This window comes from Antennarius striatus, chromosome 7 (assembly GCF_040054535.1).
Source record: "Antennarius striatus isolate MH-2024 chromosome 7, ASM4005453v1, whole genome shotgun sequence".
Taxonomy (NCBI): domain Eukaryota; kingdom Metazoa; phylum Chordata; class Actinopteri; order Lophiiformes; family Antennariidae; genus Antennarius; species Antennarius striatus.
The window spans coordinates 3,072,117-3,124,386 of NC_090782.1; the positions used below are offsets into that span (position 1 = coordinate 3,072,117).

The window sequence follows — 52,270 nt, forward strand, 5'->3', positions numbered from 1 at the left end:
CTGTACTCTCTGTATTACAACACAATTAAGTAGCAATCAAGGGAGGCTTGAATGTTAATTTTTTTTTTTGTCTACATTGCTTTATCTAGCAGAATCAGAACACACAAAAATAAAACAATAAATGGCTGTGTACCTGAAGAAGAAGCGGACATGCAGCTGTTGATTCACAGCCCTCAGTCCCTGGACTACTTGTTGATGTGTCACACTAGACTCAAAATGCTCAGTTAACATAAGAACGCCAGCAAAATAAGTATAATGAAATATTTATATTTATTTTTCCTCGTTGCAAAACAAGAAACAGAAAATAGAACAGTATACTACATACAAATAACACCAGGATGACAAATATCATAGTCACTATGAATGTGTGTGACAGTCTTTGTGAAATACTGCTGACAGAGGTGGAAGGATAAAAAATATTTTAAGAAAAAATGTAAAAGTAATTTATGTAGGACTTTTTCTTAAGTTTAAGGAGATAGTTTCTGATGATAGCTGCACTCCCCAAGCCAAGCACACAGCAAAAGAGCCACGACTCAGACTAAAGACTCTTCATGGGTCAGATGAGAACTAGACAGTAAGCTTGCTAGCATTTTTTGGGAACATTGTATTGATAAAATCTACAGGGATGAAAAGGGGAGTTCTCCATAACAGTCTTCCATTATCTGAACCCCATTAAAACTTAAAACCTGCCTTGAAACCTGCCAGTGTTGTCCTAACAATAAGTTATTCAGTGAAGTTCTCTTGTCTCTGTCACTGTCACTTTGCGGTAGGTGGGAATTTTACTTATTGTACTGCTAGAGGAACTTAGCGCACTACTCTGAGTGCCAGGAGATGTTTTTTCCTTGGTGTAGAGGACTTTTTGAGATCCAGAGATGGTGCTCCATGGTGATAGATTCACGCCCTTCTGGACCAACTGCTCTCTGCTGCTTATTGGCTCTCCAACCACCAAAATGTTTTGAGATTCTGACAGCTCTCCGGCCTGTAGAGTTCCGCCTTTAAGCACTTTCATTGACCGTGAAGGGACCTTGCCTTCCACAACCATCATTGCCTGGGAGCCAGAGAGGTTACCAGTATTGATCAGGTTGGCGTTTCCACCATGGACCCCACTTGTCCCTACAAGCATCATGCCAGGGCTGTGTGCTTGGCTGGCGGACATCACCGTTTGCCCTTGAAGAATTAGTCCTTGGGCCGGGGCAGGCTGGGTGCCATTAACCAGTACCATGTTTTGTAGATTGGTTGCTGGTGCCTCAGTGAGCAGCACAGTGTTCTGAACCTGTGGCTGGACGACATAGTGCATTGGTACAGGGGCTGCGGCTAGGTAAACAGGCTGTTGCTGTTGAAGCAAGAACATCTGGCCTTGATTAGCGTTGCCTTCCTTCACTGTGGCCATCCCTGCCATGAAAGTGTTTTCCTTCAACGCCTGAGAGTGCTCAGACGTCTCCCTGACCACTGTTTGGGTTGTTTTAGGTACAGGTAGCTGCAGCCGGGTTGGAGAGGGCAGTGTTTGGGCAGTCGTCAAACTTGACATTGAGCCCTGGGTGTTAATGGAGGCACCAGGAAGAGGTGCTGATACTTCTGGTACTTCAGTGGGAATCTTCTTGCCTCCACACACCTCAGCCAGGGTCTTGAACTTTGGCCCAAGTTTATCAAGGAACTGTAGGTCATTGTCGGACTCCAGAAGGCTGCAGCAGCCCACCGAGCCAGCCAGAGAACCCTGACCCTCATAGTCGTAAACCAAAAAACCATCCTTCACTGCAAGATTGTCATTTCCACTATTCACCTTCTGTTTAAAGAGAAAAAAGGAATCATTACCAATATGTTGTTATTTCCTTTTCACTGTCAGAACTCCTAACTCTATTTTAGGTCATTGTTAAATGAATACAGTAGTATAACAAATTAAACATGTAATTAAAATGAATAAAATAATAAAATTAATAATAAAATTACCCATTAAATCATTAAATTCTTACATACAAAATATACACATGCAATGTCTGTGAATTGTTATGTAGTAACTTGGGGATTATTAACACACTAAACACATGCAAATTTCAATATCTGTATAGATACCAAAAGAAAAGACTACAATTATGTCAAACAATCCTCACCTGAGCGTAGTACTCTTTTAGGAAGTGGTCTGGCAAAGCCATGCCGTCAAAGATTCCTGCGCCTGCTCCTGCTTCTCTGCTTTGAAACTCAGAGTACAAGGCGTTGCTGTTCATCCGGTTATGCATCCCCCATGCCCCGTCCCCGTGGGCATTTGAATAACCATCGTGGTAGAAACCTCCATTCATCCCATCCATGGTAGTCAAAGATTTATGGGTATCCATAGCTACCATGGGTGCCACTGCTGACATTGCACCAGCCATGCCCAGGCCCATGTTGGCCATGTTTCCATCTGCGTGTGATGCTATATTCATTAAAGGCACCTGCTGTAATGCGTGAACAGAGACAACAGTGAATACCCAGCAGCCAAAGATGAGTTCATGTAGCTATTAGCCAGAAATCAGGGTTTTTTTGTTTTATCTGCTTCTACAATGTCTTCATGTTACAAAGAGCGTGCACCCCAACAGGAGTTTTCTCTTCAGAAAACTCTCCTTGTTTTTCCTAGAAGCAACTTTTTTTAAAATCTGTTTTTACTCCAGTATCATCATTGCTAAATTAGGAGATGCACCAATGCCTAAGGTCAATCAATCAAACAATCATGAATCAACTTTTATTGACAAAGCACTTCATGACATCAGAAGGCATTTCAAAGCTCAGAGAGAAAATCAAGAGAATCCTCCAAAGCAAGCATAAGCGACAGTGTTGGAGAAAAACACCCCCATTGAGGAGGAAACTCCTGGCAGGGCCCATGCTCTGGAGGGCGGTCATCCGCCTTGACCAGTTGGGTGGAAAAAAATTATATGGGGATAGGGACGAGGCAAGGAAAAGAGAGATAAAGAGACAGAGAGAGAGTGGCAGATAGGCTGGATAGAATTGCTGTCTAAATTTTAGATCCAGCCACTGAAGTAAGGGCAGGATTTTCGGACTTTCAGATTTCTTGTTTTCTACACTTGTTCCCCACCTGTCACGAAGAGGCACATAGATAGCAGCAGTATCTTGCAAGCATGTGTAGGGTCAATGTAGTATGAGCAAGAAAAGCAAATAAAGTGAAATAACAGAAAATTAATTAATATACCTCCCTTTAACAGAAAAGACAGAGAAATGCCCTCTAGGCCTACAGCAGTTCATCTGAAGGAATATATGTAGTTCTTTATTGTAAGCTTTATCAAAAAGGGAGGTTTTGAGTCTACTCCTAAATAAGCTAAGGGTGTCTGAAACGATCTCCCAGGCCAGGGTCTGGGGGCAGAGTTAAGGAGTCAGATAGCTAAAACTTTGCCTCCTCTTGTATTTTTACAGCACCTGGGAAAGAATGAGATCTGGTCTCAGCTGATGTTGTATCCAACCACCAACTAACAGTGGTGTCCTGAAGCATGGCTCATATTTCGGATTTTTGATTGCATTTCGAAGAAAAATATGGATACAGCTCGTATTTCAAATAAATCGCATGTCGAGCAGATCGTATCTTGAGGTGCTACTGTAAATAGAAACCTCTTATGTACAGACCCAAGAGTACCCATTAAAATAAAAACCATATAACCTGCTCCACAGTGCTTACCGTATTCTCTCCTTGGCCCTCAGTGTGATAGTTTATAAGATGGGATTTGGTGTCGAAAGGCATCTCAGTAAAGCCCCACGGTGGACCAGCGGCCCCCCCACATTGGCAGAAGAGCAGCAACAGAAGAAGGACTGTAAAAACCACAACAACAGCAACAGTAGTTTTAGTCTGGTTTAACAGTGAAGCATAATGCTGATATGACCATTTATTTAGCGGCAAGGTAAAATGTAGCTACAGTAACATTAATTGAAATAGAAAGTGGTCAGCTGGAAATATTTATAGTGTTCACCCGTACATCCTTAAGGACTGCTCCAAGCTAGCTGGCTAACTCTTTTAAGCTTAAGAGGCTTCACATAACCAATGTGTGTAGTCAAAGAGACTTAAACTTAGCATGTACGACTCTCGCCATGTATTGAAGTGGTAGCTGATATGCTTGCTCTCTTTGAGATTGATGGGAGCCAGACACTTCTCAGGAACAGTGCCTAATTGCTGTCAGGTAAAAGTAGTGGTCACTGGAGTGGGGGAGCACTGAGGTTTCTGCTATAAGACAGTCTTCCTGACACGTTCAATGAAGGAACTAGACCTACAAGTCCTGACTCTGAGGGAATATTACAATCTTCAATTTGGTGTTTCAATCTGGACCTTACATAATCCTATCTTGTGCAGTGGGCCATGAATTGTAACTAAAGAAAATTGGGTAACACGTATTCAGAATATATTAAGCAGTGATGTCCAACATAAGACTTTATTGTGTTAATAAATAACAACATCCATGAGTATTATTTTAGTTTTGTAAAAACATAAATACAGTTTATAATGTGGCCTTTTGCCCTGACTAGGTCTAAACTACAGCACACTGTCCTGGGGTCTCCATCAGCAAGAGCAATACATTACACTCACGCAGTAATAGCAGCAGGCCCAGAAATAGCAGTCCGATTCCTGCAGGTCCAAACTCTGATTTTTTGCTGATCGTCCCACAGACTGCTCCGTCCTCACAGGTACAAACTTGGACCTTCATTTTCTGTGGTTCATCACAGGCAAGTCCCTGCTCGTCCTTCACCCTGAGCATCACCTCATACTCACCGGGCCACATGTGGCCCTGGGCCCTCAAGATTGCTGCGGTGTCTGCCACACAAAGACAAACATACTCAAAGCATCAATAATCTCTATACTCTCAAACATCTTTACTGAATTCAATGATGTTCTGTGATTGGAAGCTTCAAAATGACCTTTCCTCAAGGTTCCAGACATCTAGAACCCATATCATTAATTAATTTTCAGTGTCCTCCTCACCATTCAGGTGCTCCACCTGCCATTTGCTGTCACTGTCTTCTGGGACAATCACAAAATCAAAGGGAGGTCCATTAGGGAAAAAGTCCTCATCTTTAGCATTCACAATCACAGAGTCATCCGTGGTACACATAGTTTGTATGTCACTGGTCAGGGTGGGGCAGTGGTCATTAAAGTCTTCCACCTGGATGGCGATGGTGCCCGTAGCTGTTTTAGCAGGCATATCTGTGTTGGACAAACAGAAACAGACATGTTTACAGGCAAATGTTTCACTCGTCCTGCTCACGGACATATAACAGCTTGTAGGGGGACTCAGTGGACTGTGTTGGCATTATTCATAATTTAATAATTTCATTTCAATATGCACCAAAAGTCACTCTTTACAGCCAGCATGAGGCAAAACACATGGAATGACAGGAAACAGTTCTTAGTGATGTCATATACATATATGTATATATGTGTGAAGAAGAAGAAGAAGAAGAAGATACACTTTATTGATCCCCTAGGGGAAATTACATTTGTCACTCAGGTGTTTGTTACATTTTTTGTGTTAGTTTTTCACACTATGTATGTACAGGCCCCTGAAACAACCACAGCACACAAAGGGGCCTGTAATCATGCAGTTAGTATACAAACACAACACAACACAACATCAAGCTGTACATTGGGAGGCAGAGTGACGGGCAGCAGCTTCCTGGAGTGCGCCCCAATAGAGCAGCTTGTAAGGGGGACGGCACCTTGCTCAAGGGTGCCTCGGCAGTGGCTGGGAGGTGAGCTGACGCCTCCCACCGTCAGCTCACACTCCGGAGATGTTCTGGCGGGAGCGGGAATCGATCCACCGATGGCTGGGCGATCTGTCTTCAAGACCTCTGCTCTACCGCTGAGCCACTGCCGCCCCATGTGTGTGTGTGTGTGTGTGTGTGTGTGTGTTTGTGTGCGTGCGTGCGTGCGTGCGTGCGTGCGTGCGTGCGTGCGTGCGTGTGTGTGTGTGTGTGTGTGTGTGTGTGTGTGTGTATGTGTGCGTGTGTGTGTGTGTGTGTGTGTGTGTGCGTGCGTGCGTGCGTGTGTGTGTGTGTGTGTGTGTGTGTGTGTATGTGTGTGTGTGTGTGTGTGTGTGTGTGTGTGTACGTGTGTGTGTGTGTGTGTGTGTGTGTGTGTGTGTGTGTATGTGTGCGTGTGTGTGTGTGTGTGTGTGTGTGTGTGTTTATGTGTGTGTGTCAGAAGACTTGTTGTACCGTGGTATTACAGAAGTATTCACTCTTTTCATGTTTTCTAGTTTGCCATTTTTCAACACTAAAAAATGACAAAACATTTGTATTCTTCTTCACAGACCATATACACATTACACAGACATGAATATCATATGGCTCAGTGGATACTGTAATTTGTTCTTATCCATTTTGCTGTGGATGCAGGCCAGCCCTAAGAGAATGACATTTTGTATATTTACCCCTGCAAATATAAACAAAGTTGTGACTCTAAGAGCTTCTACCTTTGCGACGTCAAACTTCACAATTTAGCTCTGCTACTTCTTATAAAGTGTCTCCTTTTTTGGGTTTTGGGTTTCTATTAGGTAAAATATAGATGGTACCCGATAATAATATGTTTCCAAAAAGGGTGTGCAGGTGTTAAATGGCCACATGGAGGACTGTGAATGTTTAACTGGCCAGGAAAACTCTGATGGACTACTATAGTTTACTAATGTCAGGAAACAACTTCCAGGAAGTACCAAATACGAAGGTGAAGTCATGTTGAGTCAAGACGAGCTGGTAACCACATGATGGAAATACAGCTTTACACTAACATCATTGGATTGTTTTGGGTTGTACCTTTCTACATGCGTTTTCATTAAAAAAAATTTAACCTGATGTGTAAACACATGATGATGAAGCAGGGCATACCTTCTGAAATGCACAGCACCTTTGCAAAATATGTCCCATTGACCAGAAATTCTGATTCTCTGTCAGGAATTTTGTTTAGTTTGATGTCAGCTGTTTTGGGGTCAATGGTGAGCCAGTTACCAGGGTCTGATCCTTTGGCGTACCTACAGCACAAATAGGTCACTTGTCACTGAATGTGTAAAGTTACTCTACAAAATATGTCACAGATTTGTGCAATCCATTGGTGTATTTGTGTGTACTAACCTGACATTCTCAGCTGGCTTTCCAGTGTCTCCATCGATAGCAGGGTAGTTGGCAATGACTTTATTAATGTGGACAGTCTGACCTCCCTCTGAGATTGGAATGGCTTTGACTGCGGGGTCAAATTTTGCACCCTCGGGCTGATTCTTCACATTGATTTTGACAGGATAGGTTTTATATTTGGTCCCAAAACCAGGTTTTCCAGCGCCTGAGCTGCTACTGCTGCTGCTGCCACCGCCGCCACTGCTGCTGCTACTACCACTGCTACCACCACCACCACTACTGCTACCGCCACCGCCTGCACTTGCAGCACCAGCTCCACCTGCTCCTCCTGCTCCTGGTCCACCAGGTCCAAATCCTATACCAGCTTCAGCATATTCCCCTGATCCATATGGTGGAGCCTTGTTTTTCACAGTTATGCCCAGGTCAAGGTTTTTAATATCTTCATAATCCACCTCCTTTGGAAGGACACAGGAGGAAACACGTAGTTATTCAATCAGTTCATGACAACATTAATAACTGTGTGTGTCAGTGCATTTACAACATCTATATCAGCCTGAGCAGTCCTATGTTTGTTCATACCAATGTCTTCCAGTTATAGTATAGTTATCTTTTCCTTTTTGAAGTATCTCCAAAGAAGCCACATACTCTGCTCACAGTCAGATTTTAGCTTTATATGGTATTTAGTCAGTATTTTATTTTGCTGAAAATACAATCTAAAGCTCAGTTAAGGCCAAAGATTGAGGTTTAGAGAAACTAGTTTAGAACATTGTAGGGAAAAATCCAGTCAGGCCATTAGAGGAGAGTCAGTGGCCTGATTCTCCTCCACTCATCATCTGATGGTGTCACCTGGGACTTGTAGCCTGTGTCTAGTGTTCCAGTGTAAACGCCACAATTAGAATAGAAGACTTTTGATTCAAGGCAACTGAGAACTTCACGGCTGACTATTACAAAGCAGTAATTTTTTTGCTCGTAAATCCATCCATCTATCCATCCATCTTCAACTGCTTATCCAGGGCCAGGTCGCGGGGGCAACAGTCCCAGGAGGGATGCCCATACTTCCCTCTCCCCAGACACCTCCTCCAGCTCCTCCTCCGGAGGAGGCCAGCTGAGAGACATAGGCCCTCCAGCATTTCCTATGTCTTCCCTGAGGTCCTCCCGGTAGGACATGCCCGGAGTACCTCCCCAGGGAGGCGTCCCAGAGGCATCAAGAACAGACGCCCGGGCCACCTCAGGTGGCTCCACTCGCAGCGGGTCTACTCCGATCTCCTCCCTGGTGACTGAACTCCTCACCCTAACTTTAAGGGTGCGCCCAGCCACTCTATGGAGGAAACTCATTTCAACTGCTTGTAACTGGGATCTTGTCCGTTCGGTCATGACCCAAAGCTCATGACCATAGGTGAGAGTAGGAACGTAGATTGACCGGTAAATTAAGAGCTTCGTGTTGCAACTCAGCTCCTTTATCACCAAGACAGACCTATACAGCGACCGCATCACTGCAGAAGTTGCACCGCTCCATCTGTCAATCTCATGTTCCATCCTTCCCTCACTCTTGAACAAGACCCCAAGATACTTAAACTCCTTCACTTGGGGCAAAGACTCTTCACTGACCTGAAGAGGGCACACCACCCTTTTCCGGTCGTGAACCATGGCCTCGGAGTTAAAGGTGCTGATCCTCATCCCACTCGCGTCACACTCAACTGCAAACTATCGCAGTGCACGCTGAAGGTCCAGGTTTGATGAGGTCAACAGAACAACATCGTCTGCAAAAAGCAGATATGAAATCCTTTGGTCCCCAAACTGGACTCCCTCCGGATCCTGGCTGCGCCTAGAAACAGAACCGGTGATAAAGGGATGCCCTGCCGAAGTCCAACATGCACCTGGATCAGGTCTGGAACAGACTTACTGCCAGCAATGCTAACTAAGCTCTGGCTTCAGTCATATAGGAACTGGACAGCCCTCAGCAAAGGGCCCTGAACCCCATACTCCAGAAGCACTCCCCACAATATACCACAAGGGACACGATCGAATGCCTTCTCCAGATCCACAAAACACACGTGGACTGGTTGGTCAAACTCCCATGAACCCTTGTGTATTCGATGGAGAGTGTAGAGCTGGTCCAGTGTTCCGCGACCAGGACGAAAACCACATTGCCCCTCCTGAATCCACAGTTTGACTATTAGTCTAATTCTCCTCTCCAGTACCCTGGAGTAGATTTTCCCCGGGAAGCAGAGGAGTGTGATCCCCCTATAGTTGGAACACACCTTCTGGTCCCCCTTTTTGAAAAAGAGGGACCACCGCCCTGGTCTGCCAATCCAGAAGCACTGTCCCCAACTGCCATGCAATGTTGCAGAGACATGTCAACCATGATAGTCCCTGCACATCCAGAGACTTGAAGTACTCAGTGCGACTTTCATCCACTCCCGGTGGTTTGCCACCCAGGAGTTTGGTAACCATATCGGTGACTTCAGGTTGGGTGATGGACAAGTCCACCTCTGAGACATCAGCCTCTGCTTCCTCTGTGTAAGACATGGTAGCGAGATCCGCGAAGTACAAATTATACAAATTCTAATAAATTAAATTTCTACCTTTTATGTTGAATCTATTTGATGGGTTTTTCCTTCTGGTTATAAAGTGGTTACCTAATATTGAACCCCTTTCATTTATTAATTGAATGTCTAGTAGTACCTCATGATACAAGTTTAATCTGTTCTGTGACTGAGCTCGTAAGTCAAACATTCCCCATTTAAATTAACTAAAATCATTTTAATCCCTTCCAGTCTTGCAAAAAAGTTCCAAACACCTTGCATTATAAAAAAAAACCATATTTTTTATCAACCAACAGAAATATAGGCTTTACCTGGCTTTACCTATAATTAATTATATAAAGTATGAAAAGAAACACAAATGTCTTGAGAGCACACGAGCTATGTCTTTACTCCACAAAGGAGAATGAGATCTGGTCTCAGCTGATGTTGTATCTATCCACCAACATGTGAAAAAAGGAGATCCAGTCTTAGCTGATTTTGTATCGATCCCCAACACGGGGGAAAGAATGAGATCTGATCTCAGCTGATGTTATATTATCCACCAACTAGTGATGCTGTCCTAAAGGATGGCCCATATCTCAAATTTTGTCGTATGTCGAACAAAAAAAGGACAGAGCGACGGCTCTTATCTTAAACAGCTCGTATGTCAAGCAGCTCGTATCTTAAGGTATTATTGTAGGAGCATGATCATTGCATTTACCACATTGATTGCATGAACACCAATAAACACAGTATAGCTGCTCTCACTTTAATAGCACAAACATAGTCATGTTGCTCATTCAGCCATACCTTGTCCAGCATCAGGATGCCCTCATTGGTAACAGGGTCCGTTTTAATGCTGAAGTAGTTTGCCTCATTTCCTTTGACGATGTCAAACACAGCTTCCCAGTTCTCCGTGCTCTCCTGATCTAAGTCTTTGGCTTTGAGTCTCATCACCTCTACACCTGCTGTGTTCTCCTCAATGCTGCCATCATACTGCAATTAAGGAACAAAGGCCAGCAAGTTAACTTACAGGTTTTTTTCAGTCGCTTACAAGAGTTTATCCAAACTGTTGTCACATTTTCAAAACTCTAAACACAATCAGCACAGCATCGGTCTTTTGGGGCCATACCATTCACACATTTCATGTTGCTTTCACACAATATGCAGTCAATGAACATATTTCCACAATGCTTACATTTTCTTAACAGACAAGCTATACCTCCCAACAAAATAGTGGATTGTTTTTTTTATAATTTACGAATGTTAACACACAACATCCCACAATAGCAACAATATTCCAAACCTTAGATACGGTATAAAAACCTCTGCTTCTGCAATGATATCAGTGGCACATTCTAGTGTAAGTAATTCATGCGTACATATATTAGTGTGAACAGACGCTGAACACACACTCACACACACAGGGGTCCTGTTCGCATGCAAGGGGGTTTAAAGTGGTGGGCAGCTCCTTTATGGTGAGCCCAAATGAGCAACTTGTAAGGGGGGACAGCACCTTGCTCAAGGGCGCTTCGGCAGTACTCTGGAAGTGAGCTGACACCTCCCACTGTCAGCTCACAATCCAGGTATTTTTGGGTGGGAGCGGGAATCGAACCGTTGGACGACCCGAGTCACTGACCCCCCATTGACACACAGCTGATCATTACCAAGGTTGGATCCGCAATACTAAAAGGTTCTATCCCAGGTGCATCGCCTTGGATGATATCAGAGATCGTAGAGATTAGAGACAGTAATTTTGTGTTTTTTTATGTAGGACCCCCGCCCCCTTTTTTTTCTGGGCTTTTTGCTGTTGTTGTTTTTTTTGTTCAAAATGCTCTTGTGGGTTTTATGGATATTTTGTTCACTGTAAGCTTTTCTTTTCTATCGTATTGTAAACAGTATTTTTACTGTACCGCCTGTAAAAAACTGTAAAGGAAAAAAAAAAGATTTTCTCTTTACTGGTATGCTTTTGAATGTGAACATTACATGTGGACATACAGTTTCCAACCAAGACATTTTGTGTACATTTTGTATGCAAATACCAGTAAAACTGAAACTTAAAAGTCTATGCAATTTTTATAATGTCAACAATACCCAGTATTTTGAAACCTGGTGTACTTTGATTGACTGCATGTACCTTATGGAGTGAAAACAAGCATTATTGTTTGACACAGTAATTTAATTTTGAGTCAAATATCCAGGTGTTTTGGTAAAGTGTGTGTACAGAAAAAGATGTATTCTATTTTGAAATGTAGAGTTAGTGTTTATTTAACACAATGTGTTTTTGAGAAGAAAATTAACCATTTGGTGAATTGTGCTTTCTAGGTGTGAGTTTGTGTTAAGAGTTTAGAAAAAGTATTTGAAGTATGGGTAAGCGCTTGCTAGCGACTGAAAAAAACTGTAAAATCAAGTTGACTTGAATGTTGTCTGTGACATGTCAGTGTTATCATAATTACTTCCGCAAAGGACATTTTGTGATGCCTCTGTGTGTTGCTTTGGTCAGTGCCATTTTGAATGATTTATTTCACTTCTCAAAGAAAAATAAGTGAATTACTTACAGGAGAATATAAATAGATCTATGAGGGAGTAGGTATCTATGAGCCAGTGCATTGTGGTGGGATCCTATTAAATTCTGGATCCTGGATGAGACTTCAATGTCTTAAAGGAAAATGGCACACAGTTCCCATTTCTATTTACAGTAATATGGAAAACAAAACAAAAAAAGTACCTGCTCTTTTTCCAAAGTGGGAAGGTTGTCATTTACATCTTTTAATTTAATTGTAACAGTGCCAGTTCCAGTGTTTCCGTTTGGTCTACCATTTAGGTCTTGACCCATCACTGTCAGAATGTACTGGTCATCTGTCTAAAATGAGAAAACATCAGAAATGAAATATTAACATTAGCAGGAGAACTGTTCTTAATGTTTGCTTTCTTGAATAAAACAGCACATGTTTGGAAAGTGAACAACCAGATCACAGTCAGGAGTTAGATTCACATTCCAGATGAAGTTCAGACAGTTCATGAACTAACAAGACATCACTGTGTTACATACGTATAGCCACATGTGCTTCAAAGCTGTGCTGATGTGATCATACCTCTCTGTCTAAGATGGGCCTTTTTACGATAAGTTTCCCGTCTGCAGTGATGTAAAACATGTCGTGATTTGGCTTCTGATCAATAATGCTATAGGCAATCTTAGAGTTATCGTTCCCTGGTTCATCAGCATCAGTGGCAGTTACCGTCATAATCTTGGTCCCTGTAAGAAGCAACATGAAAGAAAACAGTCACTGGTAGTCATGCAGCTAAATGATGGTCTGAAGACACGTCACCTGAATGGAATAAATTTCAACCAGGTTAACAGGTGACATTAGTCAGTTATTATTGTTGACACAATATGATGGTTTTCACCTCTACAAGTCACATTAAATTGTCCAGCAGGACTGCATTTTGACAATTCATTACAAATCTAACATTCATGTCGGCTGACATTGTACTTCCAGCCTGTGGGTCACACCACAGAAGTATCTCAATAATATTGTTTTTAACCCATTTTAACCCACCGTCCTCATTTGAGGACAGCATAAAAAACTATGAAAATAATGACAAGGATTGGTTATAGAACAACATTATGAAGTGAGGGTAATAACAACATATTGATTCATCAATATATGATGCAAAATTCTCATTTATATAATATAAAGCACAAGAAAGACTCAATGGAAATTTTACAAAAATCCACTTCTGGAGATCGTTGAAGATGATTACCAATATTTTCTTTAATTTTGATCTGCGAATGCTGCTATTCAGTGACTAGTGTCCAGAACGGTTTATTCATATGCTTTATTTCTTATTTTTGAAATAGGCTTGCAACTGTAGGCTATAGAATGGCGTAAACTTTGCTGTCCTCAAATGACACTGGGGGGACACTGGGCATTACATAAGCTCTATGCATCAGAACAAGCGCTGCCTCATTTGGAAAAAATAAGCTCAAACCATAACAGGTTTCATACTTCTAATATGAAATAATGTTTATATATTGTTCTAAACAAGTTTGCACTGCAAGGGGGGGAAAAGCTTGAAAGTAACACATTTGAAACTTGTAAAGTGACTAACATACGTGAGAGCTGTACGTACTGCCGAGCATTCATTGACTGGAGAGTCTGGTGAGTATTTTTTTATATATATACAAAAGAGATTGCAAGGTAAGATCCAAGTGTACCACAGTTAGGAATTACTGTATGACTATCTAAGTCACTCCATGTTTTATTACCATAGTTGGTATATCCATTTTTTTGTCATTTAGTTTACGCCAATAGAAATATATTTTAAGTTATAAATAAATTTTATAATAAATAATATTACAAATAAAATAAGGCCACTGATTACTATGCTTCAAGAATCCTTCCAAACATTGTTTGAGGAGAATTTGTCATTTGACGAAATGATTGTGTGCTATTATGGACATAACACTGTCAAGCAATTCATGCGGGGCTAACCAATACGATTTCGATATAAACTTTTTTATAAATTTTGGGTATTGTGTCTGGTGTCAGGATACTGCTACAATTTTGATCTGTATTGGCAAAGGGTCTGCTAATGATGAAGACAGCGATTTGTTGCTCGGTTCTATGGCGGTGCTGAATATGCTCTTGGTTGTAGATATCCCATTCTCTTATAATGTATACTTTGATAATATGTTAATTTGATGACTTTGGAATTCAATGCCATGGGAGCGATGAGGGAAAACAGGATCAGCAAGTGCCCATTGAAGGAATTAAATGCAATGAAAAAAGAACCAAGAGGAACATGTGATTACAGGTTTGATCACAATGAAACAATTCCCATTGTGAAGTGGGTGTACAACAGATGTGTTACAATTGGTACAAATCATGACACAGTACAACCAATAAAAAATGTACAGCTTTGGCTGTACATTTTTTATTGGTCAAAAGGAAATGTCCCTCAACCAAAGAACATATTGTAAAAATTGTAACCTTAGGCGTTGAATGTTTTGTTCCATATCATTCTAAGGAATGAGCAGCTTCTGAACTTGTTAAATTAAGTGTTTTTGTTCATTTGTCATTTATTATTAAGTAGAAACCGTTTATATTTATTGTTTTCAAAAAATGGAAAAATTCTTTTATTTCGCCAGAATGCATACATATCAACCCAGTGTCCTCATATGAGGACAGCCTGTATTTCTTTTCTTACTTGATATAAAGGAGTTTTGGAAGTCCCAACATGTTTGTATTCCCATTTTATGCAAAAGTTCTGAAAATCATTACAAAAATCTAAAAATTGTTAACTTGGGTTGAAATGGGTTAAGACAAATTAGAAAGCCTCTGGACAACTGCTCATAATTTGTGGTAATGTAGAGGATGTGTGGTCATCCTTTGTGCATATTTAGACACTTTCCACTAAAAATGTTGTGTGTGGTCAAGTTATTGGTTTTCCTACTCCAAACTATTATATATGCTGACAGAGCAAACCTTAATGCTTTGAAGAATATTATTATATATATTATTACATCCTGCTTCAAAGTGGTGATGTATTGTAATTGTCAGTGTTCACGACTTTTGCAGATAGAAAGGTGAAACAAAAAGCAGATTACTAGCACTAAGCTAGTGCATTGATCAAAGCTAGTGCTTTGATCTACCTATGCACTAGCTTTGATCTATGGTCAGTGATAGTGCTTTGACCTACCCTGAAAGGTCAAAGCTATGCACTTGTCAGGAACTACTTTCAGGGTACCCTCACCTACCTTGGAAGAAGGTCAGGGTAAGTCACGGGATGTTTCAGTCTGTGACTGCCTTGGTTCTTGTTTTTACGTATGAGTTTTTCTGCGCACCTGTTTAAATGTCACTAAATTTTAAAAAAAATTAAAACTTAGTTTCTGTGCTTTTATGAAGGACACAATGTGCCTGAACGAGTGATGATTGGTAAAACATTCTATCCTGTGTTTGTGCTCAAAGCTGTCGAGCCAATGGCAGATCAGGATTGAAGGTGAAATGTATACATGCAGCTAAATAAAGAAATGTGCAAGGATGGTTGACATATACTTTCTCTACTATCATCAACTGTTAAAAATTGTGGTCTCTTTTTGTCACCTGGTTTAGAAAACCAAATGTTCTCTAATAATTACAATGAAGCAATTTTGAATAACACCACGTAACTGGCCAGACATTTATGAGAACTGAACACAAAAGTTGACACACTAACCTGCAGGACTGAGTTCATTCACGTTTCCAGAAATGATCTCGTCAAAGACTGGAGGGTTGTCATTGGCATCTAAAACCTTGATCTGTATGTCAATATTTTTCTCTGCATACAAGCCATTTCTGTGTCTAGCGATACCTGACAGCTGAAAGAGAAACCTCAGGTCAAATTGTCTATTATCTGTTTCAGCAGGTTCCTTTAAAAAAATCATACCTGTCAAATATGTCAAAGCTAAAACATGATGTGTTGAATCATAACAAAGACATATTAGTCAAAATAGTGGAACAGTATAAAATCTGTCAAATGTCACTCACATTGTACACAGCAATGTTCTCCCTGTCAAGAATCTGCGTCACCTTAATGACTCCAGTATTATGGTCAACCACAAAAACATTGACGGGCTTCTCGCTTGCACCGATGCCCTCCAGAGAGTATAGAATGTTGTCATCGGTATCATAATCTGATCGAATCTGAAACACAGGGACACAGGTTGAGTTCGATTCAAGCAAAATATCTTTTACAAATGTACTGTGTGCTTTACAATCTGAAAATACAATCACCAAAGAAACATATTTTGATTATAAATACAAATAATTCTTATCAAAATTTAAAAGTTACTAAAACAGAATTCATTAGTACATGGCGGCTCTTGTGAGGTGGTAAGAGTGTTGTCCACTTATTGCAAGGTCAGTGGTTCAAACCCCCACAGTCTACATGCCAATGTTTCCTTGAGCAAGATGTTTGTTCCCTGGGTGCCTTAAGGGCTTCCCACTGCTGACAGATCAGGGATGAGTGAAATGCAGCCAAGAGGTTTCATGACATTGTACCATGCATGATTAGATCTTCCAAAATACAAACATTGTGGAGCAGAGAAAAAAGTTTTATTTAATGAAAGATTATAACTCCACTGGAAAAATTGTCTGCATCCGTCAGCTGTTTGATTCAGAGAAGTTAAACCGAGGTAGAAATCAGTGACTCACCTTGGCGATATAATCTTTATTAGTGTAGTCTTCATTTTCCATAAGACTCTTTGGAGGGGTAACCCACTCTCTTCTTTTTCTAACACGATCGTCCCCCAAGTTGGAATTCACCGTAGGAACCACCCGGAGCTGAAATAGAGGGGTTTGATTGTTTCACAAAGGAGTCCAATTGTCCCAAATGTTACATCATGTCCTTAACTTCGTATTATTGTCCATAAACCCAGCATTAGGATCGAGCATTGACCAGGATCTGGTAACATATTACTGCATGCATACAACGTCTCAACAGAGGTACAGGTAAACCTTGGTTTGCATCGTTAATCAGTTCCAAGAGAAGCAACGTAAGTCAAAAAATAACCAGAGTCTAATTTATTTATTTCCAAACTAAACTGAAAATGACCATTCCCAATTTTGTACCATACTTTATTTATGAATTCATTTTTAATAATATTTGGTTAATACGAATCTATTTTAAGTTTACAAACATCAAATGTGTTTGTGTGTGTGTGTGTGTGTGTGTGTGTGTGTGTGTGTGTGTGTGTGTGTGTGTGTGTGTGTGTGTGTGTGTGTGTGTGAGTGAGTGTGTGTGTGTGTGTGTGTGTGTGTGTGTGTGTGTGTGTGTGTGTGTGTGTGTGTGTGTGTGTGTGTGTGTGTGTGAGTGAGTGAGTGAGTGTGTGTGTGTGTGTGTGTGTGTGTGTGTGTGTGTGTGTGTGTGTGTGTGTGTGTGTGTGTGTGTGTGTGTGTGTGTATGTGCGCGCGCCAATGATCAGTTTATAGGGGGACGGTGTCTTGCTCAGGGGCCACACAGCAGTGCTCAACAGGTGAACTGGTGTCTCTCCACTGCCGGGTCATACTCCATAAATTTTGATCCATGTGGGCTGTGAACCGGCCACCCTGCGGTCCCCATCCTAAGACCTAGCGGATTGAGATACTGCTGCCCTGAATATTTTACAGAAAAAACATTGTTTACTTTTCAGCCGTTTCTTCTGCATTGCAGGCCATGGGGGCTGCCAAGAGCTAATAATATGATATATTTTTATTCTTATTTATTGTTCAGTAACATGATATTATGTGCTTTTAATGGTTTAATAGTGATTTTATGATTCAAAAATTTGAGGTGGACAAATTGAGTAAACTTTATTTGTTTTTTTCCTTGCTTATGTTTTTGAAAATTAATGTATAATCAAGAACAACGTAACAAGGTATACCTGTATATGTAAATTCATTCTGATGGAGTTTAATACGACAATGAGGTATACAGTGTGTCAATTGATTTCCTTATTCTGAACAAAACAGCATTCAGGAACACTGCTGTATGTCATAATATGTGAACAAATGGTAACAACTGTCTCAGAGCGTCCGCACACATATTCAAATAAGGACGACAAAGAATTCCAGTATGGATCCTGATGACTAGGTAGCACTTTACAGGCTCACACCTGTGTGAACTTTTGTGAATGGGTGAATGTTGGTTGTGCTTTGAGCATTCACTCAGACTAAAAACAGACTGTTTTCTTGATTTAAAGCAGGACTGGGCATCTGTCCGTTTCAAACATCATTCTATGTACTTCAGTGATCTAAGAATCACTTACCACCATTTCTTTGGTAAATAGTAAGAATTACAGATTGTCCTCAAGATACAAACATTAAACCTACGAACATTCATAGGTACGAACAACCGTGTTCCACCTTTCGGCAGCAACCCCGACCGAGCAGCGTAACATTAACACCCCATAGGTTAAGATTTCACACGTTGTGTTAATATGACTCAGAAAATATCCCACTGAGTGAATAGTTTCCTCTGATATCAGGCCTCATGTCTTCTTTTCTCCTTTCTTGTTGGAGCATCATCTGCAGCGTTTCATCCTTTTTTTATCTACATCTCTGAACTTCAGAGCAGAAAACAAACCAACAATGCGTTTATGTTCATGGAGACGTTGACCAACATGGAGACTGAAGACAATTCAGATCAGGTTGAAAGTTAGAGACAGCAATGTAGACTATGTATAGACTAAAAACTCAGTCACAACCAGCCTGTTATTACATCCCGCTTCAAAGTGGTGATGTAATTGTCGGTGCTTGTGTGTTCATCCGTCCGTTCAACCATTAGTCCACAAAATATCTCCGCAACCGTTGCAGATAGACAAATGCAACAAAAAGCGCATTACCCGGGTAGAAAAAGGGATGAAAATGAGATCAAAGACAGTGCTTTGATCAATGACAGTAGGTCAGAGCACTAGCTCTGATCTTTGAACTATGTCAGGGTAAAATTTTGAATTCAGGGGTGTCGCGGGATGTTGCAGTCTTTGACTGCCTTGGTTCTAGTTTAAAGCTTGGAACTTGTCTTCAAACACTCCACAAGCTCTTGTTGTGTCTTGGTCTGGGTTACTGGTCTAGTTTTTATTTTGCCCTTTTAAAGGTGGGGTGTGTGACTCTTTTAAAAGCTTTCAGTTAAGATTATGTCTAAGTTGCATTTCTCTTCCAGGTAAGCATTCTCTCTTCCACATTCATTTTGCGGTGAGGCCACTCCTTTTTTTTTCCCATGCCTCTGTTTTGCTGACATGCCCGTGCTTTGGATGAAGAGATGAGGCTTTTGTTCTATCTAGGAGTGGTATTTTAGTCTGTACTTTTAACTACACACATAAAATAGCTAGACACACTACATCTCATAGCTTCAAGATGTAGTCTTCAGAATCCTTGTTCCACACATTTTAGCGACAATGCATTTGCCACTTGCTGCTGAATAATGTTTGTTCATGGTAAAATCTAATGGTATTAACAAAGAAGATACAGAACGTCCATTAACATTAGTAACAGGACTTTACTATTACCACTTCAATAGAAAATGTTGTCTGCTTATATGGTCATTTGTTGTTGTTTTTCTTTTCTGAATATTTTTCTGTTCACAGCACAAGAAAACAGGTCAAATTTCAGCTTGATAGAACTGCAGGGAACCCAGGCAGTCAAACATCTGCTCCACCTATTTTTTATGTAAATTAACGGGTTGGTCTTCTTCTCAGAATTGCAGTGTCTGTACAAGTACAGACTGAACTCGATTAACAACTGTCTGACTCACCTATGTTTGTTCTTGTTATAACAGGTGACCTGACAGAGTTCATTCTGTTTCTGAAAGGCAAAATGTATTCAGGCCGAGCATCAGTCAGAGTAACTGAGATCTCATGTGGCTAAAGAATATTTCATCGTTTGCTGCTGAATATTTTGGTGTTTGTTATTTTATATAATTTACATGAAGTTGATGTTTAATATACCTTACATACTTCATTGAATTTGTTAATTTAAAAAAGTCTTTATTTTTTGTTGTAATTTGAGTGTTCTGGGAAACAAAGCAGCTCTGTTTGCCCATTTTGTCCTCGTACCTGAGAGCAACAGTCCTCTGAGTGTGACTGTCATCACGTGACCCTGGACCACGCAAAGCTGCCTTTAAAATCTATTATCGAGATTGCATCATTCTTAGCTTGATAGTTTTGACAGTTGATAGAAAATGTTTAGTTCAATTTCTCCTCATTCTGTTTTCTTATACGGGTAAACCTCGGCCTACATCATTCGGAGTCATGTTGTTCTCTATTATACGTGCCCCCCCCCCAAAAAAAGTAAGATACACAGAAAAATAAAAATCAAGTTTGCATCATTTTACACCATTTTACATCTGTCCACAACAAATATTGGAACTGTAAAATCATTTAAAAAAACACTGAAAGCACATAATATCATGTACTGTACATTAGACCAGACTGCGATGCTTTTTCTGCACTATATTAAAAAATAAGATTTAATTGTTTGTGAGCTTCAAATAGGTTCATATTAACCAAGTATTATTGAAAATGCAAAAAGTACAGTACAGAATTAAGAATGGTTATTTTCAGTTTAGACCGGAGACGAATCAATTCAACTTGCATCATATTTCAACTAATGTCACGTCTCCTGGAACCAGTTAACAATATAAGCCAAGTTACACCTGCGCTTCCACAGACAGACAATCTGTTGAAATGCTAACATTTCATTACAAGGGAAGGTATTTTTTCTCCCTGTCACTGTTAGATACTATCCAGCTTCCAGCCACAGTGACTATAACTTGACTTTATAACTTGGCATGTGATGGCGCCTGTGACTTCTTCCAGTTCTACCATAATGGCTGTAGATTGGTGTGGTAACAATTGTTTGGCAAGGTAACGGCACATATTTTTGTTCATTGGACTGAGTTTTTCTTGGCGCAAAGGCTCCTTGGTGAAGCGTGCGCCGTGTGCTTGGTACGCCATCACGGCACACAACATCCTTGCCCAGTGCAGCTGGTTTTTGGGGGTCTGGGGAAGATGGGATGATCTGTTGGGGCCCCACTGTGTGTCCTGAGGCTCGTGTCCTCCAGTTGTCTAGCCTTCTGAAATGGTCTGGCCGCCATTGACCATCTCTCGGTGCTGCTCTGGCTCTTTCTTGTTGGGAGTCTTTAATGGGTCTCTTTAGACCGCTCGCTCTGTTTTGGTTCTCTCTTTCTCTTTTTTCTGGCTTCCTCTCTGTCCTTCCGTCTCTTGTTTGCCGTTTGCAATTTTTATCCCATTTTGGCTGAACGGTTGGAAGCAAACTAAGTTCCCGTTGGGGTTGACTGGCCGCCACTTTGTCCACTCTACATCGAAGATCCAATGGCTCCACTGGCTGCCCTAGAACCTGCTCCTGGACCTGTATGATTGCCAAATATTTCAACTTGTATTTTACCTGTTTTCTCTGACTGCACCCTTTATTTAGTTCATTGCTGTTGTTAAGTGCTTGGGCGTGTCTTATTAATTCTTGTCTCCCGTTGTTGTCAGGTGCTGAGGGCTATTTAACTGCCAGGTGGTTTTTCATGATCCCCTCCTCTCTTTTTTGTGGTTTTGGAGTGCATGTGAGTGTGTGCAGTGTCACTGGGTGATTTACTGGCAGACCCCTTTTCCGATTTTGGTTGTCCCTGCCGTATGGTAGGCTCCAGCCCTGTCCTTATCCCTCCTTCATGCCCAAGTACTTATTTTTATGCATAACCGGGCTTCAAGTCTTTTTCTTTGCATTTTGTTAATAAACTTTACTTGCCTCCACTGAAAATCGCCTTGCCCCATTGGTGTAAGACAATCTGTGCAACTTTCTTGTTCTAAATCTTAATTCAACATTTCCTGGTGTGGATTCCCCCAGGTGGTGTTGTTGGATCTCTATGAATCTGGATCTTCTGTCCTCCACACAACCATGCCATTTGTGGCATGGTTGTGTGGACAATTATAACTAACAACAGACTGTAATGAATCTCGTGCACACCAACAGAAAAATTAAAGTGCAACAGTACAATTAATGAGACCATTAAACTTAGAAGAGGAAATGTAGTAATTCCTTGTTAGCCGTGGTTAATGCATTCCAGGACCACCCGATACAAACAAAATTCCACGATATAGCGACAAGCTATTTATTTTATTATTTACAGTAATTAAAACATCTATGAAACCAGCCTATACTGATATTAAACCACCTTATATCTGTATTACCTTTTTCTACACTCTAATAGACTGTTTAAAGCACTTTTGTATTTAAAAAAAAAGTTGCAGGAGGAACCGTCAGCCAATAGCATGCACTTACACATGACCAGCTACTAAAAATCTGTGAGGTAGTGAAGCTGTGCACCTTGAAGCGCGACTATGTGAGGGATTACTATATATGCAAATGAACATATTCACAAGCACAATCTTGAGCATGTATGGCAAATACAAACATATCGAGCTCAGAGCTTATTTCTAAAGCAAACTTTCCTTTTAAAGACTTAGAAAACTGGATTCAATTACAGAAATGTAATAACAGTATTGATACTATGTCATTTTTAAGAAGTAATTAATGATGTAAATATGTTTCAAGTTCATTAATGATTTCATAATTATATTTGATGATGATTAAGCAACTGGAGACATGTTCAGTATATCAAAACCGAGTTTTAACTGATCCAGCTATCTTGTTTGACTTTTTCCATGTAATTTTTTTTTAATTTTATTTCGTATACTTTACTAATCCCCGTAGGGAAATTGTTAGCACACTGTACACACAACATTAGTTTAATCACATGCATATATATATAGTGCGCACACACACATGCATAAGGGGCCTGTGGGCATCCAGTGGGATGGGGTGGGCGGGGGCAGAGTGGCGGGCAGCTCCATTGTGGTGCACCTCTAATGAGCAACTTATAAAGGGGACAGCGCCTTGCTCAAGGGTGCCTCGGCAGTGCTCAGGAAGTGAGCTGACACCTCCCACTGTAGGCTCACACTCTGAGGTGACTGGCCGGGAGCGGGAACAACCCACTCCAATGATAGCAGACCACTGCCGCCCCAATAAATGAGGGTTTGGCTAGATAAAGGTACAGACACAGTGGGAATCAAGCTCTTACAGGTTCTATAGATGAGAATATAGCCAAGGTAGAGGACAGAAGAAGCCCTGCTTCCTCTGGCAGGACCCTCCCCATGCCTGTGTTTCCATGGCAGTCATGTACTCGTAAACACAACAGTGTTAAGTTATTATCTTAGGAAGTGCACACAACCAAAAAGACTGCTCGGTATGAAGAACAGAGCAGACCCATCAGTGGTGACTGTCAGTGTGCTCTGGTTTTGTTATGACTGCATACAATCACCCTCCACACAACACGCATGTGATGAAAATTTAAAAAATAATTTGTTTCGCAGATCAGCGCCGCAAGACTACAATAAAGTATCTGTACTTACCAGAATGAGAAGCAGCACAGACCCAAGGAGAGAAACACGAATCATGACTGGAGAGGTCCCAGGATGTGAATGATAGTCCAGAGGGAGAGTCCTGTCTTTGAGCAGAAGAGGAGGAGGAGGCTTATGAGAGGAGGAGGAGGAGCTCGTCACAATGAGACCGGCAGAGAGTGAGACACAGACGTTTAGTCCGAGAGCCAAATTACAAGATAATCATGCAGACGTAAAATTCAAAGGAGATTCACGCAAAAAGGAATTCACATTTCAAAAACAAACAATGGCAGGATTTTCAACAGTCCTGTGTGTTTCCCCTTTAACAGTTATCAAAATAAAAAAATACAGGTTTTAAAAAAAAGAGGACAAAATTCAAAACAGAACAAATGCAGTCAGAGACTGCAACATCCCACGACACCCCAGAATTCAAAAATTTACTCTGACCTACTTGCATAGGTCAAATAACAAATTTAGTGCTCTGACCTACTTTCATAGGTCAAAGCAGTAGCTTTGATCTATGGTCTCACTCACACTGGCGTTCTCCCTCATATCTACTTCCTGAGTGTACAAAAGTTAAAATTTGAACTTGACCTAGTTTTCTCAAGGTCAAGGTCATCATCTCATTTTCATCCCCTTTGATGCCCGAATAATTTGCCAGAACACTGCTCAGGTGCCCTTGAGCAAGGCGCCGTCTCCTCACAAGCTGCTCATTTGGGCGCTGCACAAAGGGGCTGCCTGCTACTCTACCTCCCATTGCATGCTTACAGGCTCCCTTGTGTGTGGTTGTGTGTATTACAGGGGCCTGTACACACTAATATGCTTGTGTGTGACTGACTAACATACTAGAGTGTGCATTCTTAATTTCCCTTTGGGGATTATAACAGTATATAAAATTTAAAAAAATTAAAAACTTAAATAATCTGAATCCTTACCACCAGCCATCATTTGTCTGTCATGACTATACATATATAAGTCATGGAACAAATTATTACTTTAAATGAATCAAGATATCAGTCATGTGACTTTACACCTCATGAATTCACCCTAGTCATTGAACATCCAAGATAATTGGGAAATATTAGGAACAAATCCACTCTCAATGGATCTTTTATGTTTCATAATATTAAATATATTTATAATTTGGCTTTAGGGGGGTTGGGCCTTTCCTGTGTGGCACTTGAATGAGTTCTCTCTTCCGACAGCCCAAATCTATACTGTTGTGGTGAATTGGTGACTATGAATTGACACTGGATGTGTATGTGAGAGTGGATGATCTTGTTCGATGTCTGTTTATTTTTTAAACATCCTACGGATCAATATTTAATTACTGTATTTGAATGAGGGTAGATTCTAAAACCATTTTTGTATTCAGGAGAGAGTTCCACTAACCTGGGTGAAAGTTGTTACTATGACCGACCACACAACACCCCACCCGTCAGTGTATCTAATCATATCATGGGGGTGCATCTAGAGGCAATTTGATGTGACAAATGCTTTTGTTTTTAATAAAGCATCACTTGACAGGAACAATGCAGATGACATTCTACTGAGACAACATGTTTTCTTTTTATTACACTTCAAAGTGCTGATGTATTGTGATTGCAACCGTTGCAGATAGAAAGGTGAAACAAAAAGCACAATACTCAGGCAGCAAAGGGGATGAAAGTGAGATGATGACCTTGCCCTTGAGAAAAATAGGACAGGGTCAAATTTCAACTTTTGTACACTCGGGAACCAAATAGGATAGAAAGAAGAGGGAGAAGGCCACTGTTTGTTTCCTGCCATGTGGTTTGTTTCCTGGCCAGTCGTGGAAGTCCAGCTTCAACTGTTCTCAGTTCTCTGGTGCGGTACAGGTGGCACCAACAGTTCTTCAACAGATACCAGCTCACAATAGTCCATGACTCAGAGACACACCTATGCACAATTGGAAGAACACCACACCCTGCCTGTGTTAATGCCAGCCGATGCAGTGAAACATGCTTGGACACACAAACAACACCTCAGTCAATCATTTTAATGGTGCAAGTAATCAAAGAATGATATATGTGAACATCCAATCCCACATAGATTCTTTCTCTCTTAGTCTATAGCATTTTTCACCAACTGCGTCAGACCAAACAGCAGTCGCTTGCATTTAAATATCACAAATAAGCAAATGAAAAAAAAAAATCACAAATGGAATATGACTTTTTTACACCCTAGTCTGTGTTACCAACAGAAAACACAGGGCTCACAGTCCCCAGAACCTGCTACCCCCACCCTCCATTAATCATCAATCGTATCAATCAAAAAACTTTTGGGACTTATTTATTCTATAACCACTGTTTATCAATAAATTAAAAAATTCATTTCAGTTAAAGTACTAGATTTTAGTGAACGAATATTCATATTTTCTGTAAATAGAGACTTGTTATATTCAACTGAAAGCAATAAACAATAAAAAATTGATCACTTTTACCTCATTTCATAAATCAATAGAAATAAGTTCAGTTCCCACATTCAACAACACACGGTGACTAACCTTGATTAGCAGTGTGTCATTAATGAATGATGAGTGTGTGCTTAGAAAACAGAAACTATGACTGCTGAAAACAACATGTTAAATCAATGAGTAAGCATGTTATTTCTGGTAGAAAATAAACTGACTTACAAATTAATGTCACAACTACCACTGAGCAAGAAAAGATTTGTTATCTAATCTTTATTAATCATTATCTCATCCACTTCATGTAACATTGGCAGCAGTAAATTACATCCATGAATGATAACGGCTGTTGTCTGCCCTTCATGTTTGATTGTACAAATGAATAACGAAGGTAAAATAAGTAGTAATAATTTAAGATGATGGATGGCAGTAGATTCTCATGGAGGTGCTGGACAGCCAAAGCTTTCTGGACATGTCTGTCTGTGTCCTCGCTGTGGCCCGTCCCACTGACAGCAGTGTCTCTACTCACCGCTGTCAGGGTAAAACCGGCTCCACCAGAAACTGTGTGATCCGATTCCACTGAATCCAAACACATACCCCCTCCTCCATGGACGGCCCCTGACATCCCAATTGATATGACTTTTATAGGAAATGACAGATTAGAACCACAGACTGCAGTTGGATGTAGGTGCTGATATCTGGACCAAATAACAATGCAAGTTTACTTCACTGCCCTGCAGCATAAGTTGTCAGCATAAGCCTATTTACGAGTATTCTGTGTATGTTCTTTCAGCATGGTTTCTGCTGCTTTGGGATTTTCATTGGAAATTCATTAAATTTTATTTCAGAAAGGGCGGCAAAGTGGGTCGCGCTGTCACAGTACAGCAAGGCATGTCTGGGTTCAAGTTTTCCTCTGTGCAGTTGATATGTTCTCCCCATGTCTACGTGGGTTCTCTCCAGGGTCTCCAGCCTCCTCCCACCTCCAAAAACATGCCCTACATGTGAAATGGCCAGTCAAATTGTCTGTAGGTGTGAGTGTGTGCGTGCCCCCGGGACCCGCAATAACGGAAGAAGTTGGTAATGAAGATGAATGAATGAATAAATTATTTCATAAATTCATGAACAGGAAAACAAGTTACAGAAAAGTAAATATGTATTGTTAAGTAAATGGTGTGTCTTAGAGACAAGAAATGAAAGTAAGGAAGGCTGTTGTGGTCTTTGTCACCAGGCCGTGTCCTTCACATTCCTGCCCCCATTCTTGCATTTACTGAGAAGAAATGTGACACTTCACTCATGAAAAGCTGTGGCAACGTCATGTGAGACATTCACAGCCCATGATGCTCACGGAATACATAGGAGCCGTTTGAATTGTCCTCACTAGCTTCTCTGATCATTTAAGGAAAAGTCAGTAATGGCGAAAAATGCTCAGTGAAATCATTTACATGAATAGGGATGCATTATGTCACACCGCTTCTCACCTGTCGTTAGGTTATGTGTATGGAGAAGTCACCTGGCTATAAGTTCAACAGGAAAAGTCTCTTCAATCTGCACTCAGTCCTGAGCACTCTCCTACATTTGTCACCATCTTTGCAACAGCTTCATCAGTCATCACTAACTTGTTAGGATGTGTTTTTCTGTTCTGTGTTTTTTGTTGTTCTTTGTGCCCAGGTGGTCCCTGGGTATTTTCTTCCATCTATCACTGACAGTCAGATGAGACTGAACACAGACTTCAGGACTGTTCTGTTTAATTAGACTCAACTAGACTGACAAACTATAGCAGTACATCGACATAGGAGCTATTCATCCATCCATCCATCCATCCATCCATCTTCCTCCGCTTATCCGGGGTCGGGTCACGGGGGCAGCAGCTTAAGCAGGGAAGCCCAGACTTCCCTCTCCCTAGCCACTTCATCCAGCTCCTCCGGTAGAATCCCAAGGCGTTCCCAGGCCAGCCGGGAGACATAGTCTCTCCAGCTTGTCCCGGGTCGTCCCTGGGGCCTTCTCCTGGTAGGACGTGCCCGGAACACCTGACCAGGGAGGCGTCCAGGAGGCATCCTGACCAGATGCCCGAGCCACCTCATCTGGCTCCTCTCGATGCGGAGGAGCAACGGCTCGACTCTGAGTCCCTCCTGGATGACCGGACTTCTCACCCTATCTCTGAGGGAGAGCCCGGACACCCTGCGGAGGAAACTCATTTCGGCCGCTTGTATCCGGGATCTTGTTCTTTCGGTCACGACCATAGGAGCTATTCAGCATACAAATTATTTGAGATATGAGCTGTTGCTCCGTCCATATTTTTGCTCAACATGTGAGTTATGCTTCAGGACACCACCACTAGCTGGCAGATGGATACAACATCAGCTTAGACCACATCTTGTTCTTTCTAACGTGTTGGCGGATGGATACAATGTCAGGTGAGACCGGATCTCGTTGTAGTTCATGTAGCTCGTGTGTTCTTGTGACTTTTGTGTTTCTATCCATACTTTGTCATTGTTAATGTAACTTATCCTGTAACAACAGGACCAAAAGATCTGTTTTCATCTGATGCTGGCAATATGTTTCACTTAAATAACCTGAGAGATAGTTTAATGTTCATGGTTCAGCTGTACTTAAGAAGTGTCCAACTGCTAGACAAAACCACACTGTCTGGATGAAAATCTAATAAATAACAGTTGTATTTAGTCCCTTTATTGTTTATAGATGTTTTCTTTATCATCTGTGATTCTCTTTAAAATTAATTAAACGTATTTAATTTATTTTAAAGACACTGACATATCATTGACATAGCAATGCCAGAATCAAATCTGTGGCGACTTCAGGAGGACCAAAGCCTTTGTACATGGGTCACATTTGAAACAGCAGCACAAACATTCAGGATGTATTCATTGTCTGTCATTAGGGTCTGAGGCACAGCAGAGTCTAACTTTAATTACCATTATCATTATTTACTCATCTGTGATGACACGTAGATGCTATGAAGCTTGTAAAATATAAATAGACTCATTTGCTAGTGCGGGTTGTTTGAAATGGACACACATATTTGAACGATAAGACAGTGTGTCTATCACACCCAATGTGAACTGTTCTATGTAGGCACATCTTTCTGTCAGAATAATGTGGCCACAGTGCACCACCGAACTTATATTAGGTTTTCACTGGTCATTGGTGCAACAAGATCTTCAGCGTGTTTTATATGTACCCCTGCTTCAAACAGCATGCAAGATGCTGCTTCATCTCACCCACATGCTTCGAACATCCTAAGACCCACAGCTAGTTGTTTTTTGTTTTGTTTTGTTTTTTCCATAATAGATGCACTAAGACAGACAGGATAGCTTCTAGTTTAAAAATAATTAGTGTTTAGTCAAGAGGTATTTATGCTTAAAAATGAAAAGGTTCCAGCACATATTCTCCTCAGAGCCCTCAACTTTTGCATTTTGGTTGTCATACAGAGAAACAGGGTACAACCAGCAGCAGTAACAGCAATTATTCTGATCATGAAGTTGTTTTTGTCTCTTCAGTAATTATGCCCATAAGAACATGTTGGTACAGATCATCAGAGACAGATCATACAAATTACTATTTTATAATACATGCTAGGACTTGAATCAACAGTTGGAACTGATCTTTTTAGACACTAAGACTTTATCAAACAGTATGTAGTAGCTGTTAAATACTGACGCTGTGAGGACAGTTTTTAGATAAAACCAGCTAGTGCTTTGGTCTATGAAAGTAGGTCAGAGCACTTTTATCTTTGACCTATGCAAGTAGGTCAGGCTAAAATTTTGAATTCAGGGGTGTCATGGGATGTTGCAGTCTCTGATTCTTGTTTGTTGCTGCTCAGTTTCTCATGACAGAAAATGCACAATCTCCACCCTGTGGTGAAAATTAATAACTACATCAAAACTGCACTGCTGCTGTGAAGCCCATCTGAAGTGCAACAATTGCATTTAACAGGCCTCTTCTCTGTCTGTTTTTAAATCTCGTGTGAAGACCTACCTCTTCTCCTTGGCTTTTAACATCTAGATAGACACCAGATTTTATTTTGTCTTATCTTTTTTATCTTACTTTTTATTGCTCTGATTATTTGCTTTTGTTTTTATCCATATTTTATGTTTTATGTTTTTAATTGATTAACTTTACTTATAATAGTTGAGCCATTTTGTCTTTTTTCTATAATGTTTGTTCTTTTTTATTCATTCGCCTGTACAGCACTTTGGTCGACTGCGGTTGTGGTAAAGTGCTCAACAAATAAAGTTTGGATTGGATTAACTGTGGTAAAAAACATGTCCTAAAATGAATAATACATAAATCAGCATCTGAAACTATAAAATTCATAAATATGCTGGAGGAGCTGATCGGCATGTGTAGCGACTTCCAAACCAATAAGTCGCTGAGAGGCTGTCGACGGGGCCTTCCTTTGTCAGACGCGCTTCCAGGCAAAAATCACCACGATACATAAAAATAGGTTTGATCCTTTATTACCTAAAAAAGAATAATCAACTCATAAAAACTGTTCACATACTCATATAAGTGATCACAAAGTCGTAGCGATAAAAACGTTGCGTGATGTGTTGCGTTTTGCGGGTGCTTGCGTTTTGCGTGTTGCAGCGGTCAACAAAAATACAGCAACCCCGCTTTGTTATTGGACGATCCAGACAACTGCTCTTTGTTTTAATCTGAACCTGACGCACAAATCCTCGTCTGTCTGGAAAGGTTTGAAGGACTTTTCCCATGACCCAGGAATTTCAAGGAGCCGTGTTGTCCATAATGAGCACTATATCTCCAGGGACAATATTACGCTTCACTCTGGTCCATCTCTGACGCTCCTGTAGCTGTGGTAAGTATTCTTTAACCCACCTTTTCCAGAATAAATCTAACATGTATTGCACCTGCTTCCATGGCCCTTAACACTTTCGCCATTTTGCAGCCTGGAGAATTCTTCTGGAAACTTCTTCCTCTGGCAGAACCTGATGGTCTCCAGTTCAGCCTTCTCCAGTTCCTCCACTGACAGACAACTTGGAACTATCTTCCTCTTGAAAGCATCAATATCTTCCTCTAAAGAACATCTTTGTTGTATCACATCCAAATTTGACTGTGAAAGTTCAGTGTTCAACTGTTTCCTCTTCTTGCAACAAGCCAAGAGCCAGTCCTTGAATCTCAACATCCAAGCCACGGATCTTTTCAGACCAGTCCAAGATGAAAAGTAAGTGATCATGCGAGTCACAGCATCACTCTCTTCTCTGGCCTGTACAGCATTCACAGCAGCAGCTTTCCTGATCTCAGGGTCATCTGGTGGAAGCTGATGAACATCCTCAGGATTAACAGGCCACATACACTCAGGTTGACAGAGAAAAGGCGGACCCAAAACCCATGTTAGATTCTTGAGGAATGCATCCACTTTCAAACCTCTAGAGGCTACATCGGCTGGGTTGCTTGCGGTGTCGACATACCTCCATTGAGAAGACTGTGAGACCTTGAGAATTTCTGAAACTCGGTTGGCAACAAAGACTTTGAACCTGGAAGTCTTGTTTTGATGTATTTTAGCACGGATGCACTGTCTGTCCAAAACACAGAATTGTGAAGTTCCATTTGCAACTCTCTCCTCCACAAGACATCAATGCGGTTTGCCATGGTGGCAGCAATGAGTTCTATACGAGGGATGGTAACAGACTTAAATGGAGCTACCCTAGCCTTTCCCATGACAAAAGCACTGTGTACTTGTGAGTGTCTGCTATGTAACAGCAGGTAAGTCACTACTCCGTAGCCATCTTCACTTGCGTCACAGAAATGGTGCAGCTGTGCCGTAGTTGTTTCTCCAAAGTCTGGTGGTTTCAGGCATCTTATGATGTTAAAATTCTCTAGACGGCAGTTCCTGCAGCCAAGTCATCCATCCATGAGCAACTGAGTCAGGTATGATGTCATCCAAGCCAAGTGATTTCCTGCACAGGTCCCTTAAGATTTTCTTGGCAGGCAACACAACAGGGCTCAGGATTCCAAGAGGATCGAAGATGGAGCTGACAGTTGAGAGAATTCCTCTCCCGGTGAGTGGTCTGTCCTTAATGATGATCTTGAACTTAAAACTGTCAGACTGAATGCACCATTCCACACCAAGCACTCTCTCCAACGGTAGCTGATCCTGATCCAGGTCCAATCCTTTTGTGTCCTTAGCTCTGTGACTTTCAGGTATTACAGTCATAACCTCACGTCTGTTACTTATCCATTTCCTAAGCTGGAAACCTCCCTTCGCAATGATGGAGACAAGGTCATGATAGAGAGATACAGCTTTGTCTTCTGAAGGCACAGACACCAGACAATTATTGACATAGAAGCAATGTAGGACCTTATCAATCACCTCTTGGCTGAACTGTTCTTTATTATCTTCTGCACATTTCCTGAGAGCAAAGTTGGGGCAGCTGGGAGATGAAGTCGCGCCAAAGAGATGCACCAACATCCTGAAGTTGCTGAGTTCTTGATTTAAAACTCCCATCAGGCCACCAGAGAAACCTCAAGAAATCGGCATCTTCAGCTGGCACCCGTACCTGGTGAAACATGGATTCAAAGCTTGTTCCTTTAGTCCCAGTGCATGGCTGTTGCTTGAGTTTGTTCACACCTTTATTTAATGTTGCTGAGGGAACATCCTGGATATTTCAAAACACTGGGTCAGTTAAGATTTTTACTTGCCTCTCAATAAAATTGGTGATGTCACTGAATGTAGGTCTCTGATTGCGCCTCTCTTGCAACTCACAGGCAACAGTTCTCCACTTGTCTCTGAATTTGTAAGGTAACTTCTTTATAATGGTGAGCATGTTGGCAGGCAGATCTAGCTCATGCAAGTATTCCACCTCTTCCATGGCATTCGAGCAACTTCTGAGGAAAAGACTGTAGTCTTGGAGAGCCTTTACGTCCTCTGTTTCGATGGAAGGCCGAGACAGAGCCCTTTCCATATATGCAGAAGCTACTTTCTGCTCATTTCCAAAATGCTCCCTTAGTAGAGCTTTAGCCTTAACGTAGCCTCTCTCTGGGTTCAAGTGCTGGCAGCTTTAACTAGTTGCTTAGGATGTCCTCTAGTGTACTGCTCCAAGAAATAGAGTCTGTCGCTGTAGTTTTCAGTGTTTCTTTCCACACCATTCTCAAAAGCTTTAAAAAATGCATGATATTTCAATGGATCACCATCAAAAATTGGGATCTCTCTCTTTGGTAACGATGAGAGGCATTGCTGCTGTATCAGAAGGGTAGTTATTTCATTTTGTTTTCTCATAATTCCCAGCATATTGTTTCGATCCTCATTTCGTGATCTAAATCCAGCATTCCATACATCTCCATTTTGAGTTTGGGTGTTCTCATTAGCACTGTAATTCACTGAATATTGTTTTGGTTGGTTAAGTGACACAGGCTCAGAATGGATGAAGTGAGGTGCAGTTTTCTCTTTAGGCCTTACTCCTTGGTCCATATAATCATGTTTAATTTCCTTTTGGTTCAGTGACATTTGTGGAATAAAAGAATTTGTATTCGCATTGAGAGCTTTATGGCTTGATTTTCCCTTCTCCAGGTAAGAGTTCATTCCATCAGAACGCTTCGATAAGGAACTCTTTCCACTTCGAATGCTCTGAGATTGTAAAACGTTTAACTTAGCCATGTGCGCTGCAACATCTTCATCCAAATTAAGCTGCTCTTTCTTTCTCCTCAGACGTTCCTCTTGTTCCTCCAGCTCCTGTTTGTTCTTAAGAAGTTTCTGTCTTGCCATTAAAGCTGCCAAGTCAGCCTCAGCCTTAAGACGTGTAGAAGAAGCAGTAGAAACAGTTGACTTTCTTCCAGTAGAGGAGGTTTTGCTTCTCACATTTGATATACTGTCACTTGGTTGTATGTTGTCTTTGAATGTCCTCTGTCATGATTATGGACACAGCCTGAGTTGGTGTTAGATGTTCATCCTCTGTTGGATAAGGAAACACTCCTTCTCTAATTACAACAGGATCCGAATGTCCAAAGTTGATATTTTTTTGTGGTTCTTCAGATTCACTTAGCCACTTTTTAAGCTCTTCTTCAAATGCGTTACTGTATTCCATGATGTTGGCAAACCATTCGTTTTGTTTGCTTTGTTCATCCTCAGGCAGCAGAGGAATCAACACATTATGTGATGTGATGTTTCACAAAGTTGAATTAAATTCTCAAGATGAGGTTGAACATGTGAAACATTTTCCCTGCTTTTCAAAAGTGCTTTCATTTCAGGTATGAGCCCTTTTATTTTAATCACAGTGATTTTGCGTTCATGCTGAAATTTTTCAAATTTATTTGCCCAGGCCTTGGCTGTGAGCTTAGTTTCTCTTTTGCCACACTCCATTTTAACACCAGCTTTCGTTTTACTAATTTTCATAAGTTTCACTTTGACTTTTTTTTCAGTTTGTACCTTTTCGATTTATATTTATTTTATTTTATTCAATATATTTTTTGTGCATTTAAACCACATTCGCAGACGAAAAATGAGGTTCATGCAGTAATCATCATCCCACACAGCAGGAACGTCAGAGCGACAGAACGGAGGTTTGTTTGTGTGCAATAAACAGACAGGATATGTGAGGCATGTCAGTGCACAAACTGTATTCAGGACTCGCGCCCGAGAGCAACAAATACACTTCCTCCTTTTCTGTTGGGCTGTACCATTTACTGTACGTGTAAACACTGGGGGGGAGCTGAACCTATAGAACTGTCCCATAACATCTCCCCTTTTTTTTTGTAAACAGCAGTTTAACATAGCCCAAAGTGCAACTGATAATTTAACTGTATTGTAAAATGAAGTCAAGTGAAATAAATTCCAAAAGTTTTCCTTTTTTTTTTTTTTAAACAACACCCCGTATCAATACCAGTCTATAGATTCAGTCTGTTTGGCACCTTCACCAGCCTGCCACTGGCCGTCCTGTGCCACGGTGTGGGCGGGGAATCACCCATGGGTTGGTGATGAGCACGCCGCCTTGGCGGCCTGGTTTTCTGGGCACGAGTGCCACACTCCACAACCTTATCCACTGCCTCTCCATGTGAACCACTGAGTTGCTCGATAGGCGGGCTGCTTTGTCGCTCACCGTGCTGCTCAGAGTGGCACCCTGGTCCTCCTACCTCTGCTGGTCGCAGGTCCACTCGGTTCCGCCGGTAGTATGTCCCTTCAGCATCTACCAGGTATGATCTGGGACCCATCTGCTGCATACAAACTCCTCTTCTCCGCCTGCCCGTCCTGTCCCCGGGCAGAGGCTTCATTCTAATGTCCTGTCCAATGCACAGCTCAGGCAGGTCTCTGGCTGACTTGTCATACCAGAACTTAGCTGTCTGGTGCTTGACCCGCCGTCTGTCTGGGACTCCAGTGACCACGCTCGGCTCCAGTAGCATGTCAGTCACCGGGAGCGGGGTCCTCAGTCTGCGAGACATCAGTCTCTGTGCCGGGCTGCTGGACATGCCCTCCGTAGGTGTGTTCCACCACTGCAAAATAGCCAGCCACGGGTCGTTGCCTGCACAGGCCGCCTCCTTACACAGGTTCTTTACTATTTTCACAGCTGACTCTGCTTTCCCATTAGATTTCGGATGTCTGGATGAGGACTTGACATGGTCAAAGTCCCATTCTTTTGAAAACCGCCTGAATGTTTCACAGTCAAACTGGGGCCCACAGTCTGTTATCACCCGGTCAGGCTGCCCATGCCTTGCAAACTGGGCCTTGCATCGCCGCACTGTGGTCTCTGCAGAAAGGTCTGGGAGCAATTCAATTTCCCAGAAATCTGAGTAATGATCTACAAATAGCAGAAAGTCTTTGCCTGCCTGTCTGAAGAAGTCCATCCTCACAATCTGCCACGGCTGCGTAGGGAGTGCATGTGACATCACTGTTTCACGCTGCTGCTCATGTGAGTATACATTGCACGCTGAGCACTGGCTCACGTCCTTCACCTCCCCGTGCATTTTCGGCCAATACAGGGTGTCTCTAGCCTGTCTATAGCAGGCATCTCCTCCTACATGACTGGCATGAATGCGTTTCAACATTTCTGCGGACAGCGATTTTGGGACTATGACTCGCTGGCTCTTGAAGAGCACTCCATCTTGTGCATTGATCTCATCCCTGATTGACCAGTATTCCCTGATGGCCAGAGGGGTATCCTCCCGGCGATCTGGCCATCCCTGGAGCACTGCCACCTTCAGCAACTGAAGAGCTTCATCTCCCTCAGTGTGTTGTCTGATCTGACTTAAACGCTGACTGGTAACATTCAGGTAGTCAGCCTGGTTTATCTGTTCTGTATCCTCCTGCGCCCTCTGCAGGCTGCAGACGCTGTGTTTTGTGTATCTAGTGTCAGTCCTCTGTGGTGGAACCGTGGCTCTGCTCAACGTGTTACTGATGCGCATGTCTGGGCCTGGCTTGTATACTACCTTGAGGTTGTAATTCTGGAGCGTGAGCAGCATGCTCTGGAGACGCTTGGGGGCGGTGAGGAGGGGCTTGCTGAAGATTGAGGTAAGAGGCTTATGAGACAGTTCTATAGGTTAAGCTCCCCCCCCCCAGTGTTCTTACACTGTAAGAAAGCATCACGTGCATCCACAAGGATGAAAACACGGGCCTTGGGCAGTTTGTGTAGAACATCCTCCAGTGTTGGCATTATGTAGCGAGACCTCTTCAAAGCTAGATTTAATGACTTGGGGTCTATGCAAATCCTCAGTCTCTCTGGCTGCCTGACTATAACCATGTTGCTAACCCACTCGGTTGGCTCGGACACTGAGGCTAGTTGTCCATCTCGCTCATGTTTGTCTAATTGAGCCTGCACTGGAGCTACATCTTTGTCTAACTCAAAATGAACCTCCCCTGGCAGTGATTCAACTGGCGCATTGAAAACATTGTCATAAGTGCGGATAAAGTGCTGTCTAATTAGAAGCTCTGAGCTGCTGTGTCCTACCATAAGTAGCTCCTCTGGTATGGTGAAGTGCATCAAACCTAGACACTCACTGGTTTCACCTGACAACAGGGGTCTCTGTGTACTCCTCACTATCTCAAAGCTCAGCTTGTGTGTTTTCTCTCCCACTACACACTCTGTTTTGAATATGCCAATGGATTGCATTGACTGGCCTGAGTACAGTACTAGTTTGGTTTGGCTTGGCAATAGTTTAGCATGGGGTGCCAGTCTCCTCATATCTTTTATGCTCATAACATCACAGGTTGCCCCTGAATCTAACTGGCACCTCTGAGACCCCCCATTCATTTTAATATTAGCAAACCATTTTTTTCCACATCCCTGTACTGCCCCTATACTCTCTGTGGGGTATATATGTGCCTCATGGTTGGGCGGGTTCATGTCCTCCGGATATTAAGTGTCAGCTGTCTGTTGGCCTGGCCCTTTTTCATGCACATTTTTGCAAAGTGATTTGCTATTCCACAATGGTGGCAGTTCTTGCCATATGCAGGGCAAAGTTCATGTCCGCGCCTGTGCATGTTGCCACAGAATCTGCATTTTGCGTTCTCACTCGTGCCAGGTGCTTGATTCTGAGACCTGTCATGGCGGGTCTGCCTGGGTGCAGCATGCGTCCGACGGCTGCCCGTTGCGTGCACCGTCTCAGTAGGCCTGTCCTGTGTCATTGCTTTCAAGCCCATATCCGTCATTTCTGCAGCTCGGCATATTCCTATAGCTGATGCGAGTGTGAGCTGTTTTTCTCTGAGCAGGCGCCGGCGCACAGCCTTATCACACACACCTAGCACCAGTCTGTCTCTTATCAAATCCTCTTTAAGGTCTCCATACTCACAGGAGGCAGCCTTCTCTCTTAGACGCGTTACGAAGATGTATCTCTCGAATATAACGTTCCTGGCCGGCTTGAAATGCGCCTCCAAAGCGTCAAGAATGGCCGTGGGGTCCTTCGCCTGATCCACTGAAAGACTCAAGTTGTGTTTATATATGTGTCGACACTCACTTCCCATCACCCCATCACATCTTTTCCTTTTTCATTCAGACCCGTCGCCAGCATGTAATCTTCAAACTCCGACCTGAATTCGTCCCAGTTCGCGAGGTCGCCGGTCAGTTTCAATTCTCCCGGCGGTGGTATTGCAGACGCCATTGTGATGCTGATGTCTTCTTGTGTGTTACACCTACTTAGCTACTTTACTTTGCCACTTCTGACACCATGTTTGTGTGCAATAAACGGACAGGATACGTGAGGCCTGTCAGTGCACAAACTGTATTCAGGACTCGTGCCCAAGAGCAACAAATACACTTCCTCCTTTTCTGTTGGGCTGTACCATTTACATGTAAACACTGGGGGGGAGCTTAACCTATAGAACTGTCCCATAACGAGGTTCTTACATTCATTGCATGGAGATAAGTTTGGCATCAGAATGAACAACGATAATGATAACACCGATGCGCCGAAAAATCCAGTCACCAACACGCCATTGTTCCCAATGAACAAACAGCAGTCAATGTGGAAGCCGCATTCCTTCCATCAATATTCAGCCTTGTGCATGCATCTACAGGTGTGGCTCACCTGGCTGTAGTTCACTTTGCCAGCGGCTCCAAATCTGTTAAACAACCAGCTCCTACCTCTGTAGTTTATCTCCGATGATGGTTGTTTGATTTGATCCACTTCCTCCTTTTTCCCTCCTGATCCTTTGATCCGTTGCGCTGTCAGATGATGTTTCCTTTCAATGCTTGCCTTTAACTTTTGTAAATAAAAATGTAGCGACTTCCAAACCAATAAGTCGCTGAGAGGCTGACGACGGGGCCTTCCTTTGTCAGACGCGCTTCCAGGCAAAAATCACCACGATACATAAAAATACGTTTAATCCTTTATTAACGAAAAAAGAATAGTCAACTCATAAAAACTGTTCACATACTCATATAAGTGATCACAAAGTCGTAGTGATAAAAACGTTGCGTGATGTGTTGCGTTTTGCGTGTTGCAGCGTTCCACATAAATACGGCAACCTTGCTCACCCTCTCTCTCTCATCCACACAGGTGAGAAGATACCCCTATTTAACCTATATTGACGTTCACGCCCACATCCATTTGACCCACTTATTCCTTCAATGAGATCACAAAAAACAATATCACAAACAACAAATACAATATTCAAACCATCATCATATCATCTCATAATACAAAATACCTGTAAATTCATTCATGGCTCCTACAGCATGTTTATATGACAATCATCTTGTTAACTCAGTAATGTTACCATGACATTATGAGGTTCCCTATATGCATTAGGATTTTACTAGCCCATATGTTTGTAGTCATTCTGCACTTCACCGTTTCTCAGTGTTTGTTCTGGGCTCACAACTTTATCTGATGATGGTGCTGCATATGTCATGATCTTCTGCTACTGCGCTACTGTTGTGAGGATGAAACTCAGGTGCCGATGTCCTCATGGGATTTTTTACATGACTGGCTCTTAGAGTCCAGGGACAGATAGTTCTCATCCTCATGTCCTGAACTGTACCTTTTTTTCCTCATGGCTATGATTTCTGCTTGTCTTTGTTTTTGTTTTTTTTTGAGGTTGTGGAAAAGTTACATGATGGTGTAAGAGACAAGTCACTGTTTAGACTTCCCCTACTGACATCCTCCAGTACAACAGAGACAGGGCTAATTCTGCTCTGACTAAATTACACTGTTGATTACATCAGAAAGTACTACTTGCATGTATGCTAATGTGTACAGGTTTAAAGCATGTGAGAAAGCAGCAGTATTGTCATTAGGTCCCGGTTTATACTTCATGGAAAACTCTTAATCAATAAGATCAAAAACCTGCCAAAAAAAAATACCTGATTGCATTCAGCTCAGACCAGGGTGATCACAGATATTGAAGGGTAAATGTCTCTATGAACAATGAAATGAGCTGAAGAGCGGACACATTAATCTTTCACAGTCTTTTTACTACATCTGGCCCACGTCAGAGCTTAGGAGAGTTGTTTTTTTTTTTGCCTGGCGTAGACACAGTACTTGATCCATACACGATTGGTGGTCAGCTTTGCCCACTGAAAATGAAACTAAATTCTTAGAATGTTCAAGTGGCTAAAATGAGTTCCCTCCGTAGAGTGGCTGGGCGCACCCTTAGAAATAGGGTGAGGAGCCCAGTCACTGCTTTCTCAGCCTCTGCTTCCTCTGTGTAAGACAAGATGGATGAATCTTTCTTTTCCTTTTGGCTTTTACGAAAGGAAAATCAGTTGCCTCCATCTAACCCTGTCTTCTGCAGCCTCTTCTCTCACAACAACTACCTGCATGTCCTCCTTCACTACATCCATAAACCTCCTCTTTGGTCTTCCTCTAGGCCTCCTGCCTGGCAATTCAAAACTCAGCATCCTTCTACCAACATATTCACTATCTCTCCTCTGGACATGTCCAAACCATCTCAGTCTGGCCTCTCTGACTTTATCTCCAAAACCTCTAACATGTGCTGTCCCTCTTATGTAGTCATTTCTGAACCAATCCATCCTGGTCACTCCCAGAGAGAACCTCAGCATCTTCATCTCTGCTACCTCCAGCTCTGTGTCCTGTCTTTTCCTCAGTGACACTGTCTCTAGACCAAACAACATCGCTGGTCTCACCACAGTTTTGTACACCTTTCCTTTCATTGTAGCTGAAACATCTACCACACATCACACCTGACACTTTTCTCCACCCGTTCCATCTTACCTGTACACGCTTCTTCACCTCTTTTCCACACTCTCCATTGCTCTGGACTGTTGACCCTAAGTACTTAAAATCCTCCACCTTCTTGATCTCTTCTCTCTGTAACCTCACTCTTCCACTTGGGTCCCTCTCATTCACACACATGTACTCTGTCTTACTGCGGCTAACCTTCATTCCTCTCCTTTCCAGGACAAACTTCCACCACTCTAGCTTCTCCTCCACCTGTTCCCTGCTCTCACTGCAGATCACAATGTCATCTGCAAACATAATAGTCCATGGAGATTCCTGTCTAACCTTGTCTGTCAGCCTGTCCATCACCATCGCGAACAAGAAGGGGCTCAGCCGATCCCTGATGCAGTACCACCTCCACCTTGAACTCCTCTGTCACACCTACAGCACACCTCACCACTGTCTTCAGAATCAGAATCAGAAAAGGTTTTATTGCCAAGTACAGTAAAAATTACTGTCAAGGAACTTGACGCGGTGTCGATGCATAGAAAGGCGGAAGAGCATAGTAGTGAGTGAGGAATAGGATAAGAATACAAAAACTATTTACAATTCACATTACGGTGTGTTTAGATGCTGTATAAGGATGGTGATTGCGGGTGAAGAAAATAAGTCCAAACAGTAAACTGTCTTTGCAGAGTGGGGTTGAGGGGCGGATGGTTACCTTGCGGGGGGGGCATTGTTCATGAGGCTGACTGCAGTGGGGAAGAAGCTGTTTTTATGGCGTGAGGTCCTGGTCCGGATGGACTGTAGCCTCTTGCCGGAGGGGAGGGTCTGGAAGAGGTTGTGGCCGGGATGAGAGGGGTCAGCGGCAATCCTGGCTGCATGACTGCGGGTCCTTGTGTCAGACAGTTCCTGGAGATGTGGGAGGCTGCAACCGATCACCTCCTCCACAGAACGGATGACACGCTGCAGCTTGGCCTTGTCCCTGGCCGTGGCTGCAGCAAACCACACTGACATGGAGGATGTGAGGATGGACTGAATGGTGGCAGTGTAGAAGTTCACCAGCATCTTCACAGGGAGGTGAAACTTCTTCAGCTGCCGCAAGAAGTACATCCTCTGCTGAGCCTTCTTGGTGAGGGAGCTGATGTTCTGCTCCCATTTGAGCTCCTGGGTGATGGTGGTGCCCAGGAAGCGGAACGACTCCACAGGGGTCACTGGAGTGTCACAGATGATGACGGGGGGGAGGGCAGAAGGGTCTTTCCTGAAGTCCACTACCATCTCCACTGTTTTGAGAGCGTTGAGCTCCAGGTTGTTCCTGCTGCACCATGATACTAGCTGGTCCAACTCACTTCTGTAGGCCGACTCATCCCCATCAGAGATGAGGCCGATGAGGGTGGTGTCGTCAGCAAACTTCAGGAGTTTGACAGACTGGTGACCAGATGTGCAGCAGTTAGTGTACAGGGAGAAGAGCAGAGGGGAAAGAACGCAGCCTTGAGGGGAGCCAGTGCTGATAGTCCAGATGTCGGAGACATGCTTCCCCAGCCTCACGAACTGCCGTCTGTCTGTCAGGAAGTCCGTGATCCACCTTAGAGTCCTCATACATGTCCTGTACTGCTCTAACATACTTCCCTGACACTCCAGACTTCCTCATACAAAGCACAGTTCCTCTCTGGGCACCCTGTCATAAGCTTTCTTCAGATCTACAAAATCACAATGCAGCTCCCTCTGGCCTTCTCTGTACTTCTCTATCAACATCTTCAAAGCAACTACTGCATCTGTAGTACTCTTTTATGGCATGAAACCATACTGCTGCTCACAAATGCTCACTTCTGCCCTTAGTTTGGCTTCAACTAATCTTTCCCATGACTTAACTGTATGGCTCATCAGCTTTATTCCTCTGTAGTTGCCACAACTCTGCACATCTCCCTTGTTCTAAAAAATGGGCGCCAGGTCACTTCTCCTCCATTCCTCAGGCATCTTCTCACTATCTAAGATCCTGTTCAACAACCCAGTGAAAAAGTTTACTGCCACCTTTCCTAGACACTTCCATACCTCCACAGGTGTATCATCAGGAATGAGTGAATGAATTCTACTCTTCATTCTCTTCAGTGCCCTCCTCACTTCATCCTAATAATCTTTGCTACTTCCTGGTCCACAACAGCCACCTCTTCTAGTCTTTGTTCTCACACATTTTCCTCGTTCATCAACTCTTCAAAGTACTCTTTCCATCTTACCATCACACTACTGGTACCTGTCAATAGATTCCATCCATCTCCCTGTACTTCTGTCTAGTCTCCTCAGTGTCCCACTTTTTCTTAGCTAACCTCTTTCTCTGTATACACTCCTGTACCTCCTCATTCCACCACCAAGTCTCCTTATCTACTTTCCTTTCAGATGACACACCAAGTACTTTCCTACCTGTCTCCCTGATCACATTAGCTGTAGTTGTCCAGTCATCTGGATGCACCTCCTGACCACCCAGAGCCTGTCTTAACTCCTTCCTAAAAGTCATGCAACACTCTTCCCTTTTCAGCTTCCATCATTTTGTCCTCTGCTCTGCTTTGCCCTCTTCATCTTCCTCACCACCAGAGACATCCTACACACCACCATCCTATGCTGTTCGGCTACACTCTCGCCTACTACTAATTTGCAGTCACTGATCTCTTTCAGGTTACACCGTCTACACAAGAAGCAGTCTACCTGTGTGCTCCTACTGCCACTCTTATAGGTCACCCTATGTTCCTGCCTCTTCTGGAAGAAAGTATTCACTACAGCCATTTCCATCCTTTTTGCAAAGTCAACTACCATCTGTCCTTCTGCATTCCTCTCCTGGATACCAAACCTGCCTATCACCGCATCATCTCTTTTTCATGCACTAACGTGTCTGTTACGACCCTTGGCTCGGGATGGTGAAGAGAACGTAACATAAAACCAGATTGAAGATGTTCTACAGTGAGGTTATTTATTAATACAATGCAGTTTAATTGACAAGTAAACAAAACAAGGTGTAAAAACCCAAACTAAGACATACCGATGGGTGCTGCTCAAAAAAAAGAAGAAATCTAACACAAGGAGACTCATAATGGAACTAATACTTTCTTAAGACTAAATAGAAATAAACAAAGTGGACAACCCCAAACTCCGAACAGTTACGCTGTCGATTTACTAAACACAAAACAAGAATAAATACAAGTCTGCACCAATGACGACTCTCTCACTTGTAGGTATGATCTGCATCCCTTCATCATAAATCCAACCAGAATTTCTTCTTCTCCTCCAGCTCACATCCTACCTGCGGAGCATACCCACTAACAACGTTGAACATCACACCTTCAATTTCTGGCTTCAGACTAATCACTCTATCTGACACTCTTTTTACCTCCAGGACATTCTTAACAAACTCCTCCATCAAGATAACTCCTAATCTATTTCTCTTCCTATCTACACTATGATAGAACAACTTGAATCCTGCTCCTAAACTTCTAGCCTTGCTACCTTTCCACCTGATCTCCTGGACACACAGTATGTCTACCTTCCTCCTCTGCATCATGTCAACCAACTCTCTACCTTTTCCTGTCATAGTTCCAACATTCAACGTTCAACGCCCCTACTCTCAGTCCTATAGTCTTGGCATTTCTCTTCCTTTTCTTCCTACGAACACACTTTACTCCGCTCTTCTTCGATCAACAGTAGTCCAATTTCCACCGGCACCCTGTAGGTGAACAGCACCGATGGCGGTCGTTGCTATCCCGAGCCTCGACCAATCTGGTATGGAAGTCACAGATTCGATTCGTATATTGAGTTGGCAAAAGTTTTACGTCGGATGCCCTTCCTGACACAACCCTCTGTATTTATCCAGTTTGCCGCCCATACCGTGTCTGCATTGGCTCTCTCCGAGTTCTCCAGCTTCCTCCCAACTCCAAAAATATGTACCGTGTACCTCAGGCAAATAGCCCATAGGTGTTAGTGTATGCGTGTGTGTTTGCTTGTGTAAATGTGGCTCTGCGTTGCACAGGCATTGTGCCTGGAGTATTTCCTGCCTCACGGCCCCTGTCAACAAGGATAAGCTCCAACAACCCACAACCTGCGACAGCGAATAAAAAGTAAGTATGGAAAATGAATGAATGAAAAAAAAAAAGTGCCAAACACAGATTTCCAGATTTTAATGAAACTTCTTAACGGTGGCCACCGGAGGTAAAGTACATTCTGTACATTCTGTAAAGTACATTCTATGATGAGACACAATCATGTTTATTTTTTGCTGTTTGTTTATTTATTTTTAACAAAACAACAACAACAAAAATTGTAATAAAAAAAATAAATTAAATAAATACAAAATATTAAATATTCTCGGACATCAGACTGTGGACCACTTTTTTTTCTCTTTTCTTCCCCACGACAAGGTAAGATAGTTAACAGGGTTTTTTTATCACATGTTTCATCATCCATTTAACACATAAATATTTTTTAGCACCTCCGATTAAATATGTCCATCTTCAGTTGGAGTCTTGTAGTCATTTGTTCCATCGTGCAGTTGTTTTAGTCTCTGGTTCCACTGAGTTATTGTTGGCGGTATCGCATCCTTCCGGTTCATACTTATCATCTTCTTAGCAATTAATGAAAGAATCTGCAACATGTAACCCTGATGCGCGTTGCACATCTCGCCAGGGATTATTCCAATCAATAACAATTTAGGATCTGGACTAATAGTCACCTCCATTTTGTGCATCCTCCCTCATTTACTGCATTTCTCCTTTTCTTTGATCCATTTGACCCTTTGAGCCTTTGCTACGCATACAGTTTGTGTTTTGATCTGCAATCTTTTTTATGGTTGTGTGTACTAACAAAACAAACAAACACATTAACCCTTGGATGTACAAGTTACCAATACATCCACTCTTCCACAGGGGAGGTCAAACATGACCCCAAAGACTTATTTTCTTCCACAGCCTCGAAATGAAAAGTGTCATTACATTCATATTCAAGGTATTCGCAGTGAAACAAGTTTGCGACACAAAACCATTTTAATTAATTATTTATTCTTTCATTTGCTGGAAGAATTTGCTGCAAAAAAAAAGACAGATCTCTCAATGTCAGCATCTGTCACAAACTACTTGCTTCTGGCTGTGACCATTGCACACAGGGGTACTGCATTTGACGCAACAATCAGCTGTTTTGCGATTTCTTTCTGGGACACAACCTGCACCTCTTCCGCTGGCGATGTGTGTCTGTTCCCTCCAGACGGGTTGCAGCAGTCTTTGTCACTCCGACCTTTTCCATTGCGACTGTGATGTGTCGTGGAAATTTCTGTAAGGAAGGCAATCACAAATAACTGTCTTTGAAGATTTTATTTTAGTTTGCTGCAGCAGAAAGTGGGTGAGAGATGCAGGTCAACCTGTGGCTGGGTTGTATGTCTCACCGAATCATAATTCAGTGAGTGATCATTTTTATACAGGACAGAGATATATGCAAAACAAAGGACTCTCTATGAAAGAAACGATACTTTATCAGATGCATAGGGTGGGAAAGGCAAGGGAGGAAGCTTCTTGGAGACTAGTAGGTAAGATAAAAACATGAATGAAGTGTTCAGTTTTAATGAATGAGATAGAAACGTGAAAGACAGTATTCTTCTGTGGAGACAGTAATTGAAATTCTTCCATCTCAGATGTAGGCTGGTAGGTTCAGAGTACCTTCCAGTGGACTTCTCATGTGAGGTGTCACAAGCTCCGTTGACAGCTCCGAGAGGAAATTTGTCGTCTTCCATGGGTGATGCCTGTGTAAACGTCAGGGTCCTGAGCCCTGTAAAGTGTATAGGCATTCAGAGCAGCGATGTCAATCGTGTTATACCAGAGCACCATGGGCCATATCTGGGTCCGACGTTTGCAGGTGTAGTTGCCAACCATCTGGTCCATCATATCCACTCCTCCTTTGGTCTGATTGTAGAAGAGGATCGCTTCTGGCTTTTTCTTTGGGCTGGATTCATCCACCGTCCTGCTGTGGTGCATTGTGCTAAGCAGCAGAACAGCCTTCCCCTTCTTTCTTACGTAGCTGATCATGGTCATGTTGCCATTGAACCCAAATTCGGTGATGTGGACCTCTCTGGACTTAGAAGCCTTCATGACTGGAGGAATGTCCAGCTTGTTCTGTCGCAAAGTTCCCACAATAGTCAGACCCTCTTCCAGATGCTCTACAAGAGGGATACTGGCGAGGAATATTCAGTGGTGATGTTCCAACCTGTGTGTCTCAATCTACTGAACAACTGACGGACAATGCTTTCCCCCAGATTCTTCTGGACATTTTCCCCTTGTTGTCTCCCTAGGTACACGATCCCATCATTGCATATGGGCTATGTGCATCACAAACTCAGAAGATCTTTATTCTGTACTCGGCGGGCTTGCTCAGCATGTACTGCAGAAGCTGGGTCCTCCCTCTGAAAGGTACGAGTTGTTCATCCACTGTCACGCAATCACTGGGGATGAATTTGAACCAGCACTTGATAAGGAACAGGTCCCATATGTAGTGCAAAGCTGCTAGGCGATGTGCAGCCTGTCTGGTGGGTAACTCTGCCCAGTATGAACCCAAGTGGCTCCGTTGGTCTGGCACAACATCCACGGCCTCTTCAAACGACTCATCAGGGGACCCGTGTGTGTCTGACAGCCCTTGTTTAGTGGAACGTTAGAATCAGAGTCAATGACTGCATCTGGCTCAGCATTTTTTTCATCCTGGATTCTTTGCCAGACACGGTCCACAGAGGGCGGAGCTGGCCTCCTGTTAGCCATTTTACTATGGATAAAATAAACACATTTAACCGGTAAAGTGAACCCTTTCTGGAATATATCATTAAAAATTGAATTCAAAGAGAAATTACTTACAAGTCATGCGAGCAGGCCACAGACGCGTGGAGGATGTGCGCAGTGAAGCAGAAGTTTGGCTTGCTGACGATCCCGGTTGTGTGTGTGGAGGCCTTGCTGTATGTTGCAAACGCCTGCCGGGCGTTTATTATGTTTTAAAAATGAAAATGGCGTCATGTCACAGATATATTTTATGAGGAACACCTGGAATATGACTACATTACAAGCTTTTTTTTTTTGAAGCTGCTGAAGAAAAACAACCAATGGAGTTATGCCTGGCCCCGCAAGTGCTTCCAAGAGTTAACTAAACTAGAACCAAGGTAATCAGAGACTGCAACACCCCTGAATTTAAAATTGTACCCTGACCTGCTTTCAGGGTAGGTCAGGGTAAGACATAGGATGTTGCAGTCTCTGAGTTCCAAATTTTACCCTGACCTACTTTCATAGGTCAGGGTAGATCAAAGCAGAGGTAGATCAAAGCACAAGCTTTGATCTATGGTTTACTCATACTGGCCTTCTCCTTCATCTTTCTGTCTTATCTGGTTCCTGAGTTTACAAAATGTGGAAATTTGACCTTGACCTAGTTTTCTCAAGGGCAAGGTCCTCATCTCATTTTCATCCCCTCTGCTGCCTGAGTAATGTGCTTTTTGTTTCATCTTTCTATCTGCAATGGTTGCGAAGATATTTGGAGGACGGACGGACGAACTCACAAACACAAACAAATACAATACATCACTGCTTTGAAGTGGGATGTAAAAATATTCTCTAAGAACTACCTAAGGTTTAGCCCCCTGAAGTCCTTATTTTTGTAATACAAAAGGTGATGGTTGATAGTTGGGTGAAAAAAAAGTGATGTTATAATTTTGAGATGCAAAACAAGAATTGTTGCTACCTTCTGCAAGTAAGAATCCGCGCTAACTCGAGTAAGACCGTAGTTCAAAGCCAGATCTCACTAATCAAAGCTACTGCTTTGATCAAGCTCTCAAAGATCGAAGCTAGTGCTCTGACCTACTGTCATAGATCAAAGCACTAGCTTTGATCTATGACACTAGGTCATAGACTAATGAGTGCTCTGCAACCCATGGGGCAGAAAAAAGGATGATGGTACATTCATTCATTCATTGTCTATCTCTTGTTTCGTTTATGGCGGGTCGTGAGGATTGCTGGAGCCTAACTTGTGGGCAAGAAGCGGGGGATACTCTGAGCACGATTCCAGTGCACTGCGGACCCACGTGAAAGACCAAAAAAAACACCAGTAATAGCAGTAGAGATCTACGGTCTGGCTCACACTGCCCTTCCCCCTCGTCGATCAAAGCCAGTCACAGACTGCAACATCCCGCGACAATGCACACACAATCCTGAAGTTTCCTTTCCCCTGAATTCAAATTTTTACCCTGACCTACTGCATAGGTCAAAGATCAAAGGTAGTGCTCTGACCTACTCTTTGATCTATGGTCTTACTAACACTGGCCTTCTCCCTCATCTTTCTATCTTATCTGGTTGCTGAGTGTAAAAAAGTTTAAATTTGACCGTGACCTACTTTTCTCAACATCATCATCTCATTTTCATTCCTTTTGCGCCCGAGTAATGTGCTTTTTCTTTCATCTTTCTATCTGCAACGGTTGCGAAGATGTCTGGTGGACTAATGAATGGACAGATAGATGAACACACGAACACTGATAATTACAATACATCACCACTTTGAAGCGGGATATAATGAGTAACTGAGTGACTAACTAACAAAGGGACGAGCGCAATTATAATTTAGTTTGTAGCTGCATAAGTAGCTGGGAGTTCATATCCAAACAGTAACTGGCAGACAGCTACAATTGTCACTAGTTATCACAACCAAACATTGATATCATTCAGGGGTTTTAACATGGATGAATCTTAAGAGCAACAGCTAAGCTGATCCAAGGCGTGATAAAAGGGAAGGGGTTTCTTTACTTTCTGGTGGAGGTCAACTGAGTCTACCTGAAAATTGTCACTGCTGTATCAGTCAAAGACAAAAAATAATGTGAAGATTGCTTGTCTATGGAATGAACAGCATCAAAGTGTTATCCATATCATTTGATCTTTTTAGTTGAAAGGTCAACATTTCTAATATAAATTTGCATTTGCAAATTACAGACCTTCGGTTCACGGAAATGCAAAGATACATAGACGAGCAATACCAGCCAGTCCATCCAGTCGAGGTAAAAGAACCAGTCCAATATGCCCAGACACATTCTCCAGTCCAACCAGTAAAACTGGTCCAGGCAAATCATCCATACATGGTCACAGAGGACCTACCTATCTTCACCAGAGAAGGATCTTCGGAAGACGACTCTCTAAGTGGATTATCCACCTCCAAATATATCCCACGCATTAATCTCCGATCTGTCCAACAACCACCTACTGAGCAGCCCAAGAAATATGATATGAAGACAATGGGACCAATACAGGTACAGAAGCCCTTACCGGCCAACTATCTGAAGAAGCACTCAAGAGAGTGCAAGATACTTGAGGTAATACCGTATTCAAGAGAGTCTCGTACTGCTACTATGAGAAAACCACCTGTTCCAAAAGCTACGGACATCGCACCTTTGATAATTCACAGAGAGAGGAACGTTGTGAAGGAATATCGAAATCAGGTATTCGCTGTTGCAAAGTCGCCTGAAATTGTGGTCAGTTATAGAAAGAAAAAGGATTATGGTAAAATCCCTCAGTACATAATGAAGCGCAGGGAAATGCATCCTGAGGAGGAGCGCAAGGAGCCAGTGAAGGAAGCCAGAAGACAAGCTGTATGCATTTGTGGAAAGAATGGGGGAAAATGAATCTCCCAATCCCAAAAGTTCCAAAAGCTCTAATTCTTCAAACAGAACCCATCAAAGCTGATCATTAGAGATAAACTCACTCAATCCTTGACATACCTGGATTGTCCATGAGTGACTCCAGAATGCGCTGGCGATGCATTGAGGCTACAGCTTGTTTTTCACCCAAAGTCAGATGGGATAGGCTATTCAGTTAGTTAGTTAGTCAGTCAGTTAGTTAGTTAGTATGAAAGCCTGTAACAAGAACTGTATATCATCAGGGAGAGTAAATATTTGTTCAGTTTATGTAATACGGGTAGCATGGTGACAGAGTGCTATAACAAGGTTATAGTGCTATAACAAGAAGGTTTCAATATGATTCCTTTCTCTGAGGAGTTTGTATAGTTGCCCATATCTGCATGGGTTCTCTTCATGTGCTCCGGCTTCCTCCCACCACCCAAAAACAACTTGTGTGAATTGATCACATCAATTGTCTGAAGGTGTGAGTGTGTTCGTGTACACTTCGGCTTGTGGCCTGCAACCCATGGGGCAGAAAAAAGGATGGTACATTCATTCATTTGTTGTCTATCTCTTGTTTCGTTTATGGAGGGTCGTGAGGATTGCTGGAGCCTAACTTGCGGGCAAGAAGCGGGGGATACTCTGAGCACGATTCCAGTGCACTGCGGACCCACATGAAAGACCAAAAAACCCACCAGTAATAGCAGTAGAGTCCCACCCATGTAAATGTATAATACTGTTTATTATACATACGTATACAATAATACTGTATTATAATATGCTGTTTATTATACAGTATATACATACAGTTTACTTTCCTTTGTTTACTCTTCTTGTACTTTGATCTACGGCTCTTTGTTCTGTCATTTAGTGTTACGGCTGCAGCTCTGGCTGTATAGTTCTCCAATTCATCTTGAGTCCCTCTGATTATGCTTCCTTTGGCCCGGTGTGCTCAGTTGCTCAGCTATAATTGGCGGAGGCTCGTGTGAGAGGTCCCGTGTTCAAATCCCAGATGAGCCTCCAATTATTTTACAGCCCATCTAGGGGAAAAGGGAGCAACATAAAATCACCCAGGTTGACCAAAGCATGATTCATTTAACAGTTTAGAATCAGTTAACAGATTAATAATAATGACAAAGAACAAACCAAAAGAGAGGGCTAGTGGGAAACAGATATTTGTAGTATCAGACTGTGTATTCTGATACTCTTAACTGAAATGCCCACACTCAGATCAAAAACAAAAATAGAAACAATGAACTATCATCACTCAACTAACCTGAACAGGAAACAGCATCCCTGCACCTAATAAGAATCAGGTGCTGGGGTCACCTGTAAAAGTTCCCTTGGTCAAAGTGATGACCCCCACAGTCAAAGTGATTGTTTGACTTATTTCTGTATAAATGTGTGTGTGAGTGGGTGAATGTTTCTGTATAAATGTGTGTGTGTGAGTGGGTGAATGCTGGTCAGACAGACTAGGGAGGGTTTATATTAGTACAGTCCATTTGCCATTTGCCAGTCCACAATAAAAGAAGATACTACATTCTCTACCACCACAATTCTCATCTTTTTAACAAATTTACTTCATTTGTATAGTTATGCAATAATTTAATGATACCAAAATTCTAAACAAATTGCTTTATTCATTCATTCACTTTCTAAACCCACTTCATCTGCTGTCATGGGTCACGGAGTGCTGGAGCATATCCCAGCCGACTTGGGGTGTGAACAGTCACGCACACACTCAATATTACATTATTTTTTTAAATGTGAAAAAAGACATGAATCCCAATACTTTTTAGCAGCACTCAATAAAGACCGATACAATGTGATGTCTAAACAAATAGATGTGAGATCGTGTTAGTGAACTAGTGGGACATGGAAGTCCAACATCAAATTTTCTGTTGCCAGCAAGTGCTGCTGCTTTCATTGTGTTGAGTTTTCAGTATGGGGCCATTACACAACATGATGAGAATGACAAATTGGATCACAAACAATTGAGACATAGCTAACAGTTGTTAGCAAATTAATGAAAGAGCTTTACGGAAAAGCTC

General features: G+C 42.3%; 1 protein-coding gene across 2 annotated transcripts; it reads right to left on the reverse strand.

The window, feature by feature from the left end:
* Nucleotides 1–284: 284 nt before the first annotated feature.
* Nucleotides 285–23,625, reverse strand: dsg2.1 (desmoglein 2, tandem duplicate 1). 2 transcript variants are annotated; one of them, XM_068319606.1, is made up of 14 exons: nucleotides 23,557–23,625; nucleotides 16,817–16,945; nucleotides 16,151–16,306; nucleotides 15,840–15,981; nucleotides 12,716–12,876; nucleotides 12,349–12,483; nucleotides 10,431–10,616; nucleotides 7,096–7,550; nucleotides 6,853–6,995; nucleotides 4,955–5,176; nucleotides 4,562–4,786; nucleotides 3,662–3,792; nucleotides 2,109–2,429; nucleotides 285–1,783 (listed from the first exon to the last, which is right to left on the reverse strand). In XM_068319606.1, exons 1-14 carry the CDS (start codon nucleotides 23,599–23,601, stop codon nucleotides 728–730), a joined length of 3,507 nt encoding a protein of 1,168 aa, XP_068175707.1. In that variant the 5' UTR covers nucleotides 23,602–23,625; the 3' UTR covers nucleotides 285–727. The 2 variants fall into 2 exon arrangements, with proteins under 2 accessions (XP_068175707.1, XP_068175706.1); XM_068319605.1 differs by having other exon boundaries at nucleotides 2,109–2,432.
* Between the last annotated feature and the right edge of the window lie 28,645 nt (nucleotides 23,626–52,270).

Excerpts from the sequence above, each read along its gene's own strand:
- dsg2.1 (XM_068319605.1), bottom strand. The coding sequence starts at position 23,601 with ATGATTCGTGTTTCTCTCCTTGGGTCTGTGCTGCTTCTCATTCTG. Across the intron at positions 16,946-23,556 it reads CTGTGCTGCTTCTCATTCTG|CTCCGGGTGGTTCCTACGGT; the intron begins GTAAGTACAGAT and ends CCTCTATTTCAG. Across the intron at positions 12,484-12,715 it reads GGCCCATCTTAGACAGAGAG|ACAGATGACCAGTACATTCT; the intron begins GTATGATCACAT and ends TTCTCATTTTAG.